Raw genomic sequence first — 72,089 nt, 5'->3', positions numbered from 1 at the left:
ATAACTCAAGCCCAAGGTTCAGAAGAGGACCAATGGTTAAATCAGAGCCCTGAACTCCTCCTATGTCTGCAGTAAGTGATGAGTGAGGGTCACCTCCAATCAGCATGTCAGCACTATTGTGATGGCTCCATCTTCTGGAATTCCATGAAAGAGAAACTTCGCTGTCCAGAAAATCTTATCTGCTCACCAAGCCGCTCTACTGAACCCAGGTCCTAGCCATGAGATCTCAGGACAACCCCATAGATATGGGTCACAAAGCTTCTTCAGTCAAATGACTGATTTTCCAAGCTGGTGGGTACAGGAAAAAGAGTCACAGAGTTCTCTAAAGAGGAGAATTGAGGACTGGGCTCATGTGCTCAGCCGGATCTAGGCTCAGGGCACCCTGTCAGACAGCAGTGACATCCCCAACCAGTCCCATGTACCAGAAACAAACTTAGAAAATTTTGAGGAAGCTACTCCAAAGCACAGAGGTACCCTGGGAAGGGAGCCTAGGACAGGGAGTGAACCAGGTCTAAGCAGTTTGCTCATGGTCCATCTCAGGACCAGCATTATAATGAATCCCATTCCACATTATGTACACTATTACTTTTACATTGAATTTTACCAATATCATATATAGATTTAACCAGCGGTCTGTATACATGCCATAGACTGCTTCATATCATTGACTGCAGAATAAACCCTGTCTTTAGTATGTTTATATGTGGTATAGATATGGATGACCAGGGAGTTGGCCAATCTTTACCACTCACCACTGATGGACCACACTGGTGAGGACTGTACCAGTTTCACTCTGTTACTCTTCTGCTTGTTCCTGTACTTAGGCTTTCTGTAGTCTCCTTTCTGTCATCACCAACACCAATCCTAGGATACTCGCTCTCTCTCCCACTTTCCTAGGTATCTCCATATGGGACCAATGGTTGAGTCTCATGTACATACATAAAATATTTTCAACCTAAATGTTTTACAAGAGCTAAGAGTTTGTGGATTTATATGATTTTTATGAGTGATCTATATGATTTATATGAGTTATCTACTCTTGTTATAATCAAAATGCTGCTAAATATGCATACATTTTATGCACACAAGTTCCTGCATTTATTTGGACCTTGGTTTTCTTACTTGTAAAAATAAAGGAGAAATATAAAATAAATGGGAAAGATCAGGTGAATTTTAATGTCTTCCCAACTTCAAAATATTTTGTCCATTAGATTTTAGGACTAAGAGACAGGGGCTGAAAAAAACCAACAAGCAAACTTATTCATACTCACAGGAGTAAGGGTATTTCACAAGGTGCTATAGGACCCAAGAATTTTGCTTTGCCAGTATAAAACTTCAGACCAAGAGCGGCTCAGATTCACCTAAATTGCCCAGATTTACAGAAATTGCAACCGGATTTACAGAAAAAGCAACAGGTATTGTTGCTTTGCTTGTACTCTTAGCTATATCTATCCTCATTTTCTGATATTCCACTCTGGTGTGCTTTTGAGTATTTTGCTTACCATCATGCAAAATGAGAGTGTGGTTCTGAAACAGAAGATATGATGAAGATTTCTTTTTTTTTTTTTTAAAAGAGCCCTAGTCAGTCACAAATTAAAGTTCAGTGATCCTTTCATCTAGTTTATAGCAAACTACATTCTTCACCTATAACTGGAGTTTGGAAAATGGTACTACATATTGGAAATCTGCATTATTAATAAATTATACTGAGATTATTCTGAATTTGCTATCAAGACTGATTTTGTGCTTAAACCATAGGAGGATGCTGATTTCCTTTTCCAAATTTTCTGGAATCTTGTATATATGAAGGTAAATGGTGTAGCAAAGAAGGAAAATTTTAGGTAGAATTCAGTTAGAAGTAGACATAGAACACATACAATTATTCACATCTAAAATGACTTTGCTGTAAGTGAGGAAATAATGTCATATATCTTTAATGTCTAAACTGTATTCTCCCATATTCTTCAATTCACAGATACTTGGTTTATTGGAGAAACAGTAAAAAAGAGATAGAGATAGAGAGAGATAAAAAGAGAAGGAGAGAAGGGAGGAGGGAGAGGAGGGAGGAAGGAGGGAGAGAAGGAGGAAGAGAGGGAAATGGGAAGAATTAGATTAGAAAGAAGAAAGGGAACAAAAATGACAGTAAGAACAAGACAGGGGAACCATTAAAATGAAAATGAGTAATGACTCTAGAGAAGGAAGACAAAACTTGAGGATTAATATACAGAATATAAATCTGTGGAACAGATGCACTAATTTAGACACTGTCACCAAGCCATGGCTTATACCTTATTTTCCTCATCTACAAAGTGAGATTGTAGAATCAGTGTTCCTTCAGGGTCTAAACGTACCTAAAGAGAAGACACATGGAAAAATGGGGAGTGTTCTCATCTTTTCCCACCAGCCATTCTACTCCCAAACCACTGCTGCCTCCAGGACATCTTCTTTTCCCATCAGTGCTTTCCCTTTGTCCAGTTACATGGGATGGGTGGGTAGAGCAGAGAGCAAAGTTACCTGTCAACTTTAAATGAATTCCAATAAAAAATAAAAATCTGGCTACTGCTATCTACTCTAATAGGAAATAGGAAATTAAAATGTGGGTGGTATGTGGATATATTTTCCAAATGTTGACACTGAACTATTATTTCTGTACAAATATCTTCACAACTCTCTCTCGGATGTGTTTGGTCCTGACTCCATAGATGACCGGATTAAGGGCCGGTGGGACAACCACATAAAGATTAGCCAGAAGAATGTGGATATAGCGGGGAATGTTTCTGCCAAAACGGTGTGTCATAAAAGAAAAAAAAGCTGGCGTGTAAAAGCACAGCATGACACAGACATGAGAACCACAGGTATTGAGAGCCTTTAGCCGGGCATCCTGAGAAGGAAGGCGGAAAACAGCTCGAAGGATAAGCACATAGGAGGAGGCAATCAGGATCACATCCACAATGATATTAGAAATCACCATGAGCCCATAGATAATGTTGACCTTGATGGGTGCACAGGCCAACCGGGCAAGACCCATGTGCTCACAGTACGTATGAGGGATGATGTGATGCCCACAGAAGGGCAACCTCAGAATGAGAAACACGAATGGAGTCACAAGAATTAAATTTCTTCCAACAACAAGAGAAGCTAGGATGCTGATGGTTTTATTGGTGAGGATCATGGTGTACTGGAGAGGGTTGCAGATGGCAACAAAGCGGTCATAAGCCATGGCCACCAGGAGAACAGTCTCCATTCCTGTGAACATGTGGATAAAGAACATCTGGGCAAGGCAGCCCCCAAAGCTGATCTCCTGTTGGTTGAACCAGAAGATGCCCAGCATTTTGGGGATGGTGGACGTGGACAGACCCAGATCGATCATAGACAACATGGCCAGGAAGTAGAACATGGGCTGGTGGAGACTGTGTTCAGTCTTGATCACAAAGAGAATGGTGATGTTCCCCACAAGGGCAATCAGGTACACAATGCAGAATGGGAAAGCAATCCAGATATGTACAGTTTCCAGTCCTGGGATTCCTAGCAGGTGAAACAAGGGGGGATGGAAGTGGGTGTCATTGATGGAAGTCATTCTCCCAGCAAGTGTCATTGAATTCCTGTTGAGGCGTAGGTATGTCGCTCTCGTTATGATCTTTTCTTTATCAAGGTCATAGAAAATGAAGAGAACCTTAACTGGTGTGCTGGAGGTAATAGCAGGAGTGGTTGATTGCAAACTTTAGAGATTCTGTTCTTTCCAGAGGGTAATTGAGTAACTCTCAATACATGTTATTGTTCTGAGATTAATTGTGGGTGATATTATGTGTACCTTTAACTTTTGTAATAATGTGAGTTATTTGAAGGAACTTATAGTCTGTCACCTAGTAGTGTATGCTTATCTGCTTGATATTTTCTTCCATTTTTTTTTCAAATAGCTCCTTTTTTATTTTTGGGAAATTGCTATACCCGGGACTTCTCAAAGTGCGATCTGGTGTTAGAGAATCCAAAGTCCAAATGAGAAAGACTGAATTATACCATTGGCTGTCTTTTGATATAATATAAATGTAGGGATTTACCTAATGGATCTCATATGTCACATGACTTAAGGGTGGTCAATCAGATGGTCTTTCTTTAAATTTCCCTCAATCTATCTCTCCTATGAGACCATTGTTGTTTTTGATGATTTCTGATCTTATGGAATGCCTTAGTTTCCTATCCCACACCTCCAGACTCTGTTTATTCTGCCATTCCCTAATGTTCTTACAATAAATTACCTTTTGCTTATCAATTAAACTACGTTCATCTTTCTTACAACATATAATGAACATAGAAAATTACACCTTGTCCTTAAGTTGTTCCTGGCTTCAGGTATGAATAGATAAAACAAGTAACAAATTTCAGTGACACCAAAATTGAAGTGTTGTTAATGAATCTTTCCTGATCCCTGAAATGAATAAAGGAAATTGTTTTAACACTTTGTGCCACTAGTATATTGTACAATTATGCTGCATCTAATACAACATGACTTCTTTTATGTATTTATCTATTTGTTACCAATAGAAACGCTGCTGCCTGGGGGCAAAAACTGGGGGATATTCATTTTAACATTCCCAACGCTGCCACAGGAGTGTATGGTTCCAAGTTTTTCAGAATTTAGCTGTTGAATAGAATCAGGATTTGTGTAAGTGTGCACTTATGTGTGTGTATGTGTGAGAGATAGAAAGAGAAAAAGAGAGTTATTAAACTGATTCTTATTATGTATGTGATTGCATGTAACTTTGCCAGCTAGTTATTGATAAGTAGTAATACCCAGGCAAGGGAATTGATAGTCACCTGCTCTGCTTGAGAAAGAGGAACGTCTCTTGTCCCCAAAGAAGCTAGAGAGAAAATTATTCATATATATGGAGAAAACAATGTTTGCCATGGGAGTATGCAAGGCTGAGAAATCAGAGGGCAATGGCTGGTGGGACTTAGGAGAGTCTGAGGAAGTAAGTAGGATGACACATCATGAGATTCACAGTCCAGAGTCAGCCCCATCTTCAGGGATGCTGTTTTTCAATGATACTTTACTGGCTGAGGGGGGAGCTTTCCAGGGGAGAAGCAGAGGGAGCTCTTTTTGATAATATACCTCAAATTCAGTAGGACACCCACCCTCTCACAATTTTGGTCAGAAAGTTTCCTTATTTCTGCTGCAGTTGTGTGCCACAAATAGTGGCAGATAGTGTGGGCCAATAAGCTCAAGGATTATTCCTGGAAGGCAAGGTAGTAATTTCGTCTTTTTCTAGATGTGCACATGGACAAAAAGCCCAGAGTCCATTTTAAAAGCTTAATTGATAATAGTTAGAGATCTTTCCCTTTTAGTGCCCACCAACTCTCAATTTATTGAAGTTGTGTTTTTTTTTACCCCACTGGCTCTTTTTCCTTTGACTGTTATAGTAGAATATTTTAGATGATTTATACAGACTGAATTCATTCAAACATGCCTTGAAATCTTGCTATGCCATACTAATGGGAATCCTTGAACACATTCCTTTACTTTCTACATCAGTTTTTTTTTCTGTAAAATTGAGTTAATAAATTCTATCCATGTGACTTGTTTTAAGCACAAATATGACCGATGCATGTAAAGGACTAGCTCTTAGGATATATTCAAGAAGTGGTACTTATTTAAACTATTAGTCCTTCCCCAAATTTTATTTTTCTTTTAATTCTGAATAGCTAAGAATGTCACCTAATAGCACAAATAACTTACTTGATTATAAAGAGTTTATTACTTACAAATAATTCATGGTGACTATAGGGTAAGATGAAGGAGGCAGGGAAAGAGGGATGACCCAGAATATTGCAAAGTGAATGAGAAGTGTAGAGCTTCACATTTAGATTTATTTCTGGAATTCTATGGATTCACACATAAACTAATACAGTTCAGTTGGAAAGTAAACTGTGTTCTCTCTCATTCTACAGATTTCTCAAGCTGGGTGGGATCAACCAATTGATGAGAGTACCTTCTTTCAGGCACTGTCATGAATAGGCTATGACACAGAAAACTAGAGGGGGACATTGGATATGACTAAACTAGCAGATGTACTGGGCTCCATTAAAAAGGCTTGGATATATTTCCATAAAGTAGTAGGTGCATGGTGGGGGAAGGGGAGCAATGTAGAATTGAGAACCTCTAAACCAGGATTATGCAGGAGAAAACAAATAAGATTATAGGGCAGACCAAATGTATAATACCTACATCATTTTATTTGGATATGACATCAGTCACACTTCTACATCTAGCCTCAAACATATGACAGTGGCCTGCAGTAGCCTTCTGCCTCAGATGAATCACAGCAAGCCTAGTTGCTGGGTCTGCTTCCCTGCCAACAATTTGCTAGTCAAAGCAATCTTCTTTAGAGACAATATATGTGGTTATGCTACTGAAAACTATTTGTGGCTTTCTAGCGGTGAGGAGTATACTATGTGAGGTGTGTGTGTGTGTGTGTGTGTGTGTGTGTGTGTGCACGCATGCGCGTATGTGTGGAAGAGAGAGAGAGGGATACAGAGAGGAGAGAGAATTTCTGCATATTGCCTGTTGGCATATCTCTGTGCTCACCTGCTGAATGTCTGTTCCAGTCCCATGTGCTCTGTTGTGTTCTTTTGTGAAGACAATGGATAATGGGGCTTTGGATAACTCCTGAGCAGAGAAGAGACTACTGTCCCCTTCTATCCTCATTTACCTCTTCTCCTCCTCACTATCGTGTCTCATCTCCCTTGTCTATGTATCCTTACCTTTCTAATATTTCCTCTGTCAGCCCTCACTTGGAGCAATACCACAGCATAAGCCTAGGTGCTTACACATGGTGATTGGAGCCCCTCCAAGCCTCCAGGTCCCAAGTCCATCCTGTCACATGGAGAAAATCTTTATAATGAGTGAAAACATCCCTAAGTCTAAGCATGTCCCAGGATCCCTGAGCTTAGCCTTCAGAGTCCTCTGAGCACATAAACTTGGGCTGATGGGTCATTAAGCCCATCTAACTATTTGTTCCTCCCTACCATCTGCAGAAACAAATCATCAGATCAGATGTAACTTCTAGGTCAGGGGAGATTATGTCTCATGAGCTGTTAGGAAGCAAAATATCCTGAAGGAGTGGGGGGAGTCTTTCTGGGGGATGATGTCATAAAAATAATTAAGTTGAAGCCATTAAGTCTTCAGAGTGTGACTTCTTAGGAAACAGCTATTAGTGACTCTTCTGCTTTGTTTAATATAAATGTGTGATCCTGATGCAGTCTGGTGTTATGACCATGATTTCAAAAGATGAGACCCCTAAAATGGACACATTAGACCCTGTACCAACAGTCTATTTTTTGACAGTGTTCATCCCTATAGATAATAGTATCAACTTTCTTCCAACTCAGAAAGATTCTCCTTACAACCTATAACCAATTTTAAACAGATAAAGTCTTTGGAGAGGGGCTTTCATGTGTTTTAACTCTTTTGACAGAAGGTGAAGGAAACTCCACATTCTCCTGAGAAAACAGAATCTAGCTAGAGCTCAAAGTTTAGCTTTCTTTGTCTCCCTCCCTTGATGATGATGAGGTAGACCTTCTAGTACCAGGGCATGCCTTAGGTCAGGATTTTCCTGAGTACAGAGAGGAAAAGACTGAAGGACAGTTGAATACATTAGAAAATCTTTTTTTTTTTTTTTTTTTTTTGGTTTCTAAGTTCAGATAATTTTGAGTGGTTAAGAGAGAGAAGATAATATCTGCGTTCCAAAAGAGATTCTGGTTAGATCTGATATGTTCTCCTTTTTATTGCTTCTCTTTTTGATGAATGAAAAGCTTACATACCTTGCCTCTCTCTGGTCACTCCCTCATGGTATCCATTTTCCCCATTGTTTCCACATTTACCTTTACAAATCAAGCCTGACTCTATCTAATCTCTACTTAAGATTTCTTTTTATTCCCTCTGCTTCTCCATTATATACATTGGGCTTTATATGATAAAGTATATACACCACTGTTGGCAAAGTACTTCAGCAAATGCCCAACCAAACTGTAAACTTTAATTCTACTTCATGACTCTCCAAATCATTACTCTGTCTTAGGTGATCAAGAGTCCTACTTAGAAAATAACTACTGCTCATTTTCACTTTCCTTCAACTTTCCACCAATTCTCATGTTCTCCATGATGGTCTTCTGTATAAACCATTTAAAAAGGAACCAGATACATGGACTCCTAAATAACTATGATTATTATACAAAGTAAATTGGATGACAAGATGAAAAACACAATCTCCAAGTCTCTTATTTTTATATCAATGTGTACTGCTATTATAACATACACATTTTTCCCCTGGGGTTTTGTGTTTCCCACCTTTACCATTTTTTCCCCTGAGTTTTATTGTAATAGCATACACATAACATAAAATTTGCTATCTCAGCCATTTAAAAAAATTTTTTAATGTTTATTTATTTCTGAGACAGAGAGAGACAGAGCATGAGTGGGGGAGGGGCAGCGAGAAAGGGAGACACAGAACCCGAAGCAGGCTCCAGGCTCTGAGCTGTCAGCACGGAGCCCGACACAGGGCTTGAATTCACAGACCACGAGATCATGACCTGAGCCGAAGATGGACGTTCAACCGACTGAGCCACCCAGGCTCCTCTATCTCAACCATTTTTAAGTGTACAGTTCAGTAGTGTTAAATACATTTATATTATTGTTATAACCATCACCACCATTTATCTCCAGAACTTTTTCATTTTGCAAAAACTGAAAACTCTCTATCCACTCAACAATAACTCCCCATAGACTCTTCACCCCTTCCTCTGGCAACTACCATTCTATTTCTAATTTTTTTTTTAATCTTCCCTTTTCCCCCATGCCCCAGCCTCTTGTAACCACCATTCTACTCTCTGTCACTGTTGGTTTGGCTTGCTTTCTTTCTTTTTTCTTTCTTTCTTTCTTTCTTTCTTTCTTTCTTTTCTTTCTTTTCTTTCTTTTTTCTGTTTCTTTCTTTCTTTCTTTCTTTCTCTTCCTTTCTTTCCCTTTTTTCTTCCTTCCTTTCTTCTTTCCTCCCTCCCTCCCTACCTCCCTCCCCCCTCCCTCCTTTCTTTCATTCCTCCTTTCTTTCTTTTCCATATAAAACTGAGATAATGCAATATTTGTCTTCATGTGACTGGCTTATTTCATTTTAGAGTCATGTCCTCAGTTTCATCCATGTTCCTTCAATGGCAGGATGTTTTTCTTTTTAAAGGTTAAATAATATTCCGATGTATATATTGACTGCATTTTATCTTTGTTGAATTTTTTCAGTTTAGTATTTATATTTTAAGCTGTATAATTTCTGTTTGGTTCGTTTTTATAGTACCTACTCCTTTGTTAGACTTCTCATTTTGTTCATGTATTGTTTTCCTTATTGCATTTAGTTGTCTATCTTCTCCTGTAGTGCACTGAGCTTCTTTAAGATGATTATTTTGAATTATTTATTAAGTGGTTTATAGATCTTCATTTCTTTAGGACCAGCTATTGGAGTTCATTAGTTACGTTTGTTGGTGTCATGTTTATCTGATTCTTTGTGATCTATGTAACTTAAGTTGGTATGTGTGTTTGAAAGAACAGATACCCCTTCCAATTTTTAGACTGATTTTGGCAGGTAAAGTCCTTCTGCTGGGTCACTGGACTGATGGGACTACCTCTGAGATCATGGTTGAGTAGCGCTGGAACCAGGTCTGTGGCTATCATCTGGCCTACAGTCAGCTTCATGGTTGGCAGATCTGTTAGCAGGGTTGCAGATGGGTGTAGCCCCCACTGGTTCCCATTGGGCCACTAGGCTTGTCTCTATTCAGGCAAAATTGCCCCTTGTCTGTGGTAGAGTGGGGCTGGAATCAAGCCATGGCTACTGCTTCAGGGATCACAATCAGGTCTGAGGTTGGCATACCTCTGTAACAACAGAGGGCAGAGATGGGCATGGATTCTACTGAGTCCCTTGGCAAAAGTGGCTAGTATCAGGATTACATACAGGTGGGACTGGAGCCAAGTTCACAGAAGACATGGCTGCCTCCAGTATGCAGCCAGGACTATGGTCAGGAGGCCTGCCATTAGTGTATGGGCTTGCCTTCTCCAAGCTACCCTTTTTCAGTCATGGGCTCTACCTGGGTCTTACAACCTTCTTCTTGGATCCCAAAGCTCCCACAAAGGCATTTTGGTTCATGAATGACTGTCAAATATTTGTTTCTATAAGGAGACATGAGCTGAAAACCTATTATTCCACCATCTTGCTTGTGTCACTCCTCTTCAATTGATTTTTATTAGTTTCTGGTTCATGGCTGAAATTTTTCATCTTGCCATCCAATTTACTTTGTATAATAATCATAGTTATTTGGTAATCTAAGTATCTGGTTCCCTTTTGAATATTTTTCTCCTTTTTTGTTTGCTTTTTGGTTGTTAATTTTTGTGTTTGTTATATGGTTTTTTATTATTAAATGCTGAGTTTATGAAGGACAACTTGTCAGAATACTTTTATGTCATCCGTATTGTTATCATCACCAAAAAAGGTTTCACTTCAGTTCTGATAAGCAGTTAGGGTAAAAGCACATCATGCCATTCTAATTAGAACTGAGCTAATGCTGACAGGCTACATACTTTGTGATGACTGCTGTATTTCTGATTTACCCTCACTCTCTGGGCACTCCTTTGGTGATCTATTTCCCCTAATCCTTGTCAAGCTCTGAACTCCAAGGCTTAATCCTACCCAATGCTGTGATACTGTTAAAGCTCTCCTGATATTACCAGACTTTCTGAGAGCTCTTCTAAATCAGAAAATGCATAGTACATGTTGAGGAAAAACACCACCAAAGGCAGGATTCATTTTTGTTTACTTTCTGTTATTTTCTGGCATCTTGTCCCATTTATCTTTGCTACTTTGTTATTGATCTAATGCTTTAAAACATGTTTTAAATATTCTGTCAATTTTTCAAAATGTCTTCATTTTTCTCTTGGACATGAATAATGGACTGAATGAACACTGAATTCTAATACAAAATAATTTTCCTCAAGTCATGTAGACTTTTTTTTAACATCCACATTTGCATTTGAGAATTTTGATACCAATCAGATTATGTTTTTTCTGGAGGATAGAAGTAGCAATCAGTTCACTGTACATCTCTGTGTATAAAATATGAGGAAAGATTATTGGCCCATTTATTCCATGAATATAGGCATCTGTTTAGTATCCTGGTGATTGCTTCATGGTCTGCTCTACTTACTGTATTGTTTGGCTCTGAATTTGGAAACAATTTGTGCTATTTGGAAAAAAAAAGTGACCTTCATTATCCTGGAAGCACTATATTTCATTTGTTTTATTATGTTGTTGTTTATATTATCCAATATTTCCATTCACTTTCCTTCTCTTTCCTTGAAGTTTTAAAAAAATATCCAGTCTGTTTATGACCTATATTGTAATCACCAAAAATGCTATATTTTTATTATTTCTAGCTTATTATTTATTCAATGTGCTTTTGAAGGAGATCAGAAGTAAATACTTGGACTCAAAAAATATATCTTGACATAGAAATTTAGGAAGACTTTTACAACACATGTCCAGAATAAGGTGTTTAAATCAAGGGAGTATTTGGTACCTCATTGGTTCAAGGGATAAAGAATATTAAGCTAGGGGAGCCTGGGTGGTTCAGCCCATTAAGTGTCCAACTTCAGCTCAGGTCATGATCTCACAGTTCATGAGTTTGAGCCCTGCTTCGGGCTCTGCACTGATGGTACAGAGTCTGCTTGGGATTCTCTCTCTCTCCCTCTCTCTCTGTTCCTCCCCTGCTCTCTCTCTCAAAATAAATTTTAAAATTTTATTTTATTTTATTTTATTTTTTTAATTTTTTTAAGATTTTATTTTTTTTTTATTTATTTTTTTTTATGAAATTTATTGACAAATTGGTTTCCATACAACACCCAGTGCTCATCCCAAAAGGTGCCCTCCTCAATACCCATCACCCACCCTCTCCTCCCTCCCACCCCCCATCAACCCTCAGTTTGTTCTCAGTTTTTAAGTCTCTTATGCTTTGGCTCTCTCCCATTCTAACCTCTTTTTTTTTTTTTCCTTCCCCTCCCCCATGGGTTCCTGTTCAGTTTCTCAGGATCCACATAAGAGTGAAACCATATGGTATCTGTCTTTCTCTGTATGGCTTATTTCACTTAGCATCACACTCTCCAGTTCCATCCACGTTGCTACAAAAGGCTATATTTCATTTTTTCTCATTGCCACGTAATATTCCATTGTGTATATAAACCACAATTTCTTTATCCATTCATCAGTTGATGGACATTTAGGCTCTTTCCATAATTTGGCTATTGTTGAGAGTGCTGCTATGAACATTGGGGTACAAGTGGCCTTATGCATCAGTGCTCCTGTATCCCTTGGATAAATTCCTAGCAGTGCTATTGCTGGGTCATAGGGTAGGTCTATTTTTAATTTTCGGAGGAACCTCCACACTGCTTTCCAGAGCGGCTGCACCAATTTGCATTCCCACCAACAGTGCAAGAGGGTTCCCGTTTCTCCACATCCTCTCCAGCATCTATAGTCTCCTGGTTTGTTCATTTTGGCCACTCTGACTGGCGTGAGGTGATACCTGAGTGTGGTTTTGATTTCTATTTCCCTGATAAGGAGCGACGCTGAACATCTTTTCATGTGCCTGTTGGCCATCCGGATGTCTTCTTTAGAGAAGTGTCTATTCATGTTTTCTGCCCATTTCTTCACTGGGTTATTTGTTTTTTGGGTGTGGAGTTTGGTGAGCTCTTTATAGATTTTGGATACTAGCCCTTTGTCCGATATGTCATTTGCGAATATCTTTTCTCATTCCGTTGGTTGCCTTTTAGTTTTGTTGGTTGTTTCCTTTGCTGTGCAGAAGCTTTTTATCTTCATATGGTCCCAGTAATTCACTTTTGCTTTTAATTCCCTTGCCTTTGGGGATGTGTCGAGTAAGAGATTGCTACGGCTGAGGTCAGAGAGGTCTTTTCCTGCTTTCTCCTCTAAGGTTTTGATGGTTTCCTGTCTCACATTTAGGTCCTTTATCCATTTTGAGTTTATTTTTGTGAATGGTGTGAGAAAGTGGTCTAGTTTCAACCTTCTGCATGTTGCTGTCCAGTTCTCCCAGCACCATTTGTTAAAGAGGCTGTCTTTTTTCCATTGGATGTTCTTTCCTGCTTTGTCAAAGATGAGTTGGCCATACATTTGTGGGTCTAGTTCTGGGGTTTCTATTCTATTCCATTGGTCTATGTGTCTGTTTTGGTGCCAATACCATGCTGTCTTGATGATGACAGCTTTGTAGTAGAGGCTAAAGTCTGGGATTGTGATGCCTCCTGCTTTGGTCTTCTTCTTCAAAATTCCTTTGGCTATTCGGGGCCTTTTGTGGTTCCATATGAATTTTAGGATTGCTTGTTCTAGTTTCGAGAAGAATGCTGGTGCAATTTTGATTGGGATTGCATGGAATGTGTAGATAGCTTTGGGTAGTATTGACATTTTGACAATATTTATTTTTCCAATCCATGAGCAGGGAATGTCTTTCCATTTCTTTAAATCTTCTTCAATTTCCTTCATAAGCTTTCTATAATTTTCAGCATACAGATCCTTTACATCTTTGGTTAGATTTATTCCTAGGTATTTTATGCTTCTTGGTGCAATTGTGAATGGGATCAGTTTCTTTATTTGTCTTTCTGTTGCTTCATTGTTAGTGTATAAGAATGCAACTGATTTGTACATTGATTTTGTATCCTGCAACTTTGCTGAATTCATGTATCAGTTCTAGCAGACTTTTGCTAGAGTCTATCGGATTTTCCATGTATAATATCATGTCATCTGCAAAAAGCGAAAGCTTGACTTCATCTTTGCCAATTTTGATGCCTTTGATTTCCTTTTGTTGTCTGATTGCTGATGCTAGAACTTCCAGCACTATGTTAAACAACAGCGGTGAGGGTGGGCATCCTTGTCGTGTTCCTGATCTCAGGGAAAAAGCTCTCAGTTTTTCCCTGTTGAGGATGATGTTAGCTGTGGGCTTTTCATAAATGGCTTTTATGATCTTTAAGTATGTTCCTTCTATCCCGACTTTCTCAAGGGTTTTTATTAAGAAAGGGTGCTGGATTTTGTCGAAGGCCTTTTCTGCATCGATTGACAGGATCATATGGTTCTTCTCTTTTTTTTTTGTTAATGTGATGTATCACGTTGATTGATTTGCGAATGTTGAACCAGCCCTGCATCCCAGGAATGAATCCCACTTGATCATGGTGAATAATTCTTTTTATATGCCGTTGAATTCGATTTGCTAGTACCTTATTGAGAATTTTTGCATCCATATTCATCAGGGATATTGGCCTGTAGTTCTCTTTTTTTACTGGGTCTCTGTCTGGTTTAGGAATCAAAGTAATACTGGCTTCATAGAATGAGTCTGGAAGTTTTCCTTCCCTTTCTATTTCTTGGAATAGCTTGAGAAGGATAGGTATTATCTCTGCTTTAAACGTCTGGTAGAACTCCCCTGGGAAGCCATCTGGTCCTGGACTCTTATTTGTTGGGAGATTTTTGATAACCGATTCAATTTCTTCACTGGTTATGGGTCTGTTCAAGCTTTCTACTTCCTCCTGATTGAGTTTTGGAAGAGTGTGGGTGTTCAGGAATTTGTCCATTTCTTCCAGGTTGTCCAGTTTGTTGGCATATAATTTTTCATAGTATTCCCTGATAATTGTTTGTATCTCTGAGGGATTGGTTGTAATAATTCCATTTTCATTCATGATTTTATCTATTTGGGTCATCTCCCTTTTCTTTTTGAGAAGCCTGGCTAGAGGTTTGTCAATTTTGTTTATTTTTTCAAAAAACTAACTCTTGGTTTCGTTGATCTGCTCTACAGTTTTTTTAGATTCTATATTGTTTATTTCTGCCCTGATCTTTATTATTTCTCTTCTTCTGCTGGGCTTAGGCTGCCTTTGCTGTTCTGCTTCTAGTTCCTTTAGGTGTGCTGTTAGATTTTGTATTTGGGATTTTTCTTGTTTCTTGAGATAGGCCTGGATTGCAATGTATTTTCCTCTCAGGACTGCCTTTGCTGCGTCCCAAAGCGTTTGGATTGTTGTATTTTCATTTTCATTTGTTTCCATATATTTTTTAATTTCTTCTCTAATTGCCTGGTTGACCCACTCATTCGTTAGTAGGGTGTTCTTTAACCTCCATGCTTTTGGAGGTTTTCCAGACTTTTTTCTGTGGTTGATTTCAAGCTTCATAGCATTGTGGTCTGAAAGTAAGCATGGTATAATTTCAATTCTTGTAAACTTATGAAGGGCTGTTTTGTGACCCAGTATATGATCTATCTTGGAGAATGTTCCATGTGCACTCGAGAAGAAAGTATATTCTGTTGCTTTGGGATGCAGAGTTCTAAATATATCTGTCAAGTCCATCTGATCCAATGTCTCATTCAGGGCCCTTGTTTCTTTATTGACCGTGTGTCTAGATGATCTATCCATTTCTGTAAGTGGTGTATTAAAGTCCCCTGCAATTACCACATTCTTATCAATAAGGTTGCTTATGTTTATGAGTAATTGTTTTATATATTTGGGGGCTCCGGTATTCGGCGCATAGACATTTATAATTGTTAGCTCTTCCTGGTGGATAGACCCTGTAACTATTATATAATGTCCTTCTTCATCTCTTGTTACAGCCTTTAATTTAAAGTCTAGTTTGTCTGATATAAGTATGGCTACTCCAGCTTTCTTTTGGCTTCCAGTCGCATGATAAATAGTTCTCCATCCCCTCACTCTCAATCTAAAGGTGTCCTCAGGTCTAAAATGAGTCTCTTGTAGACAGCAAATAGATGGGTCTTCTTTTTTTATCCATTCTGATACCCTATGTCTTTTGGTTGGCGCATTTAATCCATTTACATTCAGTGTTATTATAGAAAGATATGGGTTTAGAGTCATTGTGATGTCTGTATGTTTTATGCTTATAGTGATGTCTCTGGGACTTTGTCTCACAGGGTCCCCCTTAGGATCTCTTGTAGGGCTGGTTTAGTGGTGACAAATTCCTTCAGTTTTTGTTTGTTTGGGAAGACCTTTATCTCTCCTTCTATTCTAAATGACAGACTTGCTGGATAAAGGATTCTTGGCTGCATATTTTTTCTGTCTAGCACCCTGAATATCTCGTGCCAATTCTTTCTGGCCTGCCAAGTTTCAAAAGAGAGATCAGTCACGAGTCTTATAGGTCTCCCTTTATATGTGAGGGCACGTTTACCCCTTGCTGCTTTCAGAATTTTCTCTTTATCCTTGTATTTTGCCAGTTTCACTATGATATGTCGTGCAGAAGATCGATTCAAGTTACGTCTGAAGGGAGTTCTCTGTGCCTCTTGGATTTCAATGCCTTTTTACTTCCCCAGTTCAGGGAAGTTCTCAGCTATTACTTCTTCAAGTACCCCTTCAGCACCTTTCCCTCTCTCTTCCTCCTCTGGGATACCAATTATGCGTATATTATTTCTTTTTAGTGTATCACTTAATTCTCTAATTTTCCCCTCATACTCCTGGATTTTTTTATCTCTCTTTTTCTCAGCTTCCTCTTTTTCCATAACTTTATCTTCTAGTTCACCTATTCTCTCCTCTGCCTCTTCAAGCCGAGCTGTGGTGGTTTCCATTTTGTTATGCATTTCGTTTAAAGCGTTTTTCAGCTCCTCGTGACTGTTCCTTAGTCCCTTGATCTCTGTAGCAAGAGATTCTCTGCTGTCCTGTATACTGTTTTCAAGCCCAGCGATTAATTTTATGACTATTATTCTAAATTCACTTTCTGTTATGTTATTTAAGTCCTTTTTGATCAGCTCATTAGCTGTTGTTATTTCCTGGAGATTCTTCTGAGGGGAATTCTTCCGCTTGGTCATTTTGGACAGTCCCTGGCGTGGTGAGGACCTGCAGTGCACTTCCCCTGTGCTGTGGTGTATAACTGGAGTTGGTGGGCGGGGCCGCAGTCAGACCTGATGTCTGCCCCGAGCCCACAGCTGGGGCCACAGTCAGACTGGTGTGTGCCTTCTCTTCCCCTCTCCTAGGGGCGGGATTCACTGTGGGGTGGTGTGGCTCGTCTGGGCTACTTGCACCCTGCCAGGCTTGTGATGCTGGGGATCTGGCGTATTAGCTGGGGTGGGTAGGCAAGGTGCTCGGGGGCAGGAGGGACAGGCTTAGATCGCTTCTCCTTAGGTGATCCACTTCAGGAGGGGCCCTGTGGCAGCGGGAGGGAGTCAGATCCGCTGCTGGAGGTTTGGCTCCGCCAAAGCGCAGAGTTGGGTGTTTGCGCGGAGCGAGCAAGTTCCCTGGCAGGAACCAGTTCCCTTTGGGATTTCGGCTGGGGGATGGGCGGGGGTGATGGCGCTGGCGAGCGCCTTTGTTCCCCACCAAACTGAGCTCTGTTGTCAGGGGGCTCAGCAGCTCTCCCTCCCTTTGTCCTCCAGCCTTCCCGCTTTCTGAGCAGAGCTGTTAACTTATGACCTCCCAGACGCTAAGTCGCGCTTGTTGTGGGAACACAGTCCGTCAGGCCCCTCCGCTTTTGCAAGCCAGACTCGGGGGCTCTGCTTGGCCGGCGAGCCGCCCCTCCGCCCCGGCTCCCTCCCGCCAGTCCGTGGAGTGCACTGCCTCGCCGCCCTTCCTACCCTCTTCCGTGGGCCTCTCGTCTGCGTTTGGCTCCGGCGACTCCGTTCTGCTAATCCTCTGGCGGTTTTCTGGGTTATTTAGGCAGATGTAGATGGAATCTAAGTGATCGGCAGGACGTGCGGTGAGCCCAGCGTCCTCCTAAGCCGCCATTTTGCCGCAACTCAAATTTTAAAATTTTTAAAATAATAGAAAGTAAATAATATATGTGAAATTAAATGGGTGATTATAAAAACTTGTGTACATGTTAGCTCTATTGTTTCTTGTCTACCGTTACCTCAATATTAACTCTTCTCATTGAGATTGAATGATCATCATTAATAATATACTTTAAAAACATTTGTTTTGTATAATAAATGAATACAAATGACTAGGAAAATCATAGAATTAGATTAAGTGATCAGTATTGTAACATCCAAAGTTAAATTTGACTTTATTTAAGCTGAAAAATATTTTACTTAGGTCAGTTATGTCTTTAAAATTCAATTTCCTTTTTTGTTAACATTTAATTTATTTATTTTTGAGAGAGACTGAGAGAGAACACAAGCAGGGGAGGGGCAGAGAGAGACAGGGAGACACAGAATCTGAAGCAGGCTCCAGGCCCTGAACCGTCAGCACAGAGCCCGATGCGGGGCTTGAATCCACGAACTGGAGATCATGACCTGAGACAAAGTTGGATGTTCAATGGACTAAGCCACACAGGTGTCGCATAAAATTTCCTTTAAATTATCATTCTTTCTTTTCTGTTGTTGTTTTTGAAAACCATAGTGCGTTGTTTGTACTGAGTTCATCCACTTCAGAAAATCCTGTTACATTTTTTTCACATTCTAAATTTTCTAAGGTTCTTTACAGTCCAATTTCTTTTCCCATCCCCTTTCTTATATTTGCATTTTTCATGTTCATGAATAATTTTCTTTTTTCTTCTTACATATTTGAATGTCTACCCAAAGCCACCCAGTTAAAAACAGATAAATAAATAAGTAGTCATCCATGATGTCTCTTGCCACTTTGTGGCTAAATCATACCTTATGGCTCTTTCTTATTTCAGAGCAGATACCCTCTCTTTATTTGCATTACCTCTATCCAAATTCCAGTTCTTCTCGAATCATAGATACCTGAAGATTAACTTTGTGCTTCACTAATTTTCTACCTCTGATCCTTTCTATTTTTTGTGTGTTTATTTCTTTTTGATAGAGAGAGAGAGAGAGAGAGAGAGAGAGAGAGCGAGCAGCGGAGAGGCAGAGAGGGGGACAGAGGATCTGAAGCAGGCTCTGTGCTACCAATGGATTCAAACTCACCAACCATGAGATCATGACCTGAGCCGAAGTTGGGCGCTTAACTGACTGAGCCACCAGGATACCCCTATCTCCTATCCTTTCTAAATGCTAGTGTGAGATAATACTTTCTAAAAATCCACACACTCATTTTACTCACCATTTCATATACTTTAGTACTACTCAATTTTCTATTCAATAAACTTCAGGCCACTGAATGCATCTTTTTTTTTTTTTTTATGAAATTTATTGACAAATTGGTTTCCATACAACACCCAGTGCTCATCCCAAAAGGTGCCCTCCTCAATACCCCAATGTTCATAGCAGCACTCTCAACAATAGCCAAATTATGGAAAGAGCCTAAATGTCCATCTTTTAATCTTTCTAAATTATGATTTCAATTGTTAAGTAACATTATTTCTTTTTATTGTCTGTGGTTTTTTAAACTAATTTCTTTGTTGAAAATATTCCCTCTTGCAATTTTCATTTGTTCCACAGCATTTTTTTTTTTAACTCCAGGATGGGCTAGCCAGATGACATAGTATTAAATTTGTCAGTTCAAGAATGAGGGTGTATCGGGGCACCTGGGTGGCTCAGTCAGTTAAGTGCCTCACTTCTGCTCAGGTCATGATCTCACAGTTCATGAGTTTGAGCCCTGCATCAGGTCTGTACTGACAGCTCAGAGTCTGGAACTTGCTTCACATTCTGTGTCTCCCTTTCTCTCTGCCTCTCCCCCGCTTGCACTCTGTTTCTCTCTGAAAAAATAAACATTAAAAAACAATCTTTAAAAAAAAGAATGAGGGTGTATTATATTGAAGGTTAGGCTTATAAGGAACTTTATAGAATCAGGAATTTGAGAGAACAGAAAAGGAAAAAATAAAACACCAAAAAATCTAGTCTAATTCCCATATTTTGCTTGCATATGCTTTAGTAAAAACTGTACTATTTATTTTTAAGCAGTACTTTATTAATTATAGAAACTTGTTGCAGTTTACTCAATACCTGTAATTGGTTATGTGATCTCTAATTGAACACCTCTGTCAAAGAAATTTTATTATTGCCTGAAAGAGATCTAGAACACCAAACAGTTTTAACACAAAGTTATTTCAGTGAATCAAAGTTTTCCTCCTTTAAATTTATTCTTGTATGTAATATTCTATGCCAGAGGTCAACAGAGAGTATCATTGCAAGTACACATTCAGACACATAGAAGTATACATATCTCCAACAATTACAGGCAGTCTTTTTTTCTGATATATATCTCATATATATCTATATCTATGTCTATATCTATATCTATATCATCTCTATCTCTATCTATCTCTATCTCTATCTCTATATCTATATCATCTTATATCTATATATATCATCTATAGTTATAGCTATAGTTATAGCTATAGATATCTATATAGAGAGAAAATTAATTTTGGTGAAAGAAATTTATTAATTTTATCATAAATTTTAGTCCTTTCAGACCCTATAATTTCATGACTTGAATGAATTACCTCTCATCAATCTTGTTTTAACAAAGAGACTCTCTACCCATTCCTGGATCTACTTGGTCCTGATGCCATAAATGACTGGGTTGAGGGCAGGGGGTATGACTACATAGAGGTTAGCCAGGAGGATATGGATATACTCGGGGATGTCATGACCAAAGCGGTGAGTGAGGAAAGAGAAGAGAGCTGGACCAAAGAAGACCAATATAACACAAATATGGGAGCTACAGGTATTCAGAGCTTTCAGGCGGGCATCTTGGGAAGGGAGGTGGAAGACAGCATATAAGATCCTAATATACGAGACAATGACAAGAAGCACATCGAGAAACAAGATAGAAATATTTCCAAGACCATAGTAGACATTGGCATTAATGCTGGCACAAGCTAGACGTGCCACTCCCATGTGCTCACAATAGGTATGAGGGATGATTCTGTGTCCACAGTAAGGCAGCCTCAGGAGGAGAAAAATGATGGGAACAATCATGCATAAGCTTCTTAGTACCACTATCACAGCAATTACACCAATCACTCTGTTGGTAAGAATCATGCTGTACCTGAGGGGGTTGCAAATAGCCACATAATGATCAAAACCCATGGCAAGAAGTACAATGCTCTCCATGACTGTAAAAAAGTGGATAAAAAACACTTGAGCAACACAGCACCCAAAGCACAGCTCCTGAAGGCTGAACCAGAAGATCCCCAGCATCTTGGAGATGGTAGTAGTAGAGAGACTTAGGCCAATCACTGACAGCATGGCCAGAAAGTAGAACATAGGTTGGTGAAGGCTATGATCAACCCAGATAACAAACAGAATGATAACATTTCCAACAAGAGCAATCAGATATACAGCACAGAAGAGAAATACAAGCCAGATTTGTGCAACTTCCAACCCTGGAATCCCCAGCAATAGGAATGAAGAAGGATGGGATTCAGTGACATTGGGAGAAGACATTCTCCAGCAGGCTGATGATGGTGTGATTTTTAAAAGTTGTTGGTGGTTCCCACTGGACAATTCATCCACAGTTAACTGAGATCTACAAAAATTAAAAATAAAAACATTCCTTAACAAAGGATTCATAATGGGAACAAATTTTTCTAAAGGCCTTTGATTCTTTACCCCTTTTCAGCTCTCCATAAATAATCCCAGTATCACTCCTGACCTGCAGCATAAGTGGTAAAGAATGTAGAAGCTAACATTGTGTCTTTCCTAAAATGATGGGTTCAGAGGAATTAAATGCATTAATTTTCCTCTTCCTGAAGAAATAAATACTATTAGGAGATAATAAAATTGATCATAATAATAGCCGGCACAATAATCATGGTTATCATTAATTGAGTACCTACAATTTTTCAGACACTGTTGTTGTCATTATTTGCATACACTATCTCATTTAGTTCTCCCCCCACAATTCTGTGACACAAGTTCTCGTTTATGGAAGAGAGAGGTTTTGATAAGCTCATTAACTTCCTGTTGCTAATAAGCAGCAGAATCAAGATGTGAAATTAAGAGAAACTAAGCTTTGTGACACTGATATGGACCTGTGTTTGCAAACTTGTTAGTGAAAGTAGTGAAAGGAGAGAGAAAGATAAGGGGTGGAGAAATAAAGGACCTAGAGTAACCAAACTACCTCAAAGAAGAATAAATGTGAAAGATTTTCATTACCAAATGTTGAGATTTTCTATAAAACTATGATGATTATGGCAGTGTTGCTATTTAAAAAAAAAAGAAAGAAAAAGAGACAATGGAACAGAACTGAGAATCTAGAAGGAGATCCACATAATTCTTAGGGTATGCCCAAGTAGCAATTTTAAGATATGTTGGCAAGGGGCAATGATAATCTGTGAAGTTTCTTCCCCATATAAAGATCTTTCTGAAGAACCTGTTGACTTCTGTAACTGGTGAGAGGGAAATGTGACATCAGATCTGATCTGCTTCCTGGAGCTGGCCAAACCACAAATTTGAGGGCACAGTTCTTGATACTGTTCTCACTTCTGACATCAACTGCAAGTTCAGGAAGTTTCCCATACTACCTCCAGGTTCACTAATCTACTAGAACGACTCACAGAACTCACTGAAAGCTATTATACTCATGGTTACAGTTTACTATAGGGAAAGATTAAAATCATAAATCAGACAAAGGAAGAGATGCTGATGGTAGAATGTGAGGTTTGTAAATGTGAAGCATCCATTGTCCTCCCTCATGGAGTCAGAATGAGTTACCCTCCTGGAATTAATGTGTGACAATATGCATAGTTATATTGCCAACCACGGAGGCTCACCTGAGCTTTGGTGTCCAAATTTATGTATATATGATTGATTGATTGCACACATGGTTGAACTCAGTCTCCAGATTGGTTGGTGCCACATGACCCAAAATTCTCACCCTAAGTTATATTGTTGGTATTTATAGTGTGGTCAGCCCTTACACTGAGATAGAGTTTGACCACCCCTCATCCTAAACTACTATCAGATATGACAGATAACTTCCTAGAAGCCAAAAACAAAGGCCAGACCTCTTTTTGGGTAAGGCAAAATTCCTCACTATACATCTATTCATTTAGTTCCAAAGACATTTTTTGTTATTGTAACAAGCTATGCTTTTCACCTCTTGGCTTATCTTGGCTCATGGCATCAATCATGAATTTGGGTCTCTCAATAATCAAGTTTGAATTCAGTTTAATCCTTTCGAAATATAAAGCATGGAGAGAGACCAACAACTGATTACCATATTGTGTCCTTTTTTATATCAAGGGTATTGAATGTGTAGAATCAGTTCAATTATAAAGGAGTTCAAACTCATTACTCTCTCCTTTTTTGCCTACTATGGCTTTTTTAAAAAACTTTGTGTCTCACTCACTATCAAAGCAGTATGGGAAAAGAAGCATAAGTAGACACCATGTAATATCACTTGCATTGTGGCATGGGATAGAGTCCTGATTCTATTCTTGCTGGCCTTCTGACCTTATGTAAGTCACACACATTCTGTATTTCAGTTTCATCCAGAAATAAACATAGTACTATCTATCTCAGATTATTATTGGGTTGAGTAGATGAGGTTATATATGCCTGAAATATTACAGGTGTAGATATTTCCTCTCCAATATTAGTCTTCCTCCTACCTTTCCCAGACCAGTGATCTGTACCATTCCCAGTCCCAATACTCTAGGTCTTAACTCAATTTCTGTGAAGCCAAATTCCAATCTTAAGCACACATTGCAGATGCATTGATCACACTTACCACGTTCCCTATGTTCCATCGTAGGAAGTCATTTGGCAACTGTGAATTTAATTACTGAAATTATGTACTTATACACCCTCAATATGCCCTAAGAGATGTTTATAAATTGTCCTTGTGTGTGTGTGTTGAGGGGATTTATAATGAAGTCTCCAGGTGCCAGAGAGTCTCAGACATTGGAATTAAAATGAATAGGAATTCCCTTTTGTCATTAAACTTGCTGAAGAGAAGCTCTAGGGAAATCCCCATGAACCTTGCTGTCTGCTATTTGGTCGATTGTCAGTTCTTGTTATTTCACATAAAATATACAACAGGTAGTATTTTACTTTATTTTTCTCCTTCCTTTTTCCTTATTCTCTGTTTCCAGTCTTTGAAATGCTTGGACTAAGTCTTTGGGCTTTTTGGGGTATCTATATTACCAGCAATTTTTTTAATTATAAAATATACATGAAAGTGCCATTTTAACCATTTTAAACTTTACAATTCAGTGGCACTTAGTACATTCACAACATTGTACAACTGTTAACACTATCTAGTTCTATAAAATTTCATCAATTCAAAAGGAAATCCTATGCCCATTAATCAATCACTTCCCATTCTTCCAGCTCTAGGCAGTAGATTATTAGATCTGATCTCAAATTTTTCTCAACAGTTACAAAAGTCAAAAGCTATTGAAAAAGAAACTTCATATGGGAAAGAAACTTCACTGATTAACATTCACTTTTGCCAATTTATCTTAAATTTCTACGTGGGGAAAGAAACTTTAAAAGGTGGTCTATATATGCATTGGAATATTATATATTCTTTAAAAAGACGGATATCCTGTCATTGCAACAATATGGATGAATCTGTGGACATCATACCAAAGTGAAATAAGCCAGTCACATAAAGACAAATATTACACGATCTCAGTTATTATGGAATCTTGAAAAAAAAAAGCCAAACTCACAGTAACATAAAGTAGAAGGGTGGTTACTAGGGCCTGGGGCATCAGTAAAAAGGGGAGATTAAAAAGAAATCAGAATGGAGCCTGGGTGGCTCAGTGGGTTAAGTGTCTGACTTCAACTCAGGTCATGATCTCATGGTTTCTGAGTTTGAGTCCCTCATTGGGCTCTCCGCTGTCAGCACAGAGCCCACTTGGGATCCTCTGTCTTCCTCTCTCTGCCTCTCCCTGGCTCACATTCTTTCTCTGGCTCTCTCTCTTTCTCAAAATATGTAAATAAACATTTTTTAAAAAGGGGGTGCTTGGGTGGCTCAGTCGGTTTAGTGTCTGACTCTTGCTTTCAGCTCAGGTCATGATCTCATGGTTTGTGAGTTCAAGCCCTGTGTCAAGCTCTGTGCTGACAGTGCAGAGCTTGCATGGGATTCTCTCTACCACTCTGTCTCTGCCCGCCCCCCTCCCCCGGTCACTCACACTATCTCTCTCTGTCAAAATAAATAAATATTAAAAAATAAAAGTTATTTTAAAAAAAGAGAGTTACCCAATTACCCTTTGCAAAGAGCAGAATCTCTAATGTTTGTAACCAACTACTCATACTAAGACCTGTAGCACACCACCCATAGCACTCTAACACACACAGAGTTCTTACATCTTTCCAGAACCTTGATAAAGAAAAGGTCATAACGAGAGTGAGATACCTACACCTCAACAGGAATTCAATGACACTTGCTGGGAGAATGACTTCCATCAATGACACCCACTTCCATCCCCCCTTGTTTCACCTGCTAGGAATCCCAGGACTGGAAACTGTACATATCTGGATTGCTTTCCCATTCTGCATTGTGTACCTGATTGCCCTTGTGGGGAACATCACCATTCTCTTTGTGATCAAGACTGAACACAGTCTCCACCAGCCCATGTTCTACTTCCTGGCCATGTTGTCTATGATCGATCTGGGTCTGTCCACGTCCACCATCCCCAAAATGCTGGGCATCTTCTGGTTCAACCAACAGGAGATCAGCTTTGGGGGCTGCCTTGCCCAGATGTTCTTTATCCACATGTTCACAGGAATGGAGACTGTTCTCCTGGTGGCCATGGCTTATGACCGCTTTGTTGCCATCTGCAACCCTCTCCAGTACACCATGATCCTCACCAATAAAACCATCAGCATCCTAGCTTCTCTTGTTGTTGGAAGAAATTTAATTCTTGTGACTCCATTCGTGTTTCTCATTCTGAGGTTGCCCTTCTGTGGGCATCACATCATCCCTCATACGTACTGTGAGCACATGGGTCTTGCCCGGTTGGCCTGTGCACCCATCAAGGTCAACATTATCTATGGGCTCATGGTGATTTCTAATATCATTGTGGATGTGATCCTGATTGCCTCCTCCTATGTGCTTATCCTTCGAGCTGTTTTCCGCCTTCCTTCTCAGGATGCCCGGCTAAAGGCTCTCAATACCTGTGGTTCTCATGTCTGTGTCATGCTGTGCTTTTACACGCCAGCTTTTTTTTCTTTTATGACACACCGTTTTGGCAGAAACATTCCCCGCTATATCCACATTCTTCTGGCTAATCTTTATGTGGTTGTCCCACCGGCCCTTAATCCGGTCATCTATGGAGTCAGGACCAAACACATCCGAGAGAGAGTTGTGAAGATATTTGTACAGAAATAATAGTTCAGTGTCAACATTTGGAAAATATATCCACATACCACCCACATTTTAATTTCCTATTTCCTATTAGAGTAGATAGCAGTAGCCAGATTTTTATTTTTTATTGGAATTCGTTTAAAGTTGACAGGTAACTTTGCTCTCTGCTCTACCCACCCATCCCATGTAACTGGACAAAGGGAAAGCACTGATGGGAAAAGAAGATGTCCTGGAGGCAGCAGTGGTTTGGGAGTAGAATGGCTGGTGGGAAAAGATGAGAACACTCCCCACTTTTCCATGTGTCTTCTCTTTAGGTACGTTTAGACCCTGAAGGAACACTGATTCAACAATCTCACTTTGTAGATGAGGAAAATAAGGTATAAGCCATGGCTTGGTGACAGTGTCTAAATTAGTGCATCTGTTCCACAGATTTATATTCTGTATATTAATCCTCAAGTTTTGTCTTCCTTCTCTAGAGTCATTACTCATTTTCATTTTAATGGTTCCCCTGTCTTGTTCTTACTGTCATTTTTGTTCCCTTTCTTCTTTCTAATCTAATTCTTCCCATTTCCCTCTCTTCCTCCTTCTCTCCCTCCTTCCTCCCTCCTCTCCCTCCTCCCTTCTCTCCTTCTCTTTTTATCTCTCTCTATCTCTATCTCTTTTTTACTGTTTCTCCAATAAACCAAGTATCTGTGAATTGAAGAATATGGGAGAATACAGTTTAGACATTAAAGATATATGACATTATTTCCTCACTTACAGCAAAGTCATTTTAGATGTGAATAATAATATGTGTTCTGTTTCTAGTTCCAATTGAATTGTACCTAAAATTTCCCTTGTTTGCTATATATACTGTTTCCCTTCAAAATTTAGAAAATTTTGAAAAGGAAATTAGAATAATCTATGGTTTAAGCACAAAGCCAATCTTGATATCAAGTGCAGAATTATCTGAATATAATTTATTAATCCTGTAGATTTCCAATATGTAGTCCCATTTTCAAACTCCAGATATATCTAGAGAATATATTGTACTTTCCTTTATCAGGGTTTTATAGCTTTTAATATATAAATCTTGTGCTTTCTTGGTTAAATTTATTCCTAAATATGTATGTTCTTATTTTTCAAGGCTATTGTAAATGGAATTTTTCTCAACTCTCTTTTTGATTATTCACTGGTGGAATTTAAATATATCTAATTTCTGTATGTTGACATTGTATTGTGTGACTTTGCTGAATTCATTTATTAGTTCTAATGGATGTTTTGTACATTCTTTATAATTTTCTTTATATAAGATTATATCATTTACAAACATATATAGTTTACTCCTTTTCTTTTTTTAAAGTTTATTTATTTATTTGAAAGAGAGAGAGAGAGAGAGAGAGAGAGATTCCCTCCTTCTTTTCATATTTGAATGACTTTGTCTTGCCAAATTGCTCTAGTTAGAACTTCCAGTAAATTTTTAGATAGCAATGTTGAAAGCAGGCATTCTTTTCGTGTGTATGATCTTAGAGAGATTATTTTCAATCTTTCACCATTGACTATGATATGAACTGCAGTTTTTGTTTGTTTGTTTGTTTGTTTTTCCCATGAATGCCCTTTATAATGTTGAGGAAGTTTTCTTATACTCTAAGTTTGTAAAATGTTTTTGTTATAAAAGCTTTTTAGGTTTTGTCAAATGTTCTTTCTGCATTAATTAAGAGGGTTATGTGGTTTTTCCCCTTGATTTCATTAATGTTATGTGATATTTTGATTGTTTCTCTTATCTTGAACCACCTTGAATTTCTGGGATAAACTACACTTGGTCATGCTATATAATTTTTTTTTACTATGCTGTTGGATTTGATTTGTTCATAGATTGTTGAAGACTTTTTTATCTGTACTCAGTGAGATATTTTTCTGTAGTTTTTTAAATTAAAAATATGTGCATTCTGCAATGTAGCAACCCCACCCCATGTGTGTGTGTGTGTGTGTGTGTGTGTGTGTGTGTGTGTGACAGAAAGACAGAGAGAGATAAATGACTTCTGGAGTACACCAGATATTTTCTAATAGAATGAACTGCATTCTGTATTTTTTTTTAAGATTTTTTTTTAAAGAAAGAGACAGTGTGAGCAGTGGAGGGGAAGAGGGAGAGGGGGAGAGAGAATCCCAAGTAGGCTCCATGCTCCCAGGGCAGAGCCAGATGCAGGGCTTGAACTCACAAAACTGTGAGATCATGACCTGAGCAGAGATCAAGAACCAGATGCCCAACCGACTGAGCCATCCCGACACCCCACATTCTGCATTTTGATATTATTTCGTCAATATTCACCAAAGATGACAGATTAGGGATTTCTCAGGACTTTCCTGGGGATGTGTGTAGTCATGTACATGTATGTGTCTTTATAGTTAAGAAATATTTCAGACCTTTGAAAAACTCTGTATGGTCAATTCATTTTCAAATTTTTTCTTTTAACTTTTTTGGTCAGCCTTTTATTAGCTCTAATAATATTGCTTCAGGAAGCTGCAATCTTAGACAATTTCTATTACTTGTTTTTGACTAATAGTCAAGGAAGAGGCTGTTCACAGTAAGTGAGTTTTGAGTCAGGACAAATAAAGATGCATCCTGTGAGGGGTTATTTTCTGGTACCTGCCAGACAGGTCAAATAATTAGAATCCTCTGGGAATGGATCTCCAAGACACTCTATGTCCCCATCCCAGGGGGTGTGGGGTTGTAAGAAAAATATAAATACTTTCCATTCATAGGTATTTCCATAATAAGTGACATGTCCCAAGAAGATGCCAAGGAATATTTCGTAGAGATTTAGAGACCAATGTAAGTCATATCATGATTAAATTGTGAAAAATACCAAAAGGGATGGGGAAAGAGTTGATGGCAGGCAAGGTAGTATGGAGAGATGGAGGACAGATGAACATGAAAACAAGATCAAGAGAGAATGCACGCTCATACTCCTAACCTCTTGAGGGTACACTTTTACTGCATGAACTTGTACTTATGACCATGCAAAATTTCACACACAAAACTAAAGAGTGAGATGTGGAAGGAGATACACAAATGTATCTGGTGTCAGTTTACCGATTGTTTTTGACTCTTCTGACTATTTATATAGGTGCATGAATGTGAGTATTAGGAGGGCAAGGACTTGCTTTATTTCTAGAACTGTGTCAGGTATTGTAAACGTGACTAATAAATTCTTTTTAATTAATCAATTTGGGAGTAAATGAATCATGAAGCATGGCCATGAAATGTAGATTTTTTTTAAAATAAGACCTATGGTGATGAAGCGTCTGAAGAAGGGAATAAGGTTGCATAAAAGTGAAAAAGTCATGATACTGAAAGTTTAGGCAAGCATGAGGAGGTGTCCATCATTTCTTCTCCTTCTGCTGGCAGTTCCAGAAATGGGAATGTGGATATTGGGGTGTGGTGCAGGTTAGTGGAGTAAAGTAGACTAAGAGGATGGTACATGGAGGAAATGATTGTTGGTTAGACAGATGTAATCCCATGTATCACCTTAGAAGTAACAGGTCAAATGAAGGGCTACGACCCAGTCTTATTTCTAAACCCAACAGATTGGAGGATATGTGAATAGATGATGAAATAATTACAGAATGATTAAGTAATTGGTTGCTTTGATCAGTGTTTACAGACTGAAAATGAGTTTTTTTTCAGAAGCACCAATTTGCAAGCCTTCCTAGAAAATCTACAGAACTAAGTGGGACACGTTGATTTTCTAGGGATGTAGCCCTATTTTATTTTCTAAGTTTCTGCTATATGGAGCCCCAAGAGTGACCAAGACATGAAACTATTAACAGTCTGTTTGTCAATCTACTGAATTTCTAGATAAAGTCATCAAGACGGTAACAGATTCCTTTTTCATGCCCTGACTGGCCACCATACTTTTATTTTCAGTTTGTTCTTTCTCTTCATTCTATATAGATTAAATTTTTTTCCTTCTTTGGATGAAGAATTGTTCTGTGAATCTTAGCATCAGTTGAACCTCCTTCATGGCATTTTTCTTGATCTACTTCCATACCTACAACATTCTCTATATATTTCTAACATAGCACTTGCAATACAATTTTTTAATTTCATTTTTGGAATTTTATCTCCCTTTCCATTTAATGGCCTCCTTGAGAGTATGTGACAAGTTTTCTTTGAACTTGTATTCAAATTTCCTAATCAATGCTGGTGCACAGAGGACCTCATAAATATTTGATGGAATAAATTGTGAAGAGAACCTCTCCACTTACCTTGCATATTCTCACTAATGAAAGGTAAAAACTATCTCTGATAGTTTCACATTGCAAAATTGAGAACTTCAATTGTCTCCTCTCCGGCCCTAGCAGACCAGGTTTAGCTACACATGCGCACACACACAGACATATATTTCCTGAGACAATTTCTCCAATTACAAAATTATCTCTCATTTTTTTTTTTGCTATCCTTCATAAGTTTCAAATGGGCACAGTTAGCAAGTCATTTGTCTTGTTATGGATTTTAAGTAGGAGGTACTGACCTTTATATGTATTTATCTTTAATGGATGCCTGTCAGCTCTTATTCCAACAACCAAGTATTCCAAAAGTTGAATCTAAGCTCTGCATGTGACAATCACTGTCACATTTTCTTTATGACTAGCTTTTCTCAAATAAACTGTGCAGGAACGGACTTCTCCCTTATTTGTTTTAAATTTTTAATTTCTATAAATAAGTTCAGAATTCCCACATATTCTGGATAAATGCTACAAAACAAAATCACTTGATACTTTTTCTTCCGATATTACTTTAAAGGAGACACCCATAAAAACCTGAGAGCTAAGATAGAATCTTGGTAGGAACTGAATTCTAGGATGTCTAAGATACTCCTGCCCTGTCTCCATGGATACAAGACAGATATATATATATATTTGAAAGCTGTCTAGCCCCAAATATCTAGTCTCCCTCCCCCAGCTGGCCTATACCTGGACAGTTTATTTACTGTATATGTTTACTTATGTACTCTCCAGATGATAAATTTACCTAGATTAAAATAATCTCTCAATTCATCTTTCATCATAACTGCAAAATACTCTTTGTCAAATATCTCCCCTTCTTAGTCATTATCTATTTTTCAAATCTTATAGGTAAATTTTTTAAAAACTAAATTATGATAGAATTGAGTATTTATTTTATAAAATAAGACATTGAAAGTGTTTTCTGTCCCATCTCTTTTTAATTAATTCATCTGTTTACAAATGTTTAAATTGAGAACTTTCATATGGCAGTTTGTTCATGCATATGAATAAACAAAGATAAATAATTTCTTCTGCTCTAAGAGTCACATATCTAGTATTTGCAAGAACCTATAAAAATGTATAAACACACATATGCACACATGCACACGTACACAAAGGATTTTTTAAATTTTATTTTATTTTTTTAAATTTGCATCCAAATTAGTTAGCATATAGTGCAACAATGATTTCAGGAGTAGATTCCTTAGTGCCCCTTACACATTTAGCCCAACCCCCCCCCCCCAACCCCTCCACACATACACACAGGATTATGCACACTACACTTTAGGAATTTTAGATTCCCTAACAAGGGAATAATTGAGATTACAAATACCAAAGAAAGCACTATGCACAGTAAGTAAAAATATGTGGGACAGGATCAGATACATAGACTATGGAATTTTATCTTTCTCGTTTATTTCTGGTTACACTCTAGAGTTTGAATTTCAACTGTGCAGGAGATATTCTTCTGTCCTCTTGTCTTTATGTCTCTCTTTTTATTAGGTAGAGTGGCAGCAGATTAAGGCTAGTTTTGTTCCTGGTGCCAGATGATGTTCAGGAGAGGATAGCACACAGTAAGGAGTGTGTTTAATCTTCTTTCCTTTTAAAAAAAATTGAAATATAATTGACATAAAGCACTGTGTGAGTTCACAGTGTACAGTGTGTTGATTTGATGCATTTATGTATTATAATATGGTAACCGCCATAGCTTTAGCTATCACTCCTACCACATCACATAACTATCAATTTATTGTTGGGGGTGAGAACATTTAAGATACAGTCTTTTGGCAATTTTGAAGTATATAATATGGTATTGTTAGCTAAAATAATTATTTAACTTCTTTCTGAAAAAGAGTAAGGGAAGATAAAAGTGCTTTTTGCATTTTACTAGGAATCTAGACAAAGGGAGAAGAGGAGAAGAATTCACTAATGAGAAGTCAATAATTGTCTCTGATGTGCACAAAGAATTGTGCAAACACTGCAGCAGAAAGAATGGCTATGCCTAATGACACCCAGTTCCATCCTTCTTCGTTCTTCCTCCTGGGTATCCCAGGGCTAGAAGATGTGCACGTCTGGATTGGATTTCCCTTTTTCTTTGTGTATCTTGTTGCACTCTTGGGGAACGCTGCTGTCCTGTTTGTGATCCAGACTGAGCATAGTCTCCATGAGCCCATGTACTACTTCCTGGCCATGTTGGACTCCATCGACCTGGGCTTGTCCACAGCCACCATCCCCAAAATGCTGGGCATCTTCTGGTTCAGCCTCAGGGATATATCTTTTGAAAGCTGCCTTTCCCAGATGTTCTTCATCCACTTCTTCACTGCCATGGAGAGCATTGTGTTGGTGGCCATGGCCTTTGACCGCTATGTTGCCATTTGTAAACCCCTTCGGTACACCATGATCCTCACCAGCAAAATCATCAGCCTCATTGTAGGCATGGCTATCCTGAGGAGCCTGTGCATGGTGGCCCCTCTGGTATTTCTCCTCCTGAGGCTGCCCTTCTGTGGGCACTATATCATCCCTCATACCTACTGTGAACACATGGGCATTGCTCGCCTGGCCTGTGCCAGCATCAAAGTGAATATTATGTTCGGTCTTGGCAACATTTCTCTCTTATTATTGGATGTGCTCCTTATAATTCTCTCCTATGTGAGGATCCTCTATGCTGTCTTCTGCTTACCCTCCAGGGACGCCCGACTCAAAGCTCTCAACACCTGTGGCTCCCACACTGGAGTTATCTTAGCTTTTTTCACACCAGCATTTTTCTCTTTCTTGACACACCGATTTGGCCACAACATCCCCCAATATATCCACATTTTCTTGGCCAACCTATATGTGGTTGTTCCGCCAGCTCTCAATCCTGTAATCTATGGGGTCAGGACCAAACAGATTAGGGAGCGCGTCCTGAGGGTTTTCCTCAAGACAGATAGCTAACTAGTCAGAGGTCTTGGAAGGTCTGTTTTAGATTTCACGTTTCCTGCATTGTGAAAATTAGAGTTAGTTACCTTATGTCTAACCCAGTAGGAAGGAGGAAAAATTGAGGGGAATATTGAGACCAATAACATTAATTGTGTTTGAGTGGCAGGTTTTATATTTGAAGTTAATAATATGTGCATTGATGATACCAGATTGCTATAATTGGATATCCACATGCAAATAGATTAATTTAGACCCTTACTTTACATCATAGAAAAAATTAACCTACAATGGAACAGAGACCTAAAGACAAGAGCTAAAGTATAATAACCAACATAAAATTATTTGTAATATTGTTCACATAAAATTTCATAGATATGATAACAGCAGCAATAAATATTTTTAAATGATTGATTGGTCTTCATTAAAGTATATATATTTTTTCTTCAAAGCATACTAGTAATAAAATGAAAAAGAAAGCCATAATCTGAGAGAAAGTATTTATACATCATGTGTAAGATAAAGGAGTTGTCTAAAAATATAGAGAGAACTCTTGTAATTTAATTATAATTATATAATGACTCGGGGCGCCTGGGTGGCTCAGTCGGTTAAGCGTCCAACTTCCACTCAGGTCATGGTCTCGCGGTTTGTGAGTTTGAGCCCCTTGTCAGGCTCTGTGCTGACAACTCAGAGACTGGAGCCTGCTTCAGATTCTGTGTCTCCCTCTCTCTCTGCCCCTCCCCCGCTCATGCTCTGTCTCTATCAAAAATAAATAAAATGTAAAAAAAATTTTAAATAATTATATAATTACTCAGTTTACTCAATTAAAATAGAAAAAAATATTAAATGGAAAAATTAAAATAGAAAAAATATTAAAAATATTACAATAGAAAAACTATTAAAAATATAGTGTTAAATGTCAGCCCTTCTCTCTGTCCAATACAAGCTCCCTTAAAGCTGTAATTCCTGAGAGTATTCTTCAATATATCTTGTATATGAAATTCTGCATCTCAGAAGTTATTTCTATGGAACCAAATTGACGATGGTATGCTTTATTTATGATGTGTTTTCAACATTTTGGGGCATGGTTTATGTTTTCACTTTGAGATTCTTTTTATCTCTTTCTGGAATTTTTTTTTTTTAATACACTGAAGTTTTTATGAGTTGAGCATATAGCTACTCCCACATGCTACTACACATAAGTTTATAAACCCTTATATTTTTTTGTTATTTTTTAAAGTTTTTACTTAAATTCCAGTTGGCCAGCATACAGTATAATATTAGTTTCAGGTGTACAATATAGTGATTTAACAATTCCATAAGACACCTGGTGCTCATCACTACAAGTGCACTCCTCAATCCCCATAACCTATTTAACCCATTTCCCACCCATCTCCCTTCTGGTAACCATCAGTTTGTTCTCTATAGTCAAGAGTCTGTTTCTGTGATACATGTACCTCGATGTTTATAGCAACATTATCTACAATAGATAAATGATGGAAACATCCCTGGTGTCCATAAACTGATGCATGGATGAAGAAAATTTGGTATGTATATGTATATGTATATGAATATGTATATGTATATATAATGGAATATTACTCAGCCATAAAAATGAATGAAATCTCGAGCCATTTGCAATGACATGGATAGAGCTAAAGAGTATAATTCTAAGTGAAATAAGTCAGAGAAGGACAAATACCATATGATTTCACTCCTATGTGGAATTTAAGAAACAAAACAAATGAGAACAGGGGAGAAAGAGAGAGACAAATCACTCATACTTTTCAGAGGCAATGTGTCTTATTTAGCTTGAAGCTTTTAATTATTTTTGTCTTTGGTTTTCAACAATGTTACTTGATATACTGTTATTTTTTTAAAAAAATATGTCATTATTGAGATTTGTTGCTGTTTTTAAAAAATTGTTTTATTTGAATATAGTTAACACAATGTTACATTAGCTTCAGGTGTGCAACTAGTGATTCAACAACTCTATGCATTGTGCTATGTCCACCACAAATGTAGCTACCACCTGTCACCATACAATGCTATTACAATAACATTGATTATATTCCCTATGCTGTACCTTTTATTTCCAGTGATTTATTCATTCCATACCTGGAATCTGTATCTCCCACTCCCCTTCACCCATTGTACATATCCACATAGTCTCCTCCCCTCTGTTCTCTGTTTTCATAGTGTGATTCTGCTTTTTGTTCTTTTTGTTCTTTTATTTGTTTTTTTCCATTCCACAGATAAGTAAAATTATATGGTATAATATATGGCATACATTATATGGCATAATGCCCTCTGGGTCCATCCATGTTGTCATAAATGGCAAGATCTCATCTTTTTATGGCTGAGTAATATTCTGTCGTGTGTGTGTGTGTGTGTGTGTGTGTGTGTGTGTGTACTACATCTTCTTTATCCATTCATGTATCATTGGTCACTTAGGTTGTTTCCATATCTTGGCTATTACAAATAATGCTCAGTAAACATAGGGATGCATATATCTTTTCAAATTAATGTTCTCATTTTCTTTGGGTAAATACCCAGTGGTGGAATTATTGCATCATATGGTATTTCTATTTTTCATTTTTTTAAGGAACCTCTATGCTGTTTTCCACAGTGGCTGCACCAATTTACATTCCCACCAACATGAGGGAATTCCCACCATGCATGAGGGTTTCTTTTTCCTTACATCCTCTCCAACACTTGTTATTTCTTGTCTTTTGGAGGCTAGCCATTCTGGTAGATGTAAAGTGATATATCATTGTGGTTTTGATTTGTATTTCTCTGATCTTCTTTTCACTTGTCTGTTGGCTATCTGTGTGTATTACTTGGAGAAATGTCTGCTTGCTTCTTCTGCCCATTTTTAATTGGATTTTGGGTTTTTTTCTGGTGATGAGTTGTGTAAGTTCTTTATATATTTTGCATACTAACTCTTCATCATATGTCATTTGAAATAACTTCTATATAGTACGTTGTCTTTTTGTTTTGTTGATCGTTTCTTTTGCTCTCTTCAGTAAATGGTGCTGGGAAAACTGAAGAGCTAATACAAAAGAATGAAACTGGATCACTTTCAGCCAACATACACAAACATAAAATCAAAATGGATAAACACCTAAATATGCGATTTGAAACCATAAAACTCTTAGAACATAAGCAGTAATTTCTTCGACATTAGTTATAGCAACTTTTTCAAGATACGTCTCCTAAGGGAAAGGAAACAAAAGAAAAATAAACTATTGGACAGCATCAAAACAAAATCTTTTGCACATCAAAGGAAACCATGTATAGAATTATGTCTTTCTGTAGTTTTATAATGTATATGTTATCATATGTTAGCAGAAATCCTTCAAATTATTTCTTCTATGTCATTTTCTGTCTCCTTGCCTCATGTGATTCCAGATAAATGTAAGTGGTTTGGTTATCTATTACTGTTTAATCAACTTTATGTTTAGCAGCATGAAGGCATGAAACAAATAAATTAATCTCATAAATTTTATTGACTAGGAATTTAGAAAAGTTAAGTAAGGACTGTTCTCTGCTTCATAATGTTTAGGACGTTAGCTGTAATCATTCAAATTGTTGAGGGTGACCCATATGACTGGTAGCTGGGACTAGTGGGATTTGGACTAATTTTTACTCTCATGTCTGTTTTCTAGGCCAGGATAATTGAAGGGCTCAATCCAGAACTCTTATCCAGAGAAACTGCCTGTGGTTTCTCCAGTATGGTGTAATCAGGATCAACCTTCTTACAAAGGCCCCAACAAGTAGTCTTCCCAGCAATACAAGATGGAAGTTGCATGATCTATTAAAACCGATTCTGAGAAATTATATAGCACTGCCTTCACCATACTGTATTTATTTAAACAACTATTTGCCTCCTCCAATTCAGAGAGAGAGGAGTCAAACACAGTTTTTGATGAGTGAAGTGTCAATATTTTTTAAAGAACACAGGCCACCCTTTCATAATAAAACACTCAGCAAATTGGAATTAAAGAGAACTTCTCACCAATAAGGCCATTTTTGAAAAATCCACAGCTAGTCTACGGCCATACCACCCTGAACGCACCCGATCTCGTCTGAAAAATCCACAGCTAACATTATATTTAATGATAAAAGATGGAACAGTTTTCCCTAAGATCAGGAACAGAACAAGAATGCCTTTTCTCATTCTTGGTATTCAACATAGTACTGAAATTTCTAGCCATAGCAATTAGCAATACATATAAAAAACCTATTAGAGAGAATGACCATATTAACATATTCGTAGTCATATAATAATAAAAATTCTGCATAGTTGGAGGGAAAAGAAGGAAACACACAAAACCAATATATTTCTATACACTATTAATAAAAAAATACAAAAAGTAAATTAAAACAATTCCCTTTATAGTAACATTAAAAGAATAACATATTTAAAAACACATTTAAACAAAGTTTGCACAGTGCAAATTGCAAAACATTGACGAAAGAAATGAAAGAACGAATTAAATGGAAATGCATCCTTCGGCCATAGGTTGAAGACGATATTGTTAAGATGGTAATAGTCTCCACAGCACTCTATAGATTAAATGCAAAAGCTATTAAAATTTCAACAACCTTCTTTACAGAACTAGAAACTCAGATCTTAAAATTCATATTGAATTACAAGGGGTGCCAAATAGTCAAAATAATCTTAAAAAAAACCCTGCCTAGTTTGAAACACTCACACAGCCTACAAAGCTATGGTAATTAATACAATGTGGTGCTGGCATAAGGATCGACATATAGATGAATGGAATAGAGCTGAGATTCAAGAAACAAACTCAAATATATACAGTCAAATATCTGTGGTCATGACAATTCAAAAGAGGAGCAAATAGTTTCTTTAAAAATGGTAACAGATCAACCAGATATCCACATACAAAAGAATGAAGTTGGACCTTTATCTGACATCACATAAACACACATAAAATGAAAATGAATTAAAGAACTAAATACAAGAACTATAAATATGAAAATGTTAGAAGAATACAAATGAGTAAATCTTTGAGACCTTGAATTGGCAATAGTTACTTAGATATAATACCCAAATACAAGAAATAAGAGAAAAATTGAAATTTGGACTTCATCAAAATTTTAAAAATGCATCAAATGACACTATCAAGAGAGTGAAAAGAGAACCTGTAAAATGGTAAAATAATGTTTGCAAACCATATAACTGAAAAGGGTCTAGTACCTAGAATATATAAACAACTCTTGCAACTCAATGACAAAAACACAATCAACACAATCAGAAAATGGGCAAAGAAGCTGAATAGACATTTCTTTACATAAGATATGTAAATGGCCAACATACCCTTGAAAAGGTGCTCGATAACATTAGTCATTAGTGAAATGCAGATAAAAGCCATGAGATATCACAAGACACACAATGAAAGCTATAATAATAATTTTTTTAAAGACAAAATAAGTATTGATGAAGATGGGGAGAAGTGATATCTCTCATATATTTTTGTCTGGAACGTAAAATAGTGCAGGTGTTGTGGAGAACAACTTGGTTGTTTATCTAAAATTCAAACCTAGACTGACCTATGACCCAACAATTCTATTCTTAGATATATACTTAGAAGAACTGAAAACAGGTGTCTGAACAAAAACTTCTATACTAATGTTTTTAATGGTACTTGCTAAAAGGTGGAAGAAACTCAAGTGTTCATCAACTAAAGAATGGGTAAACAACATGTAGTAGAACCATACAATTGAATAATATTCAGCCATAAAAAAATAATGAAGTACTGGCACATGCTACTACATGCATGAGCCTTAAAACATTATGGAAAGTAAAAGAAGCCAGATGCAAAGGCCACAGATTGTATGATATCCAGAATAGGAAAAGCCACAGTGACAGAAAGTAAATGGGTTTCCAGGATCTGGAGAAAAAGGAGGAAATGTACAGTGGCTGCTTCATGAGTACACTTTCCTTTTGAAGTGATTGAAATGCTCTGGAACTGGGTTGTGGTGATGGTAACAAAACATTGTATATGTTCTAAATGTCACTAATGATAGAGTTTATATGTATTTTCTCACAATTAAAAAATATTAGAAATAAAATCATAGTCTACCAGAAGGCCATAATTATTTATGTTCCTCCTTCATGTAAACAAACAAACAAACATAAAGAAGTTCCTATCCCATTATACTATCATACTTAGTCTCAAGGTACATGATCTCACTTTCCAAATCAGTTTCAGGTGCAGATGAGACTCTGTGTTTGGTTCACTGAGTATTATTTACCTTTATATAGAGACCTGTGAATTCATACAGAAAGTATCCTGCCCTACACATATCCAACATACAATAGGCAGAGCACAAGCACATGAGACATTCTGATTTAATAAAGGGAAAATGAGAGAGACACAGTAATCACTAGGCCATGGCCCTGGAGAACATGTTTGCTGATTATCGCTCTGGAAGTGATTCCTTATTGCTCTTGGTTTTGCCCTCTGGGCTCTTGATTCCACCGTCTGAGTCATCTTTCTTTTTAAATAAAACAGCTCATGCTGAAACCTTGGTAATTGTTCTCCACTTCCTTCTTGTCTTTCAAAATTCGGTGGTCCAAAGTCTTCTTTTCCTTTTTACTGTTTTTGTCTTTTTCATCCCAAGCTCATATAAGTTCTTTAAAATTTTGCGGGTTTCTTGTGTGTCAATTTAAAAATCTGGTCCATTAAACAAAAGCCACAATTAGAATTCCCTTCAAGATACATCTGGACCTTTTGTGAGGCTTCTTTAGGGGTACTGCCATTAAGATTTTTAGTAGCTTGACAATTGATAAAGAGAGTCTATGAGGCATGCCCCTAACATCCTGTAAAACCTTTTAATCTGTCAGAAATTCTGTATGAGAAACTAATTTAAGCCACTGAGATCTTAAAGGTTTTACAGTCACACTCTTATGATCTTTGCCTTGGAGCTGTTTCTTATTTTGAGAATGTTTTGCAGTGAGGAGAGGGTGAGAATGGAAATAGACTTGGTTTTAAAAGCCACTAAGTTCTGGCTCCTTCATATTTTAACTTGTCTCTCTCTGTCTAAATTTTATTATACATAGTAGCTAAAAGAAACCACCTGGCACTTTTGGCATTCTGCCTGGAAATCTCTTTGGCCAAATCTATCAGTTTGTCATAAACCTTTTTTTATTTTCCATGTTACTGAATGTAACAGTTTGGTCAAATTTAGATTTCCACATAGAAAATATCCTTTTTACCTAAGCTTTCAATTCTGTCTTCCTCACTTTTCTTCTGCCCTCACCTACAGTCTTCTTAAGACCTATCAATCTCCTGTCTATCACAGTTGTCAAACTAATGACACATATTTTGGGTTTTAATAAAATGGAACCTGATTACTGGGTGGCTCAGTTGGTTAAGTATCCAACTCTTGGTTTTGGCTCAGGTCATTATCTCACGGTTTGCGGGTTTGAGCCCTGTGTCAGGCTCTCCGCTGACAGTGTGAAGCCTACTTGGGATTCTCTCTCCCCTCTCTCTCTCTGTCCCTATCCTCCTCTGTCTCTCTCTCTCTCTCAAACTAAATAAATAAAAATTTAAAAAAAGATGGAACCTGATTAAAGGTGGCAGATTTTCTTTTGGTTTTCTATTCTTATGTATAAATCACTCTAAAACTTCATAGTATAAAGTCAACAGATCATATATTTTATTATGTTCACAGATTTTATAGGTCAGCAATTCAGAAAAAGCATACTAGGGGAAGCTCTTGTTTTCTCTGTGAAATGTAAAGTCTTAGCTGGGGTAGCTGAAATGGATAAGATTGCTTTAAAGAACTGCAACAGATGGAGTAGGTGACCCTAAGCTAGTTTCTTCACGTTGATATCTGGGACCCAGGCTAGGAAAGTGGATGGATGGGCTCAGTTAACCATACAAGAGTGTATGGATCTAAGCTCTGTAAGTTTCCTTGTGTCTGAGTGTCTTTCCTCTGCCTTGGTCATCAGCCTCTTTCCCTGCTCCTATAATCATTAAACAACCAGTGGGGTAACGATGAGTAAGAAGTTGGGCTCACCTTATTGAACTTCCTTCTTTGCAGGATCTTGGCTTCTCATATCTTTGTTGCTTTATCCGTCTTTCACCAAAATAGTTCATGAGGAGTAGGGCAAAGGAATTACAGACACATCAGACTCAAGTTGTAACACAGATAATGTAGAACCAAAAGAGCAAGGGCAGACTAATGGAATGTGTCATTGAAGAAGATAGCTGATAATAATCTTAACAGCTCAGGTGTTAATCAGGAGCTTAGACTTTTAATTTGGAAAGCAGAAAAGATACAGAGTTTCATTGGAAAGAAAAAGTAAATGACTTTTGCCCCATAGTTCTAGTGAAGGCAGGGAGGTCTTTTAAGAGAACTCTCCAGTGAATATCACAGTCTATGCCAAGAACCCCGGGAGACTACAGTCCCATCCTACTGGAAGCAGGGTAGCTGCATCAATATAAATGCCCATTCTTTGCCTAGGAAAGTGTGGACCCAGAGAGATGTCAGATGATGTTTCCAAAGTCCACCCTCTCAAATACACTTGGAAAGCAAGGTAAGGCTGTGTAGTCTTTGGTTAGGGCTGTGAGAAATAGCATGGGAAATGGGGAATGAGTTCATGCTAACCTAGAATAGGGAGAAGGAAGGAAAGTAAGTACATAATGAAGATAAATACAGGAAATACATAAATACAGGGAAGGGATAAGGAGAATACACAGATAAGCTTTGGCCATTACAAATTGTATACCCATAAACTATCATGGCTACAGACATTCCTATGTGTTCATATATCTCTTTAAATTTATGCAGTTCTGTGCACTGTGGGATATTTAGCAGCACCCCTGGCACCTACGCATTAGACCGTGGTAACACTTCACCCAAATTTTGACAGTCAAAATGTTTCCAGACATTGCCAAGTATACCCTAGGGAGAAAATGACCACTGGTTACAAAACACTGGAATAAAGAATCTTTCTTCCGTTCTTTATCAGTTATAGGACATGAAATAGTGTTTATGTGTATGGTAGGTAGAGGTTGTGTAATATGGTAAAGTAATGAGTAACATGATACAGAACTGAGAAAATGACTGTCTGATATAATTCATTTCAGGACATTAGAAATCATGGTCCTCAAGGGGAGAAGCTGGGGCCCAGTCTCATCACTGAACCTGGCAAAGGTTTGAGGATATGTGAACATATATTGATAGAACAGATCAGCATATACTTATGGAATGAATTAAGTAACTGGTTGGTTAACTGGTTTGGAAATGCAGCTGTTTAAGCACTTAGAAGGGAACCAATTCTTAGGAGGTTAATGCTCCTGGAAAATCAGGGGTGAGAATAAGATGGGCTTCCTTCTTTGGATGTAAAACCATAATAATTCTACAACCTCATGCTGTAGTTCACTTGAGTAACCCAGACAGTTTTCATTTAAAGATAGAACCATTAACCCGGAATCTGGAAGAGATTGCAAAAAGGGCCACAGAGCCCAAGACTTAGATGGCAAACCAGAGTACTCACCCTACAAGGTAGAAAAATTTTGATTCCTGTTCTAAAACAGGATTCCTGTTTTAGATTCCTGTTTTGATTCCTGTTCTAAAATTTTCTACAAGGTAAAAAAATTTTGATTCCTGTTCTAAAAATCATACATGTGTTTCTCTCTACCTAGAATAAACTTCCTATGCTTGTCTGTGAAACACAAAGTTGTCCTTGATCCATTTTACTTCCTTCATGGAATTTCTTTTGTCTTATTCATACCCACAGCATTTGCTGTATTTTTCTACCACAATGCAACATTTTATTCAGATTTCATCTTTTCACTTGTATTTCCCTCACTACACCGTGACGGCATCAGTCAGGTCTTACTCAATTTTTCTATCTAAATTGCTATCTCAATTTATCCATCTTTCTGCCACTTCAAACAGGCCTCACATAGACCACTTTCTTCACTACAGGCTGTGATGCTTTTTCTGTGCATCTGTCTCTGATTAGTCCCCCTCAAGTATGAACTCTGCCAGTTTCCAACCATCTATCCCAACCATCTATCATTTACACACTGTTTTCAAAATCATTTTATCTCAAGAAGCTAGTCAATAAAGAACTTATCTTTTCCTGATTTTCCTAAAATATTAGTTCAGGATAAGTAGCTCCAACATTCTGCTGCTCAAGCTAGTTCTATATAACAAATCCCTTAATAAATTACTTATTATTTAGTCCTTAAAAGGAGATATCCAGGAAGACCTCAAGGAATAGAGGACCGCTTTGTTGGACTCTAATTTCAAGGATGTCTAAAGTAATGCTCCCTTTTCCTTGTATAAATAGGAAGAGATAGGATTTGAATAGGATAGTGCTCAAAACACTAGAAGCTCTTTAGGTATCCCTGATTAGACTTCCCAAAACAGCTTCTGAAATTAATTTGGAAATTTATGGATTCAGTGTATAATGAGATATTTTCAATTTAAAATATTTTATAAATCCAAGTTTCACTATCACATTAAAAGTTCCTATGCAAATGTCTCTATTTTATTGTTTTTATACATGATCCAAAATATTCTGAATGAAGATGATTTTTGGAAGAGTTAGTTAAGATGGAAATTATGTTACTAATAATCTGGGGCATGCTGATTGTTGTTATGACTTTCCTGTGATTTATTCATTTAATAAATGTTATTATCTTTTTCTGAGAATTTGTATGTGTGAAGTAGTTTTAGGTGCACGAGTAAAAAAGAAGTAAATTTTTGGCTTCGGTTTCAGAATCAAATAGAGTTATATGCACAGTCAAATAAATATACACATATAGACATGCAAATTCACATATATATATATGCATATACATATACATAATACACACACACACACACACACACACACACATTACTGGTCCTCAAATTCCCTAAAAGATAATGGGTTGAATTACATATGAAAAAGCATTTTTCATATAAATTAATGCAGTGTGTGTAACACCATGAGATACAAAGAACAAAAACCTGTATTATTCCTACTCCTCACTTTGATCTACCTAATAGATGGATATTCTTATCCTCTTTCTTATTAAACCTGTGATGAATGGGAATGATATGGGGAATAGAGAGATTGGCTCTATTCATGGAGCTATCTGATCTTCAGGTAAGGGTGGCATAAAAATTTTGATAACATTGGGAGAAATGGAAGAAAATGAATATTACAAATTTATTTTGCATTTAACCAGGAGTCAGGAAAGAGATGGAAGTGGAGCAAGAATCACTAATGAGAAGTTGACATCTCACTCTGTTATATGCACTCACCAACAGTGGCAGAGAGAATGTCCATTCTTAATGACACCCAGTTCCATCCTTCTTCATTCCTCCTCCTGGGTATCCCAGGGCTAGAAGATGTGCACGTCTGGATTGGATTTCCCTTTTTCTTTGTGTATCTTGTTGCACTCTTGGGGAACGCTGCTGTCCTGTTTGTGATCCAGACTGATCATAGTCTCCATGAGCCCATGTACTACTTCCTGGCCATGTTGGACTCCATCGACCTGGGCTTGTCCACAGCCACCATCCCCAAAATGCTGGGCATCTTCTGGTTCAGCCTCAGGGATATATCTTTTGAAAGCTGCCTTTCCCAGATGTTCTTCATCCACTTCTTCACTGCCATGGAGAGCATTGTGTTGGTGGCCATGGCCTTTGACCGCTATGTTGCCATTTGTAAACCCCTTCGGTACACCATGATCCTCACCAGCAAAATCATCAGCCTCATTGTAGGCATGGCTATCCTGAGGAGCCTGTGCATGGTGGCCCCTCTGGTATTTCTCCTCCTGAGGCTGCCCTTCTGTGGGCACTATATCATCCCTCATACCTACTGTGAACACATGGGCATTGCTCGCCTGGCCTGTGCCAGCATCAAAGTTAACATAATATTTGGTCTTGGGGATATGTCTATTTTATTATTGGATGTGCTCCTTATAATTCTCTCCTATGTCAGGATCCTCTATGCTATCTTCTGCCTGCCTTCCTGGGAGGCCCGGTTCAGAGCTCTCAACACCTGTGGCTCTCACATTGGTGTTATCTTAGCCTTTTTCACACCAGCAGTTTTCTCTTTCTTGACACACCGATTTGGCCACAACATCCCCCAATATATCCACATCCTCTTAGCCAACCTATATGTGGTTGTTCCGCCAGCTCTCAATCCTGTAATCTATGGGGTCAGGACCAAGCAGATTAAGGAGCAGGCTTTGAGGATCTTTTTAAAAGACAGTTAACCATTGGTAGTCTTAGAATTACAGTTCATATTTGCTCCCTTTGCTCATTAAAAGGGGGTTATTGTCTAAAAAGAGACGTAGCAAAGGTGAATATGAACAGTAATAACATTTCTTTCTCTATAATCCTTTGAGTTTAAAGATAATAAATTTATTGGTGATAATCTTACAATTTGTAATTATTACATCTCTTACAAAGTGCTTATATTTATACTATTTGATAATCAAGGTAGTTCTGTAAAGTAGTTGCCATATTCACAAATTTTCAAATGAAAGTTTGATGCTTAGGATCGCTAAAAGATTCATCTGAAAATTCAACTATTTGTGAGAAGTAGATTATTAACTCAGGTAGTTTTAGAATCACCAGAAGAAATATGAAGGCAACAGAGTGGAATTTGTTCAGGGATTTTAGATAATTTTGGTGACAGAATTCTTGAAATAATAACAATGACATTATTTAACTCATTAGGATATACTGTTGTAAATAATCTACTTACATTAACACACCTATTTCTTGTGTGAATTCTATGATGTGGCTACTGTTAATATTTGCATTTTCATATAAGTAAACTATGGATTAAAAAACTGTCCATAAAAAATTATGATTGAGATTTTGGCTCCAGATATCTAGAGAAATGGTAGCCATGCATTTAGAAATGAAATAAAGAGAGCAGGGATAATGGTGCATAACAATGAAAGATATATTTATTAAATGAATATTCATTAACTTCTACATGTGCTCAATTATATGTCACTGTTTGGTGATAGACAAATGGAAAGACAGAATCCTATGTCCTGAGAAAACAATGATGGGAGTTAGGCTATTAAGGAAAAAAACATTATGCTATAAGATTACATATTAACTTATATTTGGAAGGCTATTTTTAGAAACTTTGTAATAGTATTCAATAAATATCCCAAATGCTGGGCCAATATATTAAAGTTAGCCACACAAAACTAGAAATGTATTTGACCTTTTTTGAATTTCTAAAATAATGACATGGAAAATTATTGACCTAGTCAAAAAAAACCTAGTTTTTTTGTTTGTTTGTTTTGTTTTGATTTTTAAGAAGAGGTTATTTGAAACTACATTCCAGAGAGTCTGCCAGAGTTGTGTTCTCTTTTACTTCATTTAAGACCTCTGATTCTTCCTCAGTTTATGAGCATGGAAATTCTACTGCATGACCAGAAAGTGTCATAGAGAAATAAAAAAAATTTAGATATGGCCTTCTAAATCTTGTAGTTAATTCTATGGGGAGCCTGGGTGGCTCAGTCGGTTGAGCGCCTGACTTCGGCCCAGGTCATGATCTCGCGGTCCGTGAGTTCGAGCCCTGCGTCGGGCTCTGTGCTGAGAGCTCAGAGCCTGGAGAGTGTTTCAGATTCTGTGTCTCCCTGTCTCTAGGATCCTCCCCTCATTCATGCTCTGTCTCTTTCTGTCTCAAAAATAAATAAACGTTAAAAAAATATTTTAAATCTTGTAGTTAATTCTAGCAAAAATACTGTAAATAGGACAGCATAGATATTCAAATATAATATTTGTTAGCAATATTCATATACTACAGTTAAATGTTTTGTATTTAGAAAATCTAAGGGGCTAAGAGAGCACACCAGGGCAATTGAATAAGGAGACATCAGACAAACTAATTGTCAAGCTGATCAGTATATTCAAAGCCTCTGACTCTAAATAAGGTAACAAAGCTTTAGTCATCCAAATTCATAATAGAGGAGCTTATCTGTTGGTACTTTAACAAACAAAAATAATATTACATTCAGACGTAATTAAATGTAAAAATTAGTAACATTATTTACAGCAACTTGGACCTTTGGATGAAATAATCCCAGTAAGAAAAAAAAATGTTCCTGAAGATTTTTGAGGAAGAATATATCACTTGCAAATATGGGTTTTAGTAACACAAGATAAAAATTAAAAATATCTGCTTGGCCCATCTAAGTTAGACATTAATGGTGTTTGGTGATATTTCCAGCTTTCCCATGAACTGTGAGATCCTGACCTGAGCCAGAGTCAAGAGTCAGACGATTAACTGACTGAGCCATCCGGCCTCCCCTATTAAGGTTTTATTTTAATTTCAGTATAGCTACAGTGTTATATTAGTTTCAGGTGTACAATGTAGTGATACAACACTTCCATACATCACCCTGTGCTCATCACAAGTGTACTCTTTAATCCCCATCACATATTTTACAACTCACATCCAGCATAAAATGTCTAAATCAAGGGGGTATTTGGTACCTCATTATTTTAAGGGATAAAGAATATGAAACTAGGGGAGCCTGGGTGGTTCAGTCCATTAAGTGTCCAACTTCAGCTCAGGTCATGATCTCACAGTTCATGAGTTTGAGCCCTGCTTCGGGCTCTGCACTGATGGTGCAGAGTCTGCTTGGGATTTTCTCTCTCTCTGCCCCTCTCCTGCTTGTGTGCTGTGCACACATACTCTCTCTCTCTCTCTCTCTCTCAAAATAAATAGACATTAAAACGAATAAAACCTTAAAAAATAAAAAAAATGCTCTTTAAAAGACACTCTTTAGGGAAGGAGAAAATAAATTACAGAGTAGTAGAAAATATGTACAAAACATATATGTCATGAAAGGCTTGTATCTAGAATATATGAAGAACTCTTAAAACTCAATAATAATAAAACAACCCAGTTTAAAAACTGGACAAATAATCTGAAGAGGCATTTCACCAAAGAAAATTATATGTATGGCAAATAAACCCATTAAAATATGCTCAGCATCACTGGACTACAGGGAAATGCACGATAAAACACTATGAGGCAGCATTAGAACCCATTTTGGTGGTTTGAAAAATGTTCAGAATGCCAATTACTGGTGAGCACGTGGGCCATCCAACACTCTTATACATAGGGAGTATCAATGCTCTCTAGCCAACAGCCACCAGGAGTATATTTATACTTTTTAAAAAAGGAAGGTTTATTAGCTGTTACAACAAAAGATACCACATGCAGTGGTGCAATGTTAGGGGTCTCAGTAAAAGTGTTTAAGGAAAGATTTGATATTGGATTTGGACTTGGTTAGGGGATATTTTTCTGAAGCAGATGCTTTCAGGGAAAGAACTAATTCTATTACTGGATATCAATAACTTTTATATAGAAACTTTTCTATATAAAGTGGAGCATGTCTCCACTCAGTGGAGCCCCACTGAGTGGAGCATGTCTCCACTCAGACATGCTTATAGAAGGGTTTATGTTTCACTCCATCAACACAAACACAAAGTGACCTTGCCTGATGTTTATACTTAGTGAAACTGTTTATATTAAGTGGACATCATTACGGTCAAGATGTTATTATCAGGTCAGCTATCAGTTGACAGATATTAGAGCTGCTATTTTCTTTCTCAGAAGACAGCCAGTATCTCATGATTCTATACTTATCCAGGCTAAACACAGTACATAATCTTTCTATGATGTCCTCAAATAATTTATGTTTCTATTTTACTTTGCAGTTTTTATTGTGCCACCTTCTAAGCCTCTTCTAAAGGAAATTGAGTTAGAAAGTCTAGAAAACTCATTAGTTCCCTGCTTAAAGTTGGCTCCATATATGTTAAAAAATTAGTTATTTGTGGGGCGCATGGGTGATTCAGTCAGTTAAACGTTTGACTCTTGATTTCAGGTCAGGTCATGATCTCATGGTTCATGGGTTCAAGCCCCACATTGGGCTCTGTGCTGACAGTGCAGAGCCTTTTTAGGATTGTCTCTCTCTCCTGCTCTCTCTGCCCCTCCCTCACTCATGCTCTGTCTCTATCTAAAAATAAATAAATAAACTTTAAAAAACTTAGTTATTTGCATATTTATACATGGTTAGTATTAACTATGAAACCAGAATATAAGTTTCTTGGGGGAAAGATCTACATATACAAAACATTACTGACTACATACTTAATTTTAAATGAGTGCTTGCTTAATGGCTAACCTGACTTCTAGATCAAGTAAATGATATTTGCTGGAAAAGAGTGACACAATCATTAGGGGGTAGAACAGCTGTGGGTAATGAAAGGGAGAAATTACAGACTGACTCTTGGGGGATTGATGGCGAAAGATTAGAAAGAGTGGGTTGGTAGTAAATGAGAAATGTTTTCAAGCTGGGAAGTTAAAGGGAGAAACTTGAATGTCCCAAGGGATTCCTGTGCCCTGTGCTTTTTTTCTGCCCATAAACCTGTGATGAGAACTTGTGAATTCATTATCTTTCATATTCTCATCCCATGTGGGCCCAGAAGAGCAGCTACTCCCCATCAGGAAGAGGATTTTCAATCTCAGTATAAACTTTTCTCCTTGAACTACAGTTGTGATGCTGAGACACACTTGGAACAATTATTGGTCAAGATTGTAGCTTCTTCCAATACTGGCTGTCCCTGAGGCTGGTGAGTTGGGTACAGGTTTGGCTGCTATATGTACTTAAACATTTGGTTGGGAAGGTTTGAACTCAGGTCTATTAATTTAATCCCCTCACTAAATTGGCAATTCATATTTATATATGATACGAATCATAATTTGGAGGACATAGTTTACATATTTCACCTAAAATTTCTAATTGGTAGAATTTCAGGTACTTTTGCATATTTTAGTATTTTATCATTTTTTCATAACAAGCATACCCACTTTAATAATAAGGAAAATAGAAAACTAAGCAGTCAAATAACTTATTTTGTTGAGGTATTATTGCATTTCTCTTCTATTTTCTCTTTCTCACTCTCTGTTCTGTCTTGCTTCATTTCCCTCTCCCTCTCCCCCTTGCTCTGTTCTCTTTCCTCCTCTCTTTGTCTCTCTTCCTCTTCCTCCCATTTCTCTCTTTTAGCCCAATTCTACTTAATTTTATCATGTGATTGCTTATTTCATAATTTCTTTTGTATTTAATATCAAAAAAATTTGACACTCTCAATTTTTTCCCAAATCAGATCAATACATTTTCTATTTTTATTTCATTGTCACTAATGGTGAAGAATACCAATTGTTTAATACCTTCAGCTTCTGAAGAGCATGTATATTCTTAAAAGTATGCAATGAATTTTTTTCATTCTGATTTATGCATTCTATACAGTACATGTTTACAGACATATTCACTCTTGCTTTAGTCTTCCCTTTTATCAAGCAGTTTTAGCATTACATATATAAGCTGTAGGTAAAAATGCAGAACAATTGAAAGAAACAATAGGTTTATTTAAAGACATCACTTTCCTCTTGGCAGAACTCACTCAGTCATCATTAGTGACTTTTCCAGCCTATCTTTTACTATTTTCCTAATACTAGGGCCTCGTTTGATAAAAGTAAGATGATACTCTTTCCCTCCACCACATCATGAACATGTCTGCATTTATTTAGCTCTCCACCTGTATATTTGGTATGGCTTGGGAGCATGGATCTCATGTGGGTTGATATGAATCTGGCATTTGGCAGTGACTCCTGAACTAGTCCTGCTCAGTGGTGTGCAAAGGAACAATTCCGATCTCAGAGGAGGCTCCCCCTTTACCCAGCGCTGCAGAATACCTGATAGAACATGTTGCTGATTTCAATACAGTTCTTGAACTTTTGTTGTTCATTCTATGCACGGATAAAAACCTAGATAGAAAGCATAAGCACCTCCTGGAGGTGACATGCAGAATGAGGGTCTTTTTCAGCAATTACTCTTCTACCTCCTGTCCTAATCTATTTGTCTTATATGAGCCTTCCTGAGTTCCCTTGCAAGTCTAAGGCATTGATTACAGATTTTACAAGTCTCTGACCTCATCCTGTTGGACTTGGAACATTCTAGTTGTTTAGGCACTCTAGTATAAATGGCTCTTTTATGTGAAAACAAGTTGACATTGTAAAAGACCAAATAACTCAGATTTTGGAAAATGTACCACTATGAAACTATTTTATTGATACTTGGTTAATGCCATAGAGGAGTACAATAGTCAAAAGTTTCCATGAGAAGAATAAGATACAAATAAAATTCTATTGCCTATTTCTGATTGTCATCCCCTGCTTATACCAAGCTTTCCCTGTAGCCTCTGCTTTGTATTCTTCCTTTGTTACGCCAGAGACCCATTAATTGACCCCTAGTCAGGAAAGCCTCTGATCAAAGAGTTATCTTTCTTATATATATTCGGAGTATCCTCTTATGAGGATCATGGTTTTGCTTCTCATTTCTCTATCCTTAACTGCTGGATACACTGTTTGATTTTTGTTCCCATCCTTCTAACCTGAGGACTTTTGACCAAGAGTTAAAATTAACAATTACCCACCTACCCAGTCTTTCATTCACAAATGTTTTGAGTGGCAGCTATCTGCCAGATGTTGTGCTAGAAAAATAATGATGAACAAAACTTCCTGGCCTCCTCTGCAACTCTTCATGAAGCTTACAATTAAATGGGGACTCAGGCATTGCTTAGGTAGACACAGAGAGCTGTGTAGTAGACTAAGGTCTTAGGAGAGAGTATTATAAGCCAGTCCACTGAATTCAGTGAAGGCCTTTTTGAAAGTGGGTAACTAAGGTAAGATGTAGAGAATTGATAAGAGGATGATGCAGGTTCCTCCTCCCTTTTCCTCACAGCTGTCTTGAGGATCTCTCCTACAGCATATTTCCACCTTTACAGATTTCATCTTCCTCTTTTCTCTCACAGAATCATTTCTCTTTTATTCTCAAAAATCTACTTTGATTGTCTGTAATCCCAAGTACATAGTATATTGTGCAACATCCTAACTTCCTTGGCTTGTAAGAAGAGGTCCTTTCTCACATAAACACTATTTCATCCTCTTCAAAGGGCTATTCTTTATGGATTATAATTAATAGACACTCATCTTTGGTTCCCAGTTCTTTAGAGTTGTAATTTATAGTAATTATATTAGTAAAATATGCAAGAGATGTAGAGAATGAAGAAGAGGAAATTGGGAACAAACCTAGGGGTGCTGATTATGAGGGCAAAGTAGCTCAAGAAACTGAATAAAGGGCTAAACCCTTGAGACTATACGAAAATTCCATAAATACATGCATTTGGGCAGAAACCTATGAATACCAGATCTAAGAGCTGGTGACTGCAACCAAGCAGTCATTTTGAGGATGGAGACATGCTTCTGTGATCCAGACATAAAAGACATTCATTGATTCAGGAGCTAGAATCTGTCCTGTTTTTTTCTGTGTGGCTGATGTGAGTAACAAGTGGTGTAATTTGTCTGAAATTTCTTTGTGAAACTGAAATAAATAATATTAAATGCTTATATAATACTATTATTTCTGAAATTGTTCTCTCCCTTTTAATAGCAAAAATAATAATGATAATAATAATAATAATAATAATAATGAATTCCCATTTAGGGACAAAGTTGGAAATATTATGGATTCTTTACAAATAAAGTGAATCCAACTTGTCTGCTATGAGGAATAAGGGAAATAAATGGGGAGCCTGAATGGTTCAGTCAATGCTTTAAGCTTCAGCCAATCTTTCTATAAACGGTGGTTTTATATATAAGATTAATCAATTTACACTGAATTTTGTGAACTTGATGGCTTCCTAAAGCAAGGTCTTTATTTCAAAAACTAAAGAAAATGTCCTCATCCATTGATAACAAAAGTAACACAAATTTAGAAAAAAAATATGCTTATATTTTCATGAAAGTTATTTATAAACAAGTTGAGGAAGAAACATAGGCCACATTAAGTAGCAGAAATAAAAGTTCATTGGCTGTAGGGGCGCCTGGGTGGCTCAGTCAGTTAAGCGTATGACTTCGGTTCAGGTCATGATCTCACAGTTCATGGGTTCGAGCCCGCATCAGGCTCTGTGCTGACAGTTCAGAGCCTGGAGCCTGCTTCGGATTCTGAGTCTCCCTCTCTCTCTACCCCCACTCGTGCTCTGTCTCCCTCTCACTCAAAAATAAATAAACATTAAAAGGTATTTAAAAAAAGTTCAATGGGGCGCCTGGGTGGCACAGTCGGTTAAGAGTCCGACTTCAGCCAGGTCACGATCTTGCGGTCTGTGAGTTCGAGCCCCGCGTCGGGCTCTGGGCTGATGGCTCAGAGCCTGGAGCCTGTTTCCGATTCTGTGTCTCCCTCTCTCTCTGCCCCTCCCCCGTTCATGCTCTGTCTCTCTCTGTCCCAAAAATAAATAAACGTTGAAAAAAAAATTAAAAAAAAATAAATAAAATAAAAAAAGTTCAATGGTTGTAAGCGGAAATGCACAGAGGAGTATATTGTTCTAGTTAAACAAATGATCTATAACTTTCTTCTTCCTGTTATTATTTTACTGAACTATAGTTGATATACAGTGTTACATTAGTTTATGTGTACAACATAGTGATTTGACAAGTTTATACATTATGCTATGTTCACCAAAGCTATAGCTACCATCTGCAACCACAGTTATATACCCACAATTATATTCCCTATGCTATATCTTTTATCCCCTGGAAGACTGTATCTCCCCCTTCCCTTCACCTATCTTGTCCATCCTCCCATAACCCTGTCCTCTGGCAACCATCAGTTTGTTCTCTGTACTTATGGGTCTGTTTCTGGTTTTTGTTTGTTTTTAAACAAATGATCTTAAAGGATGCTTCTGAAATCTACAGTATTGTCAGTGCTCATGGACTGTGATCATTTATCTGTGGGATATCAGTGTATTCAGATCTTCTCCCAATGTATAATTAAATATTTTTAGTAGTTAGAGGCTAATATAGACTCATATCAACTAGCTTAGTCAATGTTCTCACTAAAATTAATTTAGATAATCACATCCAATATCTAAATATCCATTCATTTCTTAAGGAATATTCTCCTTCATTTGTAATATGTATGTATCAATGAAAGTAAAAGAGAGGAAAAGATAGGGAAAACATGATGTTTCTTCTGTATTCCTAGAGAAAATATAGTATTGACGTCTCGTTTGTTCTTATTCAATATTAGCAGTTTTGATGAGGAGTTGAGGAGCCGTATATAAGATGAAGAGAGTGTGACTATCAGAAGCCTTTGCCAGTATGTCTCTAGCCAACACCTCATGTTTTCACCCCTCATCTTTCCTGCTGTTGGGAATCCCAGGACTGGAAAATATGCAGCTCTGGCTTGGTGTCCCATTTGGTACAGTCTATCTGATTGCCCTCCTGGGGAATGGCATCATCCTTTTTGTGATCCAGACTGAGCACAGCCTTCACCATCCCATGTTCTACTTATTGGCCATGTTGGCTCTCACTGACCTGGGCCTCTCCACCGCAACTATTCCCAAAATGCTGAGCATATTCTGGTTTGGTCTCAATGAGATTGACTTTGGGGGATGCTTAGCTCAAATGTTCTTCATACACCTGTTTACAGGTTTCGAAACATTCATGCTTGTTGCCATGGCTTTTGATCGCTACGTTGCCATTTGCCACCCTCTTCGATACAACACAATCCTTACCAACAGAACTATTTGTATTATTGCTGGAGTAGGAATGTTGAAAAATTTTGTTTTGGTGTTTCCACTTGTGTTTCTCCTTCTAAGGCTTTCATTCTGTGGACATAATATTATACCCCATACCTACTGTGAGCACATGGGCATTGCCCGTCTGGCCTGTGTCAGCATAAAGGTCAATATATTATTTGGATTAATTCTTATCTCTATGATACTTCTGGATGTTATTTTGATTGCTATCTCCTATGTGAAGATTCTACGTGCTGTCTTCAGACTCCCATCCTGGGAGGCCAGGCTCAAAGCTCTTAATACATGTGGTTCCCATGTATGTATCATCTTAGCTTTTTTCACTCCAGCATTTTTCTCTTTTATGACTCATCGATTTGGCCACAATATTCCACGTTATATCCACATCCTCCTGGCCAATTTATATGTGATAATCCCACCTGCTCTTAACCCCATTATTTATGGGGTGAGAACTAAGCAGATCCGAGAACGAGTGGTGATGATCTTCCTTTTTAAGGAATTTGACTCTAAACTCTTGTCTTGGAAGGAGTCTTCAAAATGTTTTCCTTAAAAGAGGGAAGGGTTGTTAAGCTTCTATAGAGCAAATGCTTTACAGAATATGATGTTAAACATAATGTTTCCTCATTTATGTGCAGTATCAAATTAAAGATGAGTTTACATAGCAGATAGTTGTTCCTAGACTAACTATAAACATTATTGTTAAATAAATAGGGGTCACTTATTTCTGTAACTCATTAACATCAGGATTTGGGGATAAAGTCTTAGCGCAACTCAAGTACTATTTTTTTTTTCACGTAATATTGTTTAGTCTCTTTACAGAATTCACTGGTTATGGTGGAGGAATGTTGAGCTGCCAAGCACAGTAATGGTTGTAATGGGACTGACTAAACATGCTATAGGGTATGGGCTCCTGGAGCAACAATCAAAGAAATCAAATACTGATTTTATTTCTCCCATGGTACAGTTGGCTTCCTTAATCATGTAACCGCAGGGAAGAAAATAATCAACAAAACACCATAGACATCACTGTAGTACTCCATTTTTATAAGTTTTGAAATAGCAACTGCAGCAACTACATAGAGTCAAATATTTGAAAGGACTCGTGGGACTTCACAGGGTATACTCGTTTTAGGCTTTAAGTAAGGTCAAGGTAAAATATAGCAGGAAAAAGAAACAGAACAGGTAAATGTAGAAAGATAAAAAAAAAATAAGGCACAACTCCTAGGACCTTTCCTAGGTTGTACAGAATGAACTTCATCTTTGTTGTGAATGATTAAAAATATGGAAAAACACTTTTGCTTCACCTAAGTCAACTCACAAGTTTAATGAGAATTTTTTAAATCTTACTAGTTGCATATATGTTGGCCTGACCTTCATAGAGCAAGAGAGATTCTGCCAGTTGCTGAGTATATCTATTCACATTATGCATTCTGGAACTAGAGAAAGAACCACAATAATGGTTTTGGAGACCCATTGATCACCTGACCTACAAAGTCCTTACTATGACTGTAAGGACTCCATAAAAATAAGAAATATGTATATTTGTTTTCAAAAGGAATATACTTATTGTGATGAGCACTGGGTGTTGTATGGAAGAGTTGAATCACTATATTATATACCTGACACTAATATTACACTGTACATTAACTAACTGGAATTTAAATAAAAACTTTAAAAAAAAGACAAAAATACACTACTGAGAAAATGCAAAATGCAAGTCCAGACAGAGAGAAAATACTTGCAACACATAGACAATGGTTTGTATGTAGACTATATGAAGAACTTTTACAGTCAATAATAAAAAGGTAAAAACCCAATTAAAAAAAGAGGAAGGTAAAATTATAATGGATATTTCACACACAAAAAAAATATGTGAATGGTCGGTAAGCACGTGAAATGCGCTAACCTTACTGGTCATTAGGGAAATACAAATTGAAACCACATGGGATACCATTATAATAAAACTGCTGAAATTCAAAACACTGTCCATACCCAAAGTGCTATAACTGGAACTCTCATACATTTCTATCTAAGTGGGTACAAAATGGAAGAAAGACTTTGGAAACAGTTTTATAGTTTTAAAAATAACATTTAACGTACACTTATCCTATGAACCAACAAGTATACGCCTAGGTATTTATCCCTTACTTGTTCATACAAAGACTTGTACATGGATATTCATAGCAGCTTTATTTTAATAGCTCTGAACTGAAAACAACCTGATGAATCTACATGATCTTAATTTTTTAACACAATCACATAAAGGAAATAAAAACTTTTGATTTATACCTCATACATTATACTACTTGTGTACCTGAGACAACTAGTCAAACATATTTCAGTTAAGCAAGAAATAAACTAAAAATAGGAACACAAAATGGTGCAAAATTAGTGAGCACTAACTAAAACAAATTGTTACTAATTCCATTTAAGTAAATATAGACATTATAAATATTTATAGACTATTGGATATAATTCATAAGATATTCTAATAATGAATGTTGAATATTATAAGCTAAAAATATTTAAATATAAATTTATTCACCGAACATGCATAGAGGGTTTACATTTACTGTGTGAATATGTACTCTGGTAGGTATTTGGAGAGCTCTGCTACAATGCCCTAGTCTAGGTCATTAATATAATCTTTATATGCTTACTAGTTGTGCCTGGAAACTGGACTTTTACATGCTTATTTGCTTGGTGGTTACCTTTACATAGTACTATCTAAAATATATTTTTTTAAAAACCTGAAGAAGTAAAAATAGAACTTTTCCTACTCAATTAGAAGAAAGAGAAGCCATTATTAATATTTTTAAGTGTGTATTATATCTTGTAAATTTTTAAAATGATAATACAAGTACCATATTTTCAATAGAATTTATTTTTAGAGAAGTTTTAGATTCATGGAAAAATTGAGTAGAAGGTATGAATATTTTTCTTATACCCTCTGCCTACACACATGCTTAGCCTCCCACATTGTCAACATCACTCATTTGTTATCATTGATGAACCTGCACTGACTCATCATTATCACCTAGAGTCCATAGTTTACATTAGGGTTCACTCACAGTGCTGTACTCTTTATGGGTTTGGACATATGTATAATGGCATGCACCTATCATTGCAAAATCATACAGAATAGTTTCATGTCCTAAAAATCTTCTGTGTTCCTGTGCTATTCCCCTCTTCCCCACCCCCAGCTCGTGACAATCACTGATCTTTTTGCTGTCTCCATAGTTTTGCCTTTTCCAGGATGTTATACATTTGGAATCATAGTATGTAGGCTTTTCAAATTGGCTTCTCTCACTTAGTAATATGCATTTAATTTTCTTCCATGTCTTTTAATGGCCTAACAACTCGTTTCTTTTTATCACTGAATAATATTCCACTGTCTAGATGTGCCACAGTTTATTTATCCATTCATCCATTGAAGGATATCCTGGTTGCTTCCAAGTTTTGGCAATTATGAGTAAAGCTGCTATGAACATCCGTATGCAAGTTTTTATGTGGACATAAGTTTTTAACTCTTTGGGTAAATATTAAGAAATGAAATTGCTGGATCACATGGTGAATCTGTTTAGTTTTGTAAGAAACTTCCAAATTCTTCCAAACTGAGTGTATCATTTTTTATTCCTACCAATAGTGTATGAGAGTTCTTGTTGCTCCATATCCTTGCCAGTATTTGGTTTTGTTCATATTCTGGATGTTGAAATTCTGACAGGTATTTCATTGTCCTTTTAATTTGTATTTCCCTGATGACATGTGATGTGGAATATACTACATAGGCTTATTTGCCATCCTCATGTCTTTTTTGGTCAAGTGCCTGTTCAGGTATTTTGCCCAGTTTTTGATTGGGTTGTTTCTTTTCTTTTTGTTGAGTGTTAAGAGTTTTTGTATATTTCAGATAACAGTCCTTTATCAGATGTATCTTTTGCAAATATTTGTCCCAGTCTGTTGCTTGCCTTCTCATTCTCTTCACATTGTCTTTTGCAAAACAAAAGTTTTTAATTTTAACAAACTCCAGCCTTATTGATTCTCCATTTGATGTTGATTCTAAAAAGTCATCACCAAACCCATGGTCAGCTAGGTTTTCTCCTATATTATCATCTAGGAGTTTTATAGTTTTGTGTTTTACATTTAAGTCTGTGATCCATTTTGAGTTAATTTTTGTGGGATGTGTAAGGTCTGTGTGTATATGATGATGAGGAGTTTGCATGTGGAAGAATCATTTTTACAAATACTCACCAAATTGTATAAATAATCACCTCAAAGACTTTTGTTTCTCTTGTTCCTCCTCCCAGAGACCAGCTTTCATGCTAGTTTTATTTTATTTATAGCTATTTAAGCATGTTTCTTTGTCCTCCCACAACTATTTATAATTACATGTTATTGACATATGACATACTGTTAAAATTTTCTCAGTATTCAGTATTCTAAGTTATGTCTAGCCTTTGATAATAAAAATTATAGAATAAAAAAATAATTCAGGGTCAAAGAGGTTAATTTTACATCATTAAGTGGATATTTAAGAGTCACTGGTATAAGAATTTCAGGACCTAGCACAGAATCTGCTCTATAAAATGCACTCCACAAGGGTACAGCAATTAAATGCTCAGTTCCTGGACACTTCTTGACATATTTAACACTGGCATTTAAATGGATGGATAGGTGGATGAAGTGTTGAATGGTAGTATAAAAAATATGTGGTACAGATTATTATAAAGGAAAATTTGGCTGCATTATGAAATCTAAAGTAAGTTCCAAGGGAAGCCTGAGAAATCTCAAATATATTATGGGTAGGAGGGCAGGGATCATTTGACTGATTCTCTGCAGTCTGGTAACTTAGGGATGGGGTTGGCCTCCTGCACAGTTCCATAAAAATTGGATACAGCTAAATGCAAACAGATGAAGGCAACTGGTTTTGGTAAAATGATGAAGTGGTGAATCAAGCCTCTAACATGCTATATCAGATAAATTTCAAGCAGTGTTTGGACCTTAGAGCAGGAGCAGATGAAGTTCCTTCAAATGCTGAAACTGGAACAGAATTGGGGACCAACTCTGCCTTGCAGGACTACTAAAAGAATTAGAATTAGACCCCAGTTGGGGCAGTAAGGAATTTAAACTTCTTTCTGTTCTTCCTCTTTTCCTAGTCTCTTTTTTTTCATTCAGTAATATGATAACCCATGTCAATAAAAATCTGGAATGATTGCCAACTTTTTCCCACTGATCACTTTGTGTTGCTGCTTTGATGGACCTACTTATCTTTGATGTGGCTTAGGATCTGGAATCTTCATTTACTTTTATCCAAACTCCTGGATATGATGTATAGATCCTACCAGATACCAATATTTGTTATTATGGAATTATGGTAATTTTGACAGTAAATTATTGGCACATGGATAGAAAAGTAGATGAGTGAGCCAAGAAAAAGAACTACCTATATGCTAATATCTGATTTACAACAAAAGTGTCATGAAGTACAATATGGAAAAGAAGGACATTTCAATAAATTGTTCTGGATCAACTGGGATATTCATATAGAAAATTTAATCCTTATTTCACATCAAACACAAAAATCAATTCTAGATAGATCATAGACATAAATGTAAAAATAAAGAAGTTATGGTATATCTATACAATGGAATATTAGCCATAAAAAAGAATGAAATCTTGCCATCTGCAACAACATAGATAGAGCTAGAAAGTACAATACTAAGCAAAATAAATTAGTCATCAAAAGACAAATATAATATGATGTCACCCATATGTGAAATTTAAGAAACATACAAATGAGCAAAGGTCGAGAGAGGGGGAGAGAGGAAAACCAAGAAATAGGCTCTCGATTACAGAGAACAAATTGATTGTTACCAGAAGAGAGGTGAGCAGGGAGATGGGTTAAATAGGTGTTGGGGATTAAGGAGTACACTTGTCATGATAAGCATCAGGTATTGTATGGAAGTGTCGAATCACTATATCGTACACCTGAAAATAATGTTACACTGTATATTAACTAGAATTTTTAAAAAATTTTAAAAATGATATTGACACTAACTTGAAAGAATATGATCATGTCATTGAGTTCAACAAAGATTTCTTCAACAGGACACAAAGAACAAAAACTTTAACTGAAAATATTAATGAATTCAACTTCATTGAACATAAAAACTTGTATTCCTCAAAATTTCCATAGGAAGAATAGAAAGTCAATTCATATAGTGGAAGCAGATATTTTCAGGGGATATATCTAAGAAAGGATTCATACACAGACTTTTACAGCTTCCTAAGAAAAATATAACACATTTCTAAAGAAATGGACACAGACTTTAAATAAAATGATGTTCCACTAAAGAGGACATCCAAGTAGCCAATAGCTATAGTTTTTACAACAATATTAGTGGTAAGGAAATGTATATTAAAACCACATCCAATAGCATTACATGATGCTAACAAATAATGGAATCAAATAAACATACATACCTACCCCCACATAAACACATATACAAAACCAAGAGTGCTGATAAGGATGTGCAGCAATTGGCTTATATGTAACAGGTGAAAGTGTAAAATCATATATATATATATATATATATATATATATATATATGAAAAACTGCTGGAGCTTTCTAATAAAGATAAAAACATACCCTCCCAATCACTTAGCAATCATACACAGGAATTATTACTGATTGCAAATGTCAGTCAAACAACATGTAGAGAAATATTAATAAGAACCATATTCAAAATAGTAAAAAATGAGATAAAACTCAAACGTTCATCCAGAATTATTAAGTAAATTTTGTACACTTATAAAATGGAATACTATACAACAATAAAAAGTAACAAGCTACAGTTAAATGCAATCACATGAATTAATCTCACAGACATAATTTTTAGTGAAATAAGCCATCACAAAAGACCTATATGATTTAATTACTATTAAAATCATAAACTATACAATCTATAGTCGTAGATACAAAAAATGATGAACTCTGGAAGTAATTGACTGATAAAGGGCATGAAGTATTCTGGGTTGTTAGTAGTGCCACATATTTTCTTCTAAGCAGTGGTGACATGTTCTGGGATACCTACAAGGTGTGTAGGCACTCAGAAAACATTTGTGTAGGGACTCTCACCACATATAAAATTTGAATCACTCTAAATCAGCATGCCAGTACCATTCTGGTAGATCAGCCTTTAGCAATCCCGTGAAATAAATATTGCACCACCCAGTGGAACGATCTGCTCTCCAGGATACCACCCTAGAGTTGGGACTATTTGAAAAGCCGTGGGAAACTCTATAGGCATTTTCCCTGGAACTCTCTGGACATCTGTTCAAATGAATGAATGCAGAGTTCAATGAATGCAGATTATTGGGTTAGGGGGTGTCCCAAAAAGGAGTGTCCTAAAGTGTAGAAACAGGGAAGGAGCCTGAGAGGGATACTTTGAGCTTGGGAAAGAGTAACTAGTCCCAGCCACTGGAAAGGGACTTAGACACTTTCAAGAATGGTATTCCAAAGTTCAGGACCCTATATATTTTATATGTTCATAAAAAGTCCATCAAGTTGTATGTGTAAGATTCTTTAATTTTACTATGTGTATGTTGTACTTGAAAATTTTTTGTTAATATCTTCTAATATTTTTATTGTGATATAACTGACACAAAGAAGTTGTTGCCTGCTTTCTCCTCTAGGGTTTTGATGGTTTCCTGTATCAAATTTAGGTCTTTCATCCATTTTAAGTTTATCTTTGTGAATGGTGTAAGAAAGTGGTCTAGTTTCATTCTTCTGCATGTTGCTGTCCAGTTCTCCCAGCACCATTTGTTAAAGAGACTATCTTTTTTCCATTGGATATTCTTTCCTGCTTTGTCAAAGATTAGTTAGCCAAACATTTGTGGGTCTAATTCTGGAGTCTCTATTCTATTCCATTGGTCTATGTGTCTGTTTTTGTGCCAGTACCATACTGTTTTGATGATTATAGCTTTGTAGTAGAGGCTAAAGTCTAGGGTTGTGATGCCTCCCACTTTGGTTTTCTTCATCAATATTACTTTGGCTATTCGGGGTCTTTGGTGGTTCCATATAAATTTTATGATTGTTTGTTCTAGCTTTGAGAAGAATGCCAGTGCAATTGGCATTCAGTGCAAAACTGAGTGCAAAACTGAGATTTCATTGAATGTGTAAATTGCTTTGGGGGGTAGTATTGACATTTTAACAATATTTACTCTTCCAATCCATGAGCATGGAATGTTTTTCCATTTATTTGTGTCTTCTTCAATTTCCCTCATAAGCTTTATATAGTTTTCAGCATACAGGTCTTTTACGTCTTTGGTTAGATTTATTCCTAGGTATTTTGTGGTTCTTGGTGCAATTATAAATTGGACCAGTTTCTTGATTTCTCTTTCTGTTGATTCATTATTGGTGTATAAAAATGCAACTGATTTCTGTACATTGATTTTGTACCCTGAAACTTTGCTGAATTCATTTAACAGTTCTAGGAGTCTTTTGGTGGACTCTTTTGGGTTTTCCAGGTAGAGTATCATGTCGTCTGCAAAAAGTGAAAGTTTGGGTTCTTCTTTGCCAATTTTTATGGCTTTTATTTTATTTTGTTGTCTGATTGCTGAGGCTAGGACTTCTAACACTATGTTAAACAACAGTGGTGAGAGTGGACATCCCTGTCGTGTTCCTAATCTCAGGAGGAGAGCTCTCAGTTTTTCCCCATTGAGGATGATATTCTGTGGGCTTTTCATATAGCTTTTATGATGTTTAAGTATATTCCTTCTATACTGACTTTCTTGAGGGTTTTTATTAAGAAAGGATGTTGTATTTTGTCAAATGCTTTTTCTGCATTGATTGACAGGATCATATGGTTCTTATCTTTTCTTTTATTAATGTGACGTATCACACTGATTGACTGATTTGTGAATGTTGAACCAGCCCTGCAGCCCAGGAATGAATCCCACTTGATCATGATGAATAATTTTTATTTTTAATTTCTTAAGGAACCACCGTAGTGTTTTCCATGATGGCTGCACCAATTTACATGCCTACCAACAGAGCAAAAAGGTTCCCTTTTCTCCACATCTTTTGTTATTTGTTATTTCTTGTCTTTTGTTATTTCTTGTCTTTTGTTATTTCATTGTTATTTCTTGTCTTTTGTTATTTGTTATTTCTTGTCTTTTGAGAATAGTCATTCTAACAAGTATGAAGTGATATCTCACTGTAGTTTTGATGTGCATTTATGTGATTATTAGTAATGCTAAGCACCTTTCATGCACCTGTTGGCCATCTCTCTGTCTTCTTTGGAAGATGAATTTTTTAAAGAAAAAAATTGTTAAGCACCTAAGATGTGAGCAGCAAGATACCATGAAGTAAACATTGGCCAAATACATATCATTGATCAAAAACTATAAAATGAGCATAGGATACTGAGGCTTATCTGATAAGCCATGAGGAATAAGTGAAAATTAAAAAGTGCCAAAGTGCTTAATAATGAATGAATGAATGAATATCTAAAGTTCATGAATCTGAGAGTAATAACTATCTATGGCATTAGATTCGACCTTTGAGAATATAATTGAGATGTATAGGAATTCACCCATTTAGAGGTATTATTCCTGAGCATCTTAAATTCCTTACCATACTGATACTTCTGGGAAGTCCCCATTCACTGATAGAGATTGATAGAAATATAAATACATTTATATTTCTATAAGTTTTGCAGTATTGCATATACATGCATCTACAGACAGACTAGTTCACTTTGAACAGTAAGACACTTATGGGAGATCTGCATAGATATGATGAGTCTGGGAAGATTCTACACAGAGTCAATCATGGGGAAAATTTCTCCTAATTCTTTTTCCTATGAGACCTTGAAACACCATTTATATTTTTATTTTTATACTTCTATGACTTATAAGTTTCTGGCATATAATAAAGTATCAATAAAACTATGGATAAAAACAAATGAGCAATTAAGAAAGTAAGGAAAGAATCTGTCACAAGTACTTAATGCCTATAGTCCTTGATGTAGATATATGTGTATATATATATATATATATATATATATATATTTGATAATGTGGCCAACAGAGTTAACTGTTTGCAAATAAAAAGAAGCATTTTATTCCACATAGTCGTGTCCATAAGACCTGCTCTGTAGAGGTTATACAGGAAAGTAATAAAATTTTGTAACTAAGTTGTCCAAAGCTTTAGGTATTCCATAAATTTTCACAGTGATTGTTTGGACATTAATCCCATTATATGCTCTAGATGGGATATTTAGGGATATTATTAATGAAATAATACTAAGTTTAGAGTTTTTTTCTGTTGCAAGATTCTGTAGTTGAGAAACACAATCTCTTTTACCTATATTAAAATGAATATCTGAGACAGTTTATGTCAGCCTCTTTTCAAAAAGATGCTTGAAACCCTTTCTCGAATTTGCTTGGTCCTCACTCCGTAGATGACAGGATTGAGGGCAGGTGGAACAACCACATATAGATTGGCAAGGAGAATATGAATGTATATGGGAACGTTCCTGCCAAACCGGTGAGTCATGAAGGAGAAAAAAGCTGGAGTGAAGAAGGCTAGGATAACACAGATATGGGAGCCACATGTATTAAGTGCTTTGAGTCTGGCGTCCTGGGAAGGAAGGCAGAAGACAGCTCGGAGTATTCTCACATAGGAGATGACGATCAGAACCACGTCAACAAACACCAGTGATATAAGAATTAATCCAAATATCATGTTGACCTTTATATTGGCACAGGCTAGGCGAGCAATTCCCATGTGCTCACAGTATGTGTGGGGGATTACATGGTGTCCACAAAAGGGAAGTCTCAAGATGAGAAACACCAGAGGGATAACCAAAATGAAATTGACACCAAACACAACAACAAGGATGAGACCAATCGTTCTGTTAGTGAGAATCAGGCTGTATCGCAGAGGGTTGCAGACAGCAACATGGCGATCAAAGGCCATGGCCACCAACACGACAGTCTCCATGGCAGTGAATATATGAATAAAGAACATCTGGGCAACACAGCCCTCAAAGCTAATCTCCTTTAAATTAAACCAGAATATGCCTAACATTTTGGGGATAGTGGATGTGGACAGGCCCAGATCAATGGAGGCTAACATAGCCAAGAAGTAAAACATAGGCTGATGAAGGCTGCGTTCAGTCTTGATCACAAACAGGATAGTGATGTTCCCCACAAGGGCAATCAAATACACAGAACAAAAAGGAAACCCAATCCAGATGTGCATCTGTTCAAGACCTGGAACTCCCAGCAGGAGGAAATAGGAGGGGTGGAGCTTGGTATCATTTGAGGGGGACATCTTCTCTCTGTTCTTTTGGAATCACAGAGAAAACAAATTATCAAACATTTAAAAAGTCATACTATATCCCATAAAAGAATACAATAAATTTGGAGTGGTGATCAGCGGGAAATTGTGAAAGAGATTTCATGCTAGCCTTGAAAGTATAGATTCATTCAGACATTAAAAAATACTAACAATTCTGCTAAGTGTAGCAAACAAATAAAAGAAAATCTGATTTTATAATATTATTATTCTGGGAATGAGACAGACAGTGTTCAAATAAGCAAAAAATAAGTGTGTGTGGGTATACATAATATGTATAGTTGTCATATATGTATATATTCACATATATATCAGGTAGATATTAAGAGATATAAGTGACTTAAAGAAAAACAAAACATGATGGTTGGATAATAATAAAGCTGGTGTCACTTTAAATTTATCATGAAGGAAGTTCGCTTTAAGCAGATAAATGAATGCAATATGGGGATAATTTAGTGTAAAGTTAATAATGATCATTGAATAGTTTTTGTTTTTTGAGTATAGTTGACAAACAATGTTACATTAAAGTGCACAACTTCTATATTCACAAGTGTAGCTACCATCTGCCCCCATTTCACCCCTACTACAATATCATTAGCCAAATTCCTTTTGTTGTGTCTTTTATTCCTGTGACTTATTTATTCCATAATTGGAAGCCTGTATCTCCCACTCTCCTTCACCCATTTTGTCCATCCTCCTCCCACACTCCTCCCTTAAATATGTTTAAGATATGGAATGACACTTGGATTTGAATTCTGGAAAGGATACTCTTTTGGGCCTGTGGTACATGAACTGGAAGGAATAATAATTGCTTTTCTTTGATAAGGCTGTATATGTAATAAGACCTCTAGGAAAGCTGGTGACTCTCTCTAGGGGATCAGGTAGCAAGTTTGTGAAGAGTAAAGAAGGAAATTGAACTCTTCCTTCTTATTTTCTTCTTTTTCTCTGGTATTTAGTTGGTGTGGTAAGCTGGAGTGAGGTACTGCTGCTTGGAAGGTTTCCCCAAGCCCCTCAGCTCAGTGAAACTCAGGTAAGATAGATCAAGGAAGTATTTATTTCCAAGAGCTTTCTCAAGTTTTCTATTGCAATTTCTATAGAAATTTACTCTAAAAATTCTGGATAGCAGAAACAAAAACAAAAACAAAATACACTTAAAAAATACCTTGGTTGATCTATACTTAAAAAAAAACTGAAATTAAGAAGAACCACGTAAGAGACTTTACTCCTACCAAAAATATTTAAACAATACTTACCTTATGCTCTTATGTTCCTCAGCCCTAACCCTATTTTAGGGGTTTCTTGTTTGCAACTAGTTCTCAGACTTCTATCCCTTATTTACAGTGTCTGGATCCCAGAACACAGCCTTGAGCAGCACCACCTGTCTTAGCCATGACCATGGTTCTTTTAGGATCAGCCTACAGCAATATCTCCCTTTCTGACTTCATTGCATTTGTCATGCCTACAAAAGAACGTTTATACTTGCGCTGCAACAGACTTCCAAACCCCAGCCCATCTCCCACAGAGCCCTTAATCCCTAGGGTCTGGAAGGTTCCTCTTCCTGAAAAAAAGATAGTAATCCCCCAGTGGCTCTATTTCTGAACTATGGGATCTATGGTTGTTACCTTCCATTATTAGTCTCTACTCTGACCATTGCCACAGACTCTATCCCCCAGTTTCACCTGTGGCCTAATAGCATTAAACTTTTAAAAGGTGTTGACTTTGACTTACAATAACAGAATAAGGGTAATATAATTGGAAATGTATCACACAGCCTGGAGAAACAATGAATATAAAAATAATGCTAATGTCATGGCGTCAAAGTTGTAATGAATAGCAGTGAGGAGGAGGCCCCAAGGCCTTCTGAGTTATTCCTACTCTGGTTTAAATTAAGGAAGGTGGCTAGACAGTGTTTATGCCAAATCTTTTAGAATTGTGTAATCCAATGACAGAAATTGGAGCAGTAGTGGGTTTTTAGGTCCTCTGTTACATATTGCATTTTGGATTCATACACAGAGATCCAGTATCCCTCCCATGGGATCCAACATCACTGTGATGTGAAAGAAACAGCCCTATTTTGCCAAGTCAGAATTCAGAGTTAAGACATTCCTTCTCATGCTGTCTAAGCTTTATGTCCTTTTTGTTCAAATCTAACCACTTATTCCAAGGAGTGGCTTCTATTTGTCCTATCCAATTCCATCAGAAACCCAGGCCATTTAAATCCATAATACTGAGAGTCTCCTCACTGACACATTGAAGATGACACTGGTGGATGGTGACAAATATACTCATGAACACCACCAAGGTTCAGTTTATAAGGAATGAGTTTATTCAATGTATTTATGTCATGATGAATAACATTCATTTAATTCTTCAGGGGAAGCAGGCACTAGGAAAATACAATTTGTCTTTGTATCAGCCTTTCCAGTGGTCTCTTGCTCCCAGACCTGTTGAAGATATAAAGCATGGTATAAAAATTAGATAAGATTTTGATATTCTAATGCTAGTGAATTATCTTTGCAGTGCTTAAACTAGTATGCAGTAGAGTCTATAGTTGGAAGTCAGTGTCTCTGATTTGTCATTCAAATCATCAGGTAACTCCAGGGTCCCAGGAGGAAATTTGGCATGTGATTCTCCCAGGGTCACATCTGTGGAATAACTGTTTGACAATTCTAATCTCTTAGGAGTGAAGTACAATTTTGTAATTCTTATTACCCTTATCTTCCAGATGCTGTGAGTTTAGTGATCATTGAGTACATGAGCTTTGACAATCATGAAGAGACCCCTTAAAACCCAGTGATTTTGCCATAAAACAGAGTTGCGAATATAATAAATCTCAATTGCCACTTTAATCAGGGAAAGTCACCTGTTAGCTCAATGAACTCACTTGGTTTCGCCTTGCAAATTATCAAGTACACAATGAGGGGAAGAAGAAGGGAAATCATAGTACCATACATGTACCATACACAGTAAACCTCTCTTCTTGTTCCCATTTAATGAGGACAAATAGCAGCCCAGCTATGGTGTGCTATCTGAGTGATGCTCTCAGTCTCAGGATGAGACTCAGGGAATTCACTTGTCTCTTTCACTTTGTTATGACCTATAGATTCAAGTGAATTTCATCACCAGTCTCTTCTACATTTGGATTTCTAAATTGTATTTTCTTCTGCACACTGGAGTTCATCTCCTTCCTCCACATCTAGACGCTAGCTTACCTTGTCCTTCAATAAATCTATGACATCTTGGTTAAGGCCCTTCTGAGCCATTAAAAAAAACAACTTTAGAATATTGTTTCTGTTTATGAGATATTCACCACTGCAAAATTGCACATTTGGGAAAACAAGTCACCATAAATATTTGATGACCTTCCTCCCCATTCCGTTCCTTAACCTTGTTACTGTCACTTTGACTGTTCCTACCTCTAAAGTGGCTCTTTGATTTATTCTGGAGTAGTATGCAGATACTTTGTGGGGCCAGATGTCAGACTCTAGGAAAAGAACACTGACCCTTGGGCTGTGGGTTCTTAAATTATATTAAATTATCAATCCCTTGCCTGGGATAAGCAGATACCAGGATCCAAGATAATAAGATGGGCTAGAAAATTGGTTTCTACGTTTATTCTACCAGCTCACATTCATTAAATGGGGGAATAATAACTAGAGTGATTAGGGAGCTTGCAGGGGGTGGAGGTGGGGATGGGTCCAAATAATGCTGATTAAACAGTATGTCACTTGGGAGACTTGACCACTCACCACTTTCTGCCACTCAGTATCAGGGGAGGAGAATCAAACCCTTCAGGATCACCCAACGGCTTGCAGCCAAGCCTTGTGGTAACTGATTATAACATGGCTGACAAGTGCCCTGATCTGCACCTTAGGATACTACCAATATTAACAAGCTTGAACAGTGACTGTTTTCCATGGGACGTTTTAGGAGCCAACTATATTTCTGGAGGGCATCCATGGAGAGAATCCTTCAATTAAACCTAACTTGTAACTCCATTTGATTGTAGATCTCAAACGTCCTTAGTATCCCACTCTATCCGTATTATCTATGATACAGACAAATTCTTCTAGAACTTCTTTCAATATCTATTTGACTTTCCAGCTGGTGAAAGAACTCCCATTTTATAGACTAGCAGTTGTCCATCCAACTCTCCATTGTTCCAACCAATATTTATTTAGCACTTGATATGTTCCAAGAATTGTTCTGGTGAACAAAATCATGTTATTATCATGATTTCCTTTCTCTTTAGTTATTTCTATACTTTCTTGTCCTGTGCTAAAGTGTCTGTGCTCAAAAGATTTTTATTTTTCTGTGTTTTTTTGATAAGAAGCTAACCTCTTGAACATTAATGTATTCATATTTTTAATTTTTACTGTAAAGATTAGAAACAATATAGATGATTACCAACAAAGAACTATTTACATTTAATTACTGTACATCAATATAATGTGATGCTATGTAGCTTTCAAAAGAAATGAGGAGACATGCATAAATTGGCTCTGGAAGGAATCACAAGAAACTGGTATCAGATATTTTTTCTGGGAAGAGATCTGGAGAATGGAAATCAGTGATAGGAAGTTACTTTATAAACTCCTCTGTGAGGATTTCTTTTTAATTAGTTTATGTTTCCTTGGTTTAGTGGGATATTAAAGTCCCCTGCAATTACCACATTCTTCTCAATAAGGTTGCTTATGTTTGTGATGAATTGTTTTATGTATTTGGGGGCTCCCGTATTCAGCACATAGACATTTATATTGTTAGTTCTTCTTGATGGAGAGACCCTGTAAGTATTATATAATGCCCTTCTTTATCTCTTGTTACAGCCTTTAATTTAAATTCTAGTTTGTCTGATATAAGTATGGCTACTCCCGCTTTCTTTTGACTTCCAGTGGCATGATAAATAGTTCTCCATCCACTCACTTTCAATCTGAAAGTGTCCTCAGGTCTAAAATGAGTCTCTTGTAGACAGAAAATAGATAGGTCTTGTTTTTTTATCCATTCTGGTATCCTATGTCTTTTGGTTGGCGCATTTAGTCCATTTACATTCAGTGCTATTATAGAAAGACATGGGTTTAGAGTCATTGTGATGTCTGTAGGTTTCATGCTTGTAGCGATGTCTCTGGTACTTTGTCTCACAGGATCCCCTTTAGGATCTCTTGTAGGGCTGGTTTAGTGGTGACAAATTCCTTCAGTTTTTGTTTGTTTGGGAAGACCTTTATTTCTCCTTCTATTCTAAATGACAGATTTGGTGGATAGAGGATTCTCGGCTGCATATTTTTTTTGTTCATCACATTGAAGATTTCCTGCCATTCCTTTCTGGCCTGCCAAGTTTCAGTAGAGAGATTGGTCACAAGACTTATAGGTCTCCCTTTATATGTTAGAGCATGTTTATTCCTAGCTGCTTTCAGAATTTTCTCTTTATCCTTTTATTTTGCCAGTTTCACTATGATATGTCATGCAGAAGATCGATTCAAATTACGTGTGAAGGGAGTTCTCCGTGCCTCTTGGTATTCAATGCCTTTTTCCTTCCCCAGATCAGGGAAGTTCTCAGCTATGATTTCTTCAAGTACCCCTTCAGCACCTTTCCCTCTCTCTTCCTCCTCTGGAATACCAATTATGCATAGATT

At 37.0% G+C, this 72,089-nt stretch overlaps 7 protein-coding genes across 7 annotated transcripts; 4 read left to right on the top strand and 3 right to left on the bottom strand.

Annotated features, from left to right (window-relative positions):
• Positions 1 to 2,641: 2,641 nt before the first annotated feature.
• LOC125176756 (olfactory receptor 52E4) lies at positions 2,642 to 3,604 on the bottom strand. Its single transcript, XM_047878566.1, has one exon. The coding sequence runs from the start codon at positions 3,593 to 3,595 to the stop codon at positions 2,642 to 2,644; it is 954 nt and encodes a 317-aa protein (XP_047734522.1). The 5' UTR covers positions 3,596 to 3,604.
• A 16,862-nt stretch (positions 3,605 to 20,466) lies between these two features.
• Positions 20,467 to 21,363, bottom strand: LOC125176883 (olfactory receptor 52E8-like). Its single transcript, XM_047878799.1, has one exon. It carries the CDS (start codon positions 21,361 to 21,363, stop codon positions 20,467 to 20,469), a length of 897 nt encoding a protein of 298 aa, XP_047734755.1.
• A 3,943-nt stretch (positions 21,364 to 25,306) lies between these two features.
• On the top strand, positions 25,307 to 26,260 carry LOC125176715 (olfactory receptor 52E4). The gene has a single exon (XM_047878517.1). It carries the CDS (start codon positions 25,307 to 25,309, stop codon positions 26,258 to 26,260), a length of 954 nt encoding a protein of 317 aa, XP_047734473.1.
• Positions 26,261 to 32,458: 6,198 nt separating this feature from the next.
• LOC125176770 (olfactory receptor 52E8) lies at positions 32,459 to 33,439 on the top strand. The gene has a single exon (XM_047878584.1). The coding sequence runs from the start codon at positions 32,459 to 32,461 to the stop codon at positions 33,437 to 33,439; it is 981 nt and encodes a 326-aa protein (XP_047734540.1).
• An 11,270-nt stretch (positions 33,440 to 44,709) lies between these two features.
• Positions 44,710 to 45,678, top strand: LOC125176824 (olfactory receptor 52E8-like). Its single transcript, XM_047878698.1, has one exon. It carries the CDS (start codon positions 44,713 to 44,715, stop codon positions 45,676 to 45,678), a length of 966 nt encoding a protein of 321 aa, XP_047734654.1. The 5' UTR covers positions 44,710 to 44,712.
• An 8,981-nt stretch (positions 45,679 to 54,659) lies between these two features.
• LOC125146499 (olfactory receptor 52E8-like) lies at positions 54,660 to 55,646 on the top strand. The gene has a single exon (XM_047823232.1). It carries the CDS (start codon positions 54,660 to 54,662, stop codon positions 55,644 to 55,646), a length of 987 nt encoding a protein of 328 aa, XP_047679188.1.
• Positions 55,647 to 56,138: 492 nt separating this feature from the next.
• On the bottom strand, positions 56,139 to 66,435 carry LOC125176792 (olfactory receptor 52E4-like). The gene is made up of 2 exons (XM_047878641.1): positions 65,527 to 66,435; positions 56,139 to 56,168 (listed from the first exon to the last, which is right to left on the bottom strand). Exons 1-2 carry the CDS (start codon positions 66,433 to 66,435, stop codon positions 56,139 to 56,141), a joined length of 939 nt encoding a protein of 312 aa, XP_047734597.1.
• Between the last annotated feature and the right edge of the window lie 5,654 nt (positions 66,436 to 72,089).

This window comes from Prionailurus viverrinus, chromosome D1, assembly GCF_022837055.1.
Source record: "Prionailurus viverrinus isolate Anna chromosome D1, UM_Priviv_1.0, whole genome shotgun sequence".
NCBI lineage: Eukaryota > Metazoa > Chordata > Mammalia > Carnivora > Felidae > Prionailurus > Prionailurus viverrinus.
Note: the sequence above shows the minus strand (reverse complement) of the source record. Positions and strands in the feature narration are given on the sequence as shown.

What these genes read in the sequence shown, in the direction of transcription:
- LOC125176756 (XM_047878566.1), bottom strand. Translation starts at nt 3,595, where the DNA reads ATGACACTTGCTGGGAGAATGACTTCCATCAATGACACCCACTTCCAT.
- LOC125176883 (XM_047878799.1), bottom strand. Translation starts at nt 21,363, where the DNA reads ATGTCTTCTCCCAATGTCACTGAATCCCATCCTTCTTCATTCCTATTG.
- LOC125176715 (XM_047878517.1), top strand. Translation starts at nt 25,307, where the DNA reads ATGACACTTGCTGGGAGAATGACTTCCATCAATGACACCCACTTCCAT.
- LOC125176770 (XM_047878584.1), top strand. Translation starts at nt 32,459, where the DNA reads ATGTGCACAAAGAATTGTGCAAACACTGCAGCAGAAAGAATGGCTATG.
- LOC125176824 (XM_047878698.1), top strand. Translation starts at nt 44,713, where the DNA reads ATGCACTCACCAACAGTGGCAGAGAGAATGTCCATTCTTAATGACACC.
- LOC125146499 (XM_047823232.1), top strand. Translation starts at nt 54,660, where the DNA reads ATGTCTCTAGCCAACACCTCATGTTTTCACCCCTCATCTTTCCTGCTG.
- LOC125176792 (XM_047878641.1), bottom strand. Translation starts at nt 66,435, where the DNA reads ATGTCCCCCTCAAATGATACCAAGCTCCACCCCTCCTATTTCCTCCTG. An exon ending in CCAAGCAAATTCGAGAAAGG is followed by an intron (nt 56,169 to 65,526) that starts GTTTCAAGCATC and finishes GACTCTATGTAG; the next exon opens with TTGCTGCAGTTGCTATTTCA.